The following is a 70,511-nucleotide window of genomic DNA, read 5'->3' as shown; positions in this document are numbered from 1 at the left end:
AACAACCGGCTATAGCCAAGATCTGGCAAGGAAGGGCAAGGAAAGCCTTTGTGGTTTCTGCTTATTGGGTAAATGCAGGGTGTGGGGTGCTAAGAAAGGCACAAGTCACCCCTGCAAGGAAGCCACAAAGAAGGCGATACCCACAGTCTCCGAGGTCTATACACCAGCACACAGAGGGTGTGAAATAATCAGGAAGAGCATGAAATCTTCATGCAGGAAACTAAGTATGATCTAATAGGTTATCACTCAGACGACTACAGGAACATAGGAAGCTGGCTTATGCGGAGTCAGACCCTTGGTCCATCTGCTCTGTATTGTCTGCACCGACAAGCAGCAGCTTCTCCTGAGGTTCCAAGCAGCAGGAGTCTTTCCCAGCCCTACTGCTGCCAGGGACTGAACCAGGGACCTTCTTCATGCAAAGCAGATGCTCTGCCACTGAGCGGGGAGGAAAGCTGATCTTGATGCAGTGAGCACAAATCATCCCCTTTGCTACTCAGCAGAGGCGTATCTAGGGAAAATAGTGCCTAGGGCAAACACTGAAATTGCGCCCCCCTGTCCAAGCATCTGACACCCATCTTTGAGATAACTTTACCATAATATCAGCTGAAAAATACAAGTCAGGCTCGTTAGTCTTTTAATATTTCAAAAACTATTTAGCAGTGGACTTAGCCAGACCAAAGAATGCTGGAAAACTACAAATTTCAGTATGTGGGGGCTCATGAAATACCCAAATACTATGTGGAGGTGTACTTGGAAAACTAAACAGAAGTGCCTGTCTAATTCTCTACTATGCATTCTAGCATCACCATTACATAAGTTTTAAAAATAAATGGAGAATTTGACTTTTCCCAGATACTCTGTAAATAATTAAAGGAAACTGTGTCACTTCTTGGAATATATTCTAGTCTTTCAGAAAGACAGTTAAAATGAGAGAAAGAGAGCAAGAAACTCCCAGTGGGCCTTAATATTAAGGGTTTCACACTGATTCAAAGACAAAGTCACCATTAATAGCCATATTAGCAAGACATCACATTTAACTCACTTATCACAAGAAGCAAAGTAAGAGCAAATGAATACAATCCTAGCTCATAAGCATCAGCTCAGTTTTCACAAGCCCTGATTCTCTGTACATAGTGCCAATCTGAATATGTGTACAGTGACTTATATTATATATTATTATTATTTTACCTGTAGCCCCTTCAGGGGGCTTCCTAAAGGCTGGGGGGATTGCAAAGGTTCCTCCTCCCCCCACTGGCCTCTAGGGCCTCACAGGGACTATTTGAGCATGTGCAGTGGCCATTTTAAAAAATCTTTTAAAAAAAAATGGCCGCTGAAAACAAAATGGCCACCGCGCATGCTCAAATGGCCTCTGCAAGGCCTGGCATGACCTAGAGCCTCACAGAGGCCATTTGAGCATGCACGGTGGCCATTTTGTTTTTGGCAGCCTTTAAAAAATAATAATAATTTTACAAAGTTGCGCCCCCCTTCAAGTGGCGCCCAGGGCACGTGCCCTGCCTGCCCTACCCCTAGATATGCCCCTGCTACTCAGGGTCTGCCCTGCTTTGCACTTGGACAGGTGAGCATATGTGAGAAGCCGTAAGACGTTCCCCTTAGTGGATGGCTCAGTGGTAGAGCGTCTGCTTTGCAGGCAGAAGGTTCCAATTTCAGTCCATTGGCTGCCAGTCAGTGTAGACAATACTGAGCTAGATGGACCATGGGTCTGACTCAGTATATGGCATCTTCCTATGAGACATCTCAAGAAGCCAACGTGGGTGCTCAGAGACCTCTCGGAACAGCTGGGAAGCAAAAAGAAGACACTTCTAGGAAATGGAAGGGAAGGGCGTGTAGTCAAGGAAGAGTCCGAAAGAGTGGCCCAAGTCTGTAGGGATGGTATCAGGAAAGAGAAGGCTCAGAAAGAGTGGAGGTTTGCGGAGGATGCCGAAAACAACCCAAAGAGCGGGGTGCAGAGAAGACCTGCGGCAGAAGGTCAAGGCAATGGTAGGTCTGAGGCTTGGAGCAGACGCTGAAAGAGTAACAGAGAGAAGGCAGAGCTGGTTCATGCCTATTTTGTATCGGCCTTCTCCTAGAAGGCAAATGTGGGCCAGATGGGCAACAGATGCAGACATGAAGCAACGAAGGAAATGCACCAGATATGATCTCTCACACACAGCCTTCACACACACACACACAGCCCCCATTACCTAGGCTGGAGTGATCCTTTTGGCAACCCCGATGTCTCCCGGAGAGCAAGGAGGAGGGGGCCAGGTGTGTGCCGCTTGGGGTGGGGCAGGCTTGCCAAGAAGCTGTCCACCTCCAGGAGATCCAGAGCCAAGAAGCAAACCACCAGGGTCAGAGTAATCCAGAGTCACAACATGCAGGTCTGGTCGAGAGCCAGAAAGCCAGTCCAACAGGAACGAGCGAAGCGGGAAACACAAGATACAGAAGGCAGGAAACCCCCAGAAACTGAGAGTGGGGTACTATGACCTGTTTTCATCCACAGCAAAATTCAGAGGAGACAGAGGCACGCTGAAATGATGAGTGCATCCATGGACGAGTCTTTTACCCGACCCCACCCCGGGCTTGGAATGGTTGGAAGCCTTAAAGGGCCTGTGCCCTATTTCCACAGCATTGGGTTGGTGGTAGGTTGTTGGTGCTGCTGCTTCTCCTTTAGACTCCAAGGACAGGAATAGGGGATCAGAAGGTTTAGGCACCCCTGGTGTCAAGGGTAGAAGCCCCTCAAATTCTGCCTGGTGTTAGTCCTGGCTGGGTGTAAGGTCCTGCTGTTACGGGGTCAGGCCCCGGGATTCACGACAGTACAAGAACGAGTCGGCTTTTATTTCATGAAGAGTTACTCACTTATGTCACAGTGAATAAGTCATGGTGAGTTCTGTTATTTCGTGGTAAATAGCTCGCCGCGGGTTATTCCAGTTATTGCATGGTGACTTATTTCATGAGTCGACTATTTTAGGGATGGAAGTGGCATCCTTTCCAGGCTTTTGTTAGCGCCCTGACATGAAGAATAAAAACCAGAGGGACAAAATGGGGATTCTGACTGAGGTTTAAAGGGAAGCCTTTTCACATAAGGAGGTTGCCTTATACCGAGTCAGACCGTTGGTCCATCCAGCTCACTATTGCCTACTCTGACTGGCAGCAGCTCTCCAAGGTTTCAGGCAAGAGTCTTTCCCAGCCTTCACCTGGGTATGTTTTTCAGATTATGGGAAACACCAGCAGAGACATAGGGAGATGCTGAAAGGCATCATCTCATACTGCATGGCAGTGGTAAACCCCTCCTGTATGCTACTAATGACAACCACAGAGCTCTTTGGGTACCACGACACCGACACGACAGCACACCTTTACCTTTTTGCCTGGAGATGCTGCCAGGGATTGAACCTGGGACCTTCTGCATGGAAAGCAGGTTCTTCGTCACTGAGCTACAGAATATCTTACAGCAGACAGTGCTCAGACGCACCCATCCAAATGCAGACCAGGACAGGCCCAGCTTAGCAAAGGGAACCATTCGTGCTTGCTACTGCAACACCAGCTCTCCTCCCCAAAGTGGGATGAAGGTACATAGGAAGCTGCCTTCTACTGAGTCGGGCCATTGGTCCATCAAGCTCAGCATTTACACTGACTGGCAGCATCTCCCCAAGGTTTCAGACAGGATTCTTTCCCAGCCCTACCTGGAGATGTTGCTTAGGAATTTAGCTGGGACCTTCTGCATGCAAAGCAGATTCTCTGCTACTGAGCTACGGCCCTCACCAAGGAATTCCCTGCAATGTTCAGGGCCCAGATCATGTATGTACTGGCTTTAAAAGTCAAAACAAGTACCTTGGATTGGGCCCAGAAAACAACCACTAACCCACGCAGCTATATCAGTACTGGTGTCATGTATTCTCACTAGTCCATGCCCATCTATAGATGGATGGTGGCATTTTGTAGCAGCTGAAGTTTCCAAACCATCTCCAAGGGCTGCCCCACATACAGCACATTACACTAATCTAGCCTGAGAGTCACCGGGGCACGAATGGCTGTAGCTAAGATCCTATCTCCCAGTAATGGACACAACTTGGGAGCGTGGTCAGCAAGGAAGGAAGTCAAAGCGGAACTGGATGGGGTAAGAGTAACTGGGCAGGGTAACCCCAGAATCTTTTTAGGATCCACTGGAAAAGAAGTTGAAGAAGAACAGGGTGGAGTAGAGCTGGTCTTGTGGGAACAAGCTTGACTTGTCCCCTTAGCTAAGCAGGGTCCACCCTGGTTGCTTATGAATGGGACACTTGGTGTGTGAGCACTGGAAGAGATTCCCCGCAGGGGATGGGAGCTGCTCTGAGAAGGGCAGAAGGTTCCAAGTTCCCTCCCTGGCAGCATCTCCAAGAGAGGGCTGAGAGAGACTCCTGCCTGCAACCTTGGAGAAGCCGCTGCCAGTCTGTGAAGACAATACTGAGCTAGATAGACCAATGGGTCTGACTAGATATGGTCGCTTCCTATGTTCCTAGGGTGTGGAATGTATCACAGGAGACAGAATGGTTTTTAGGGAAATAGCATTTTTGGTGGCTTCCCCAATAGTGTTTTTATCTGTAACTGACATCAGTCAACTCAGTTGAAGCAAAAGCAGAAGACGTTGCTGAGAGTAGTGCATTTCAGCATTTTTTGCAAATCAAATGACATTTGATTTAGATTTAGAAATGCTGGTTTAGAATCTAATGGGACTTTTGGGAAAGCTTCCTTACACGCTTGACCGGGGCTTACGGGCATTATGAGACAGTTATGGAGAAGATAGCACTTTGCTAAAAACTGCACAGACCCGTGGTGTTAATTCCGCAATGCTTCAGCAGGACGGAGGGGCCCAATGGTGGGACCTTTGTGAGACTCTTAGGGTGAAGTATATTAAATGCAAATGAGTGTTCCTGTGGATTTGTTTAAAATGGAAAGCATCCTGAGAAGCTGGGATCTGGGACAGAAAAGTGGCGGTGTGCGTAACCTTTTACCCACCCCAAACCATGACTCCCAAACTGCTGTTCCCCGGGGGCAATTCTTGCACGACATGCAAAGATCCTATTGTGAGTCCCACCTCCTCCGTGGCACCCGTTGTTGAAATGGACGGCTGCAAGCCTCGCCTCGCCTCGCCTCTCCATGGAAAGTCCTCCAAAGGCGCCTCTGCCTTCTCAACATACTTTGGGGTGCCAGCAGAATGGAAAAGCTCCATGACATCAGCAGCTGCCCTCCGATTGGTCATGAAGAAGCAGGAGGCGGGCGCAGCCCTGCTGAAGCGGCTCCAGCTTCGGGATCATAGAGTGTACTTTGCAGAGCGGCACACCCACAGATGGTGGCCACTGTTGCCACAGCTCTCTGTGGTTCCCGTGCAGCGGAGGGCATGCTCTATTTGATGGCTGGATAGGAGAGCTGTGTGAATTCTCACAACCACAGATTCAAGGCACGAGGGAGGGCTGTCTCCGCTCCACCCTCAGTTAAAAGCCGGGTAGGAAAGCAGGTTTATCCTGCTTTGAACAACCTGGGCTGGGGAAGAGAGCTGGTCTTCTGGCGGCAAGCATGATTTGTCCCCTTTGCTAAGCAAGGTTTGCCTTGGTTTGAATTTGGGTGGGAGGCTATATGTGAGTTCTGTAAGATATGGGGCCATAGCTCATTGGAAGAGCATCTGCATGTTTGCCTGCAGGCGGCCTCAGGTCAATGCCTTGGCAGCATCTCCAGGCAGGGCTGGGAGGGACTCCTGCCTGCATCTTTGTAGAACTGCTGCCAGTCAGGGTAGACAATACTGAGCTAGAGGGACCAAGGGTCCGGCCTGGTATAAGGCATGTGATGTGTGTATTCCCATTAACACGATGCTAACATGGCCTTGCCCAGAGGCAAAAAAAGAATCAGTGACTTGACCGGGGACAGGCGAAAGGAAAGGTCAGGAAATTGGAGCAGAAGTCACTTTGTGTTCTAAGGAATTCATTATTGCCTTCCACAGAATTTCATAGTTCTAATGAAAAATCAGAGGCATTCTGCTGACGGTTGATTGTGAAATCTGGAGGGAAGGAAGTCACACCAGGCAAAGCAGAAACAGCTGACTGGGTCCCGCACTGAATTTACTGCTGTGGTCTTTTTTGAAAGCTCCATTACCTTGCCTGATGTTCCCTCCGCCCCGCTCCGCAACTTGATGTAATGTTTTCATCTGTTCAGCTCTATAAAGTTTGGTATCGAATTGTCATAGATGGTGTCCCATGCACAGCCATTCGCCCCTTCCCCCCAATTCTATAGCCATTTGCAGACATGTAGATGTGTATGTATGAAGAGAGGGAGGGGGAGGGAAAGAGGGGGGTGAGAGGGAGAAGGGGAGGGAGGAGGGAGAAGGGAGAGGGAGGGAGGGAGGGAGGGAGAAGGGAAGGAGGGGGAGGGAGGGGGAGAGAAGGGGGAGTGAGGAAGAGGGGGGAGATGGAGAAGAAGAGGGAGATGCCAAGTGATAAGCTTTCATGAATTAAAGAGAGCAGAGCTGGTCGTGTGGTCGCAAGCATGACTTCTCCCCTTAGCTAAGCAGGGTCTGCCCTGGTTGCATATGAATGGGAGACAAGAAGTGTGAGCACTGGAAGATCTTCCCCTCAGGGGATGGAGCCGCTCTGGGAAGAGCATCCAAGTTCCCTCCCTGGCATCAACTCCCAGATAGGGCTGAGAGAGATCCCTGCCTGCAACCTTGGAGAAGCCGCTGCCAGTCTGTGAAGACAATACTGAGCTAGGTGGACCAATGGTTTGACGCAGTATATGGCAGCTTCCTGTGTTCCTAAGCATCTGACAAAGGGGACTCAATTTCTGCCACAATCAACTCTTTTTGGGGACACACCACTCTTCGCAGTGCATGACACAAGAGATGAACAGAGCTGCCCCGCTGGGATGAGATGTATAATGACACAGAAAGGGGACTCATTTTGGTTTTTATGGATGCTGATTTAAATGGAAGCTGCCTCAGGTTATCTTCACATGGGAAGGCCAAGGAGGGCTGAGCTCAACAGCACCACCTGGCTGAATCTGGCCCATTGCTCATGGCTACCAGATATGCCCAAGTATGGTGGTGAACTCTAGAAATATTTCCCTTTACTATTATCAATTGTTGTTGTTGTTGTTGTTAATTATTATTATTATATACTGTTTTTCAACAAGCAAGTTCTCACAGCAGTTTACAGAGAAAATGATAATAATAAAAAGGTGGCTCCCTGCCCCAAATGGCTCTAAAAAGACACACAGTAGTGGGCAAGGTATTGTGTTTAAGATGCCAATAACTAAATAACCCACTCACCCTGATATAATTTAATGGAGCTGGACTAGGCCTAGGCCTGGGGAGACCCAAGTTCAAATCCTTGTTTAACCATGAAACTCACTGAGCTTTCCCAGACAGCAGCGCTTGCCTGAAACTTTGGAGAAGCCGCTGCCAGTCAGTGTAGACAATCCTGAGCTACACGGACCAAGGGTGTGACTTCATAGACGGCAGCTTCTTATGTGCTCGCTCTGCCTGTGATCTTGGATGCTTCATACAAGCGCAAAACAGTGGTGGTGCACTTGGAGAACTGGGGAGGGGGTCCTTTGCCCGTGGACCTCGTGATCACTCAACCTTGCTGCCTCCTGGAGCTGGTCATCAATTAAGAGGACCCAGACACTGGGACACACACACCCCTCCGGCAGCTCCCCCCTCCACTGCTTGCTACTCTGGCCCAGGCCTTCAAAGACAAAACAATAGGCTTATGCGGGCAGCTTAGAAACGAACTATAAGGTGATTAGTGTCGTTCAGAAGGGATTAGGGGAGAAAACCAGCCGTGTGGTGGATCAGACGGTGAGCTTAAAATCTGAGCTCCCACACAGAGCGAGGCGGTGGCAGAGAGGGATTCCCACCGTTCTTCTCTGGCGAGGGCTGGTGGGCTCCTAAGAACTGCAGAAGAAGCCATCGAAGAGGAGCAGCTGTCTCCAGTCTTCCCCGGGAAAGCAAAATGGGAGAAAGTGCATTTTTGTATACCAGCTTCTTTTAATAACATTAAAAGAGGCAACCCATACAAGGCAATATGCCAAGGGATTACCCAAACGGGCGGCAACTATTGACCCTTAGAGGGGGGGCAAGGGGGCAGTATTCAAATCTACTGTCTGTGAACCCAGCCCAATGGAGACTGCTAATTTCGAGGCAAGGCCCAGAGCACAGAGAACCTCTACGCCCAAACGAATATTACAACTCCCATTTCCGTGACAGTGAAAAGACACACTCCCGGGTGCAGGGAGACGTTCAGGGGTGAGCGAGTGCAGTGGTCGTCCAGGACGCCTACCTGAAGGGGGCGCCACTGAGCTGAGCTTGGCAACTTGCTTGTTTGTTGAGTGTACTGTCTGCAGGGAAGGGAGAAAGGAGAACCAGGTAAACGTTTTCTCTACCAAATCTCTCTCTTATGGGAAGAGGGAGAGGACTAGGGAGGAGGGAGAGACCTGGGCGCTTTCCAAATTAACCCTTACCCCAGAGTCACTACGGATCTGCCAAGTGTGCTTCCGTATCGCCTGTGTATCGACATTGCAGCCCCTGCGCTGTCAGTAAGGTGCTGTTCACATTTCCTATGCTTTCTTTCGGGGTTTATTGCTCCGTTACAGTCCTATAGTATTTTGTTTGTTTTTTAAAGTTGTATTTTTTCATTTTAAGGAGTTTCGGGCAACCTAGAAAAGACTGCTCCCCCTGCTGGTGGGTTTGAGCCACACCCTTCAATTACGTTGCCAATTCGATCCCGCCACGCCGAAGCATTTTATGGCGGTTGTAGCCTGTAATCTGGGAAGGGCCCCGGCGCGTAGACGGAGGCTGGAGAGGGAGCTGCAGAAGGCAGCTACAAGACTTCAGCGGGATCTGGAAACTGGAGCAAGAGAAACCTGGCAGTGATTAGCCAATTATTGAGAGGAAGCTCTGGGCCCTTTTCATGGCCATTGCTGAGAAAGCCCGGGAACTTTCCTGGGAAAGTCTGGGAACATTCATGGCCATTGCTGGGAAAGGCTTCTGTGAGGCGAGGTGAGACGGTTGCTTCAAGGAGCAGATTGCTGGGCGGCCAGAGAGGGGGCAAAATGCCCCCTGCTTTTAAAAGTGGGGGGAGAAGAAAGGGAGGAGGGTCGCCCACAGGATTGGCTGCATTTGCTACCCTGCCTCGGGCAGACAGAGGCCTTGATCCACCACTGCCTGGGAACGCAGTAGGGCCTGTTATGCGGCTAGGTTTGGCAGACCGGCCCAAGTCAGAGGACTCGGCAACACGGAGAAGCAAAACACTGATAGAAAGCCCTCCTCCTCCCAGTTTATCCTGGTGATGCCTGCCCCTTCCTCCCTGAGCTCTGCAGCCATCCCAGTTGTTTATCCTAAGGGTGCATATTCTATCACGTCATCGTTTATCACAGGGGGGGCTACCTCTTTATCCTTGGGGTGCACAGTCCTCCCCCCGCCCCTAAAACCACAAGAGGAGCCCTGTGGAGTCAGACCAAAGGTCCGTCCAGTCCAGGATCTAGTTTCCAACCATGGCCACCCAGAAGAAGAAGAGAGCTGGTCTGGTGGTCGCAAGCATGACTTGTCCCCTTAAGCTAAGCAGGGTCCACCCTGGTTGCATATGAAAGGGAGACGAGAAGTGTGAGCACTGGAAGAGATTCCCCTTCTTAGGGGATGGAGCCGCTCTGGGAAGAGCAGAAAAAGGTTCCCAGTCCCCTCCCTGCAGCATCTCCCAGATAGGGCTGAGAGAGATTCCTGCCGGCAACCTTGGAGAAGCCGCTGCCAGTCTGTGAGAGACCAATGGTCTGACTCAAGATATGGCAGCTTCCTATCTTCCTAAGCCTTCTGGAAAACCCAGCAAGAGAGCCGGCATGGAGCAGCCCTCTGCCACTGTGGCCCCCACCGATGGTTTTCAGGAGGCACAACTCTGGAGGTCCCAATTGCTGACAGGCCTAGCCCCCACAACACAGAGGGAGGGATGGGACAGTGTGTGGTTTTGGTTCCAGTTGAGTGTCTGACCATCAGGGTCAGGAAGGAACTTCTTTTCCGTTCAGACTGGCTATCATCTTGGAGGGGTTCTCTCTCTCTCCCTCCCTCCCTTTGTTTCACGACCCACTTCCAGTTTGTCTTCTGCTCATGGTATATTGTGGGCTGGATCGGGGCGGCCCTTCCATGAGGCGAGGTAAGGTGGTTTCAGGCAGCAGCTTATCAGGGTACCAGTGAGGGGCGAAATGCCCTCCTTGCTTTTAAAAAAGGGGGGAAGAGGGGGAAGAGGATATGTACAAGGGGGTCGGCTTTTGGTACCCTGACTCACGCGCCCAGAGGGACAGAGCTGCCACTGGGCTGGATTGTGCTGACTGTTGAAAGGGAGAATTGTGGGGGGTGGGTCTGAGGGAAGGGGCCAGATGGAACAGGCCTTACCACAGCAGAAGAGCATTTGCTTTGGGTGCAGAGGGCCCCAGGTTCACTCCCTGGCAGCATCCCCAGGGAGGGCTGGGGGAGACTCCGGCCTGAAGCCTTGGAGAGCTGCTGCCAGTCAGAGTAGATAGAACTAAGCTGGATGGACCAAGGGTCTGACTCAGTATTGCAACTTCCTATGTTCCTATCTTTTGAGGGGAGGTCTATGCACAGATACAACAGGCTAGAACAAAAGGAAAGGGCATAAAAGGGAAAGGGTCAGTCAGTCTTGTGGGGATGGGAGACAAGACTGAGAGCTAGATGGTCTGATTCCTGTGTCCCAAAACTGACTGCTCCCTTCTGGTCCTAAAGCACAAGGATTCTACGCAGGGCACCCTCTGCTGGTATTGGAAGAGTCGTTCATCTGTTCCATGACAGAGATCACTTCAGTTTTCTGTGGAAGGGGGAAAGGAATCGGGAGTTCGAGTCCCTCCGGAGGCACGGCTTGCCGCAGAAGCCAGCAGCTGCGACAGCCACGAGGAGCTGTGTGTTCAAAGCCTGGGGGAGGGCTGTAGAGGCAGTCCTAGAGAAACGCAGGGAGAGCGGCTGTGGGCTCCATTTATCAAAGGGATCGGTAAGCTGGTCCCAAATGAAGCCACACTTGGGAACCCTTTAGAAGTGTCCGTGTGGTGGTCCAGCTCGAGGCCGGGGAGGAAGGGAGGGTCCTTGTGATGGTGGACTCTGCGGTGGTTGGCGAGGTGTTCCCTGCGCCCAAACCGCTTCCCGCACTCCAGGCACCCGAAGGGCTTCTCTCCCGTGTGGGTCCTGCGGTGCTTGACGAGGTCCCCTTTGTCGGCAAACCTCTTGCCGCATTCAAAGCAGCCGTAGGGTTTTTCTCCCGTGTGGATCCGCAGGTGCCTCGCCAGCTTCGACTTCACGTGGAAGGTCTTCCCGCACTCCAGGCAGGGGTGCATCTTCCGCAGGCCATCCGCTGGAACGAGAAGCCAAGGCAAGCAGAAGTCAGCTTTTCTGGTGGGGAGGGAGATGTGTGGGGCGGGAGAGCCTTTCGAAACGGGGAAGCACAGCAGGGAAGTTCCTCTCAGAATAGCCCCGGAGGAAAGGGAAACTTTGGGGCAAAACAAACGCTTGAGCAGCCCTGACCAAAATGCTTTATCAGATTTTCAGATGACACAAAATTAAGAAGAACAGCATGTTCTGTAGAGGAAAGGCCGAGGTTTCCTGGCATATGACCACCCTGCCCAGTGATAGGCACATAAGAAGGTGCCTTATACTAAGTCAGACCATTGCTCCGTCTAGCTCAGTATTGCCTACACAACTCTGGCCGTCCTGGAGATGTTGGATCACAACTCCCATCAACCCCCACCACAGTGACCCATGATCAGGGGTGATGGGAGTTGTTCAGAAACAGCTGGAGGGCTGAGGTTGTGCAGCCCTGGTCTACACTGACTGGCAGCAACTCCCCAAGGCTTCAGGCTAGAACCTTTCCCAACCCTACCTGGAGTGGCTGCCAGGAATTCAACCTGGGAGCATCTGTCTGCACGGAAAGTACTGTACCGATGAGCTGCAGGCTCCTTCCCTGAAGTGGACCTCTAGAAAACTGCCTTCTACTGAGTCAAACAATTGGTCCCTCTAGCTCAGTACTGTCTATACTGACTGGCAACAGCTCTAGAAGGTTGGTTGGTTGGTTGGTTGGTTGGTTGGTTGGTTGGTTGGTTGGTTTAGAATATTTATACCCCACCCCTCCAGTGCACTACTGCTTGGGTCGGCTCACAACAATAAGACAGACACAGATACAATAAAAGTAATAAAATTAACTATTTTTTAAAAAAAAGTCAGATTAAAACCCACAATTAATAGGTTCAAATTAAAACTGAAAATTATAAAAAGCTAAAGAACCGACCAGATCTAACAAAACAATAAGGGAACATTAAAAAGCCTCCTTAAAAAGGTGCGTTTTGAGATGCTTTTTAAAAACACTGAGGGAGGGAGCATGGCGAAGCTCTTCAGGGAGGGCGTTCCAAAGCCGAGGGGCCACAACCGAACAGGCCCTGCCTCTAGTCCCCGCCAACCAGATCTCTGTTAGTGGCGGGGTCATGAGCAGGGCCTGAGATGATGACCAGAGGGCCCTGGCAGATTCATATGGGCGAATGTGGTCTGACAGGTACCGGGCCCCGGTTTCAAGGAGGGGTCTTCCCCAGGCCTACCTAGAGATGCTGTCAGGGATTGAAACAGGGACGCAGCTTCTGCATGCATAGCAGATGATCTACCGCTTTGCTACGGCCCCATCCCCGAAAAGTGGCATACACGGCTCTCCCATCCAGACACTGACTACACCAATATCTGCCTCGCTTCAGAAAGGTGGCTGTATCCTGTGCCCTCAGACCATGCTCTGGGACCAGAGCAGACCATTTCTCACCATGGTGCGTTATCCGATGTTGAGCCAATCCCGAAGGCTGGGCGAACCTTTTCCCACATTCCCGGCACTCAAAGGGTTTCTCTCCAGTGTGGATCCGGTGATGTATAACCAGGCTCCCTTTGTCCACAAACTGCTTCCCACACTCAAGGCACCCATAGGGTTTCTCTCCTGTGTGGATTCTCTCGTGGATAATCAGGGCCCCTCTGGCGGCAAACTGTTTCCCACAATGGAAGCACTCGTGAGGCTTCTCTCCTGTGTGGATCCTCTGGTGTTTCAAGAGATTCGATTTCTCCACAAAGCTTTTCCCACACTCAGGGCACGGATGCTTGATTATCAGATCGCTTTCTGAGATAAAAGAGGAAATGCAGACAAGGGTCACACCCCACACCACAGACAAAGGGGAGAGCAGAAAGGGTTTTTTTTTTAAATGGGAAGAAAGCAAGTTTTTCTGCTATATGAACAAATAGGCAGTTTTTAAAAGTGGTGATTCTCTTTATTTAGTGGGGGACAGGGAGCAACTGGCCCTATCCATCCCCAGCACAGTCTCCCTCCAGTGGCTGTTGCCGGTGTCTATCTCATGTTTCTTTTTTAGAGTGTGAACCCTTTGGGGACAGGGAGCCATCTTATTTATATATCTGGAAACAACTTTGGGGACCATCCACTTGCCTGGTCAGGGAAGGAGCAAGCTGGAAGGGGAGAGGAGTGTCCTAAATGTAGGGCTTTATTTAAGGCAGAAGCTGCCAAAGATGAGATGATCAGCAGGGATGGGGTTTGTTGGTCTGGTGGTCTCCCGGAGAGGAGCTCAGACCTTTGCTCCCACTGATAGGCGAAGGAGTGGAGTGACTATGCTTCCCTCCTCCCCCAACTCTGAGGCAATGCCCATGCCTATAATTTAGTGCGAGAGGGTGGGAAGGTTCATTAGAGAATTCTTCCTCCCTAAACATGGACAAGGGGTAACACTGCTTAGCCACTTTATCTGGTTCTCGCAACCCGTGCACACCACCACATTGTAGAGCGCACTGGGAGTTAAAGGATTTTATCTTTCCCCATGGATATAAGCTAGCAGAAGCTAAAGAAAATCATAGCGGCTTTCCTGAAGAGGACAGTGCTATGGCTTCTCCTGCCTCTGATTCGAGGTTGGTAGAGCAAAAGACTGTAGGCATCTCAAGGTCAAAGAAAAAGCATCTGGTGAGACAGGCCTGAGGAAATCCACTAGTCTACTAGTCTGTGACGAGTGAAAAATGATGCCTGACAAGTGGGAAAAGTTCTGATGAGCAATGTACCAACATAGCTTGAGGAACCATCTGACGAGTAAAGTATTTTGTCTGGCTGATAAACTGGCTGATTTCTTCACCCCTGTGGCAGGCCACTGTGGGAAACAGGGTGCTGGAACAGATCGGCCTTCGGCCCGACCCAACCAAATTCCCTTTAAGTTCTTGTGCTGGAAAGGCACACACCCGCTAAGCTCTGGAAATGGGTGGTTCTAGCTGGGATAGCGCAGGGAGGTTTTCCTCACCCATGTGGACTCTCTGGTGCTTCATCAGGCTCTGCTTCCAACTGAATTTCTTCCCACATTCAGGGCACTCATAGGGTTTCTCTCCACTGTGGATCCTCTGGTGCGTATTGAGCTCCGATCGGTGATAAAACCTCTTCCCACACTCGGGGCAGGGGTGCTTCTTCTCCCACTTGCCGCCTGCTCCATCCTCGGCCATGAGGCCATTAGGATCATGCCCTGCAAACATGAGAGAGGAACTGTCAGGAAGGTGTCAGGTCAGATGCCTCTCAGAGGAGGTCCTGGTTGGTTTGGGTTGGGGTCTGCTTCTGGGAGGAGAGCCATGGATGGTGGGGGTGAGAACAGGGACCTAACACTGAAAACGCTTTCCCCTCACTAAAATTCCAAGTAACTGACAGCAGCCGTTTCTCATCCTTCCTCCAGGCCCTGACAAGAATGCCAATATATAGTGAAACCTCTTCCATCATATAGGGAAAAAGGAGAGCTGTGTCTCTCTCTCTGCAACCTTTGGAATATAGATGGTGGGTTTTATGAAGATTCAGACACTGGCATGAATGACAAAGGAGGAACAAATTCACCTGGTAGGCTGCGGCAAAAGCAAGAGAGGGAGCAAGCAAACAAAAACCTTCAGGGAGAGTATAAACCACAAACATTCCTCCATCCATGTACAGCATCTCCATCACCATCCATGTACAGCATCTATATACTGGATTTTTATATTGTGAGCCCTTTGGGGCCAAGGAGCCATCTCCTTTATTTATTATTCATTGTTCTATGTACACTGCTTTGAGAATTCTTGTTGAAAAGCAGTATATATAAATAGTAGGGGTCGTCATCTTTGCAATTCCCCCACATCTTTGTACTGGAATTGCACATCTCTTTTAGGGACCAATTTTGGCTGAAAAGGAACACAGGAAGCTGCCTTATACTAAGTCAGACCCTTGGTCCATCTAGCTCAGTATTGTCTACCCAGACGGGCAGCGGCTTCTCCAAGGTTGCAGGCAGGAGGAGTCTCTCTCGGCCCTGTTTTGGAGATGCCAGGGAGGGAACCTGGGACCTTCTGCCATGCTAAGGAGATGCTCCACCACTGATCTATGGCCCTATCCCCAACACGTTGAAGAGGCTGTCCTCTCCCATGTGCTTCTAGACCCACAAGAGATCTGGAGACCTGGGGAGGAGGCACCTCCGGGCCAGAGATGGCGCTCTTTGGGCTGGATACAATTCCACTCTGGACAGCAGTGTGGAGATTATGAGAGGAGCCACGTTTTATTACACTCTTCTGTTTTGCCATCTGGATGTCAGGAGGGCCGTGGCAAAGATGGCTGCACCGAGGAAGAGCTAACAGGAGGTCCCTGGCCCCTTGAAGGGGTGTAGTGGACTAGGGGTTAGCAGAAGCAAGAGGTCACAGAACAAGACAACGCATAATCCACTTGTGAAATTCTCTGCCACAAGATGTGGTGACAGCCAACAACCTGGATGGTTTTAAGAGGGGTCTGGATAACTTCATGGAGGAGAGGTCTATCAACGGCTGCTAGTCGGAGGGCTATAGGACACCTGCACTCTCAAAGGCAGGATGCCTCTGAGTACCAGTTGTAGGGGAGCAACAGTAGGGGAGAGGGCATGCCCTCACCTCTGGCCTGTGGGCTTCCAGCAGCCTCTGGTGGGCCACTGTGTGAAACAGGATGCTGGACTAGATGGGCCTTGGGCCTGAACCAGCAGGGCTGTTCTTATGTTCTTAAGACAGCTGCAGAGTCTGGTTGTGAGATATGAAACCGTTTGAACTTTGGGAAAGTGAAAGATGTTGGCTTGTGATTTCCTCACCCAGGTGAATTCTCTGATGCTTCACAAGGTTTCCTTTGTCGTTAAACCTTTTCCCACAAACAAAGCACCCATGGGGCCTCTCTCCTGTATGCAGCCTTTGGTGTCTCATGAGCCCGGCTTTCTCAGTGAAGCTCTTCCCGCAATGAAGGCACGTGTGTTTTTCCCTCAAGTCCCCTGAATTGGGGGGAAAAAGAAGGAGTAGAGGCAGGTGTGTTTTGAGTGCCAGAGCTGGGTTTCTTTTTGGCACAGTCTGGCATCCGGATCTTGGTGCCAGCTGAATACAGCTCTAAATAGAGTTTCCTCACCCAGGTGAGTTCTCTGGTGAATGGTCAGCGTGGACTTCTGGCCAAATCTGTTCCCGCACTCCAGGCACTGGTAAGGCCGCTCCCCCGTGTGAATCCGCATATGTCGGATGAGGGAAGAGGAGACTGAGAAGGCTTTCCCACAGAGAAGACATGGGTGCTTCTTGACCAAATCATTCCAGCTCAGTGGATCATCACCTGTATAGGGTATAGAGGGAGTATGTGTGATATACAATGTGTAATCAAGTTCACAGGTGTTACAAGTCTGTCCCCTGCTAACTGGGCGAAGGGGTGCCTTTTTAAAGCAGTGATTTGCTTGTATGTACAGTAGCAGGAGGAGAGCAACTGGTCCTATCCATCCCCAACACAGCATCCCTCCAGTGGCTGTTGCTGGTGTCTCTCTTACGTTTGTTTTTTAGATTGTGAGCCCTTTGGGGACAGAGAGTCATCTTACTTATTATTTATCTGTGTAAGCTGCTTTGGAAACTGTTGTTGAAAAGCAGTATATAAATATTGGTAGTAGTTGTATGTCTTGAATGTAACTCCTGCTGCATAGCTTACACAGCTAGAAGCCCGTAACCACAGAAGGGCCTTCACCTTGGCTCACTGCAGCACCCTCCCTTCGGCTGTTCTAGATGGAAGATATAGGAAGATTCCCCTCCTGGAATATCTGTGCCCCTGCAACGCCGGGCAATTTGAAAGCACCGAGTACGTCCTCCTTCACTGCTTATTCCACAGAGACATCTGCAGTACCCTTATTCTCCCACTATTTACTAGGTTGCCAGTTCTATGTTGCCAGTTCTACGGCTCTCTACGGCTCTCTGACTGCAACCCCTTCATAACAAATAATGTTGTTCTCCCACTAGGAGAGAAATCTCCCACTAGGAGAGAATGCATATGAAAGGGAGACTAGAAGTGTGAGCACTGTAAGATCTTCCCCTTAAGGGATGGAGCTGCTCTGAAAAGAGCAGAAGGTTCCAAGTTCCCTCCCTGGCAGCATCTCCAAGAGAGGGCTGAGAGAGATTCCTGCCTGTAACCTTATAGAAGCCGCTGCCAGTCTGTGAAGACAATACTGAGCTAGATGGACCTATGGTCTGACTCAGTATATGGCAGCTTCCTATGTTCCTATGTTGTCAAGTGTGCAAATTTTGTCAGGAACTGACTGCCAGCAAGAGCTAATCAGGCCCGACACATCTCAAACGTGTACTGTTATCTCTCCAGCGACTTAGTCCTACAACTTTTACTGACACAGCTTATCCTTCTAGCTTTAATTTCAATCTTAGTTTTCTCATAGTTCTAAGCTTTATAGCAACCTCATCTTCATATAATTTAGAATTCTTATTATAGTATACAGTCATCACTTAAATTTTAACTAAATTTCCATTTTAGTTTTGATTACATCTCCACCTTTTAACTGTACAGTTTTAGGCACAGACTGCTTTTAGTGCCACAGCTGTTAATTTCACAGTCTCTGGGTTTTTACCTTGTGCTGGTCAGAGACTGAAATAAAGACATTGATTGGCTGAATACAGGATCACAAAAATGCTGTATTGCTATCCCTCCTGCTCTGACTTTTGAAGCAGTGACCCACCCAATTCGTCTGCATTTCCAACTTTGCTCAACATTCAGTTAAGGCGCTAAGGATCTCACCACCTCTGTGGGTTCTCAGGTGCGTAATGAGGTGCGAGCTGACTCGGAAGCATCTCCTGCACTCGAAGCAAGTGTAGGGTTTCTCCCCTGTGTGGATTCTCTGGTGCTCCACCAGCTTCGATTTGCGATGGAACCCTTTCCCACACTCAGCACACTGGTGCTTTTTCTCTCCCTCCGTGTGGGCTGAGGACCTGTGACCTGCTGAGAGGGAGAGAACTGTCATTTCTCTGAAAGCGGCATCGCCTCTGGAAGGAAGTGGAAGGCACCAAGGAAGGCAGGAAATGCAGCTGTGGAAAGAAATGTCAAGTGACACTGGCAATTAAGGATTTGCTAAAGGGAAGTAGCATGCTTTCAACTCTCATTCTGTTCATACTGAGAGGGGTTAAAAGTGTGGACAGACTTTTCCACATTGGGGAAAGAGGAGGGTTCCCCTCTCCACCACAGGGATAAGAACACCATTCTCTCTTGAAAGCAGAAGAGGGCGCTTTCCAGATTACACACTTCAGCCGTGGTAGTTTACTTTGGCTTGGCAGGATCGTATTGAAACCGTGAATAAAGGTTGTTGGGCAAAGCCACCAGCAGGGGGAGCAGTCTTGTCCAGCTTGCACAAACCTCCTGCAACGGGAAAATACAGCTAGTTGTGGGGGGTTTTGCGCAACGTTGTAGCACTGTAACACAAAGATAAAACCCAAAAGAAGGCATCGGAAAGGTGAACGGCACCTTGCTGACAGCGCAGGGACTGTGATGTAGAAAAACACAGGCAGTATGGAAGCACATGAATAGTGACACTGTTGTAGAATGTAATCTGGAAAGCGTCCAGATAAGGAAAGCTTTCAGATATACCTCCTGCAAAGGAGAAGTGAACTTGGATGCTCTTCTTAACTTGGCTGGGCATGGATATTGGGCCTGAGTGACTTAAGAAAGGCGTGAAGCAAAATAGCAGTAGTAGCCACACAGGACAACTGGCAGGTGATACAGATTTTTTTAAACTTCCTGAGACATGAGGAAGCCAACCCAGATGCCCTTTGATCCTTCATTACCGCTTCCCTGGTCCGTTCCTGCTCTTACCAGTTTGGTGCCGTTGAGGGGCGGCTCCTTCAGTTTCCTTTGGTACCATCCCATGTGGTCCCACTAGCCCAAGATCTCTTTGCTGAAGATGCTCCTCACTGGTCTCATCGGCCATCCCGCCAGCTGCTAAGAAAGAGGATCTAGCCTGAGTCACAATCCTCGGAGATGCAGTGGAAGGAATATTGAAAATGGTGATCGAGCAATTGCAAACCTGTCAACTCAAGGAGACTGTGACAGTGAGAACCTGGAAGAGAGCCCGTCTCTTTGTTCAAGCAACTTAGGAAATCAGAAGAGCCGGAGATATTCTGTCCAGGTTGCATGGCAGGGGTGTCTGCCATGGAATGCCCACGGGTTATACCTTGTGCTTTTTAAAAATGCAGGGAACAGAAACTGGAAACGAAGTAAGAGCTCACCAGGTTTTGGTAGGACCCTGAAGTTCTCCCCAATCCTCAGTAGTAGCCAAGGTGGCTTGTTATAATTCTTCTCTAGGGAGACAGACCTCTGCTCATAACCGTGAAGCTGCAGAATCCAGGGTTCTTCCTCTCTGACCAGCCAGGAGACCAAGCCAGAGAATCCTAGTTAAGCGGAAAGATGTGAGAATATGAGGGTCAGAAAATTCTTCAAATTCTCTGGCTGTCCTGGGGCTTTGTGATATGATCATAAGAACATAAAACCATAAGAACAGCCCTGCTGGATCAGGCCCAAAGCCCATCTAGTCCAGCATCCTGTTTCACACAGTGGCCCACCAGAGGCTGCTGGAAGCCTACAGGCAGTTGAGGGCATGCCCTCTCTCCTGCTGTTACTCCCCTGCAACTGGGACTCAGAGGCATCCTGCCTCAGTGGCTGGAGGTGGCCTATAGCCCTCCGACTAGTAGCCGATGATAGACCTCTCCTCCATGAAGTTATCCAAACCCCTCTTCAAGCCATCCAGGTTGTTGGCTGTCACCACATCTCATGGCAGAGAATTCCACAAGTGGATTATGCGTTGTGTGAAAAAGTACTTCTATTTGTTGGTTCCTGTCAAAATAATATGCTCCTTGTCAAAATAAGAGCATCTCCATCCCTTGAAGACCCCAAATCAGTCCAGATCAACTATCTGTGCAAAAATTCAGCACATGGAGGTTTCCTTTAGCCATCACAGTTAGCAGCCCTTGCCTGATCATGGCTAGTGTCTCTTCCTCCATGGGGTCCCCGTTTGAAGCCCTCTGAGCCAGTGGCCATGGATTGCAAGCATTATTATTATTATTATTATTATTATTATTATTATTATTATTATTATTACATTTATATCCCGCTCTTCCTCCAAGAAGCCCAGAGCGGTGTACTACATACTTGAATTTCTCTTTCACAACAACCCTGTGAAGTAGGTTAGGCTGAGAGAGAAGTGACTGGCCCAGAGTCACCCAGCTAGTTTCATGGCTGAATGGGGATCTGAACTCGGGTCTCCCCGGTCCTGGTCCAGCACTCTAACCACTAATCTGGGTAGGCCACCTCCCACCCTAATTTTAATGGCTGTGTGAACCTGCCTTGTGTTTTATCAGATGCAAAGCCATGTGGCTACAACAGGTACCAAATGAGATGAGATCTATCTAGTAGGAAAGCTGGCATGTCCCCATCATTTCGGAGCTGGTTTCAACTCCATCTCTCACCTGTGTGGGCACCTGAAGAACTCTGATTTCCCTGTGAGTCTGAACAACCCAGCTCCTGCTGCTCCTGCTCTTGTTTGGGGTCACAAGTGAGCTCCAAAAACCCTGACCAGCGGAGAGAGAGGAATAGGCGAGATTAGATATTCAGTGGGGTATCACCTGTGCTCCATCTGACTCTGTTTATCAGGGACAAACTCTATTTCCTGGAGCTTTCTCAGACAGCAGGCTTTAAAGTGTGTGCTGAGAGTTTGAAGTTGTCCCTAAAAACCAATGCAAAAGGTTGATTTTTCCCCCACCCTAGATAGAAATCAGGCTTCATTCTCATGTGCAATGAAAAACCCGAATTGTGTGTGAAGTGCTCCCCAATAGCTTGTGGGGACTTTGGGGTAAATTTGGCCGCTATGTGAATGCACACCCTCCATTCTGGAGGAGACGCGAGCTAAAAAAAGCTTCCTGGCGCCTGTTCTTGGTAATCATTGCCCCATTTGTCTCACCCACCTGACCCCCCAGATCTCTAGAAGTTACATCTCTGAGTGGAGAGGCAGATGTATTCTGACGCTGGCACAGATGTGAGTAAATGCATGCACAGTGGCACAGAAAGTGCACAGCTGGCCTTCTATTCCCCTTTGAGAATGGCTTATCTAGATCACAGATGCTGGCAAACACATTTGGAGCACAGCTGTCATAAGCACATTCAGGTCCAGTATGGGGTTATGCATTTAGTTAAATACAAAAACCACCAGTTTCCTGAGGGTGCATATAGGCCCATTACATTTTTTTAAAAATGACTCTCCACGGATGGTTTTACCCCACAGAATGACCCAGTCCTTCCCCGCTCTTTGCAAACCTTTTTACAGACAGATCACATGCAGATTGTACTATCTGTCTTTCACCTCCCACCCGTCCCGTTCCCCGGAATGCTAGTTGAAAGTTTATTCAAGTTAACATTTTTTTTAGTACTTTCTTTTCATTGTTTAAAACATTCTATTTTTAAAAAATTCAAGAACTGCTTCCAGCAAGGGGGGTTAGTGATAGCACAGGCTCTGGGCAATCAGTGCAGTGCACAGCCACACAGAAAGCCAATTTCACTTAAGCTTGATCTTAGAGGGAAGACTGTAAGGTCATACACATGACAAAATCAGCAGAAGGTGCGAAGGGATCCCTGCACATGAGCTATTTTGGGCTCTTTGCTCTGCCACTCGCCCAAGTGCCAAAGCCTGCTTGTGTGAACACCCTCTGTATGGACAAACAAAATGCAGTAGGTCCCCTTTCACATTGACTCCAAAGCACAAACTCAATATGTCTGGATGCACCCTAATACACCTTGCTTCTTGAGAAATGTTAGAGCAGGGATTCTCAACGTTGGGTCCCCAGATGTTATTGGACTTCAACTCCCATAATCCCCAGCCCTAGTGGCCTTTGGTTGGGGATTATGGGAGTTGAAGTCCAATAACATCTGGGGACCCAAATGTTGAGAAACCCTGCACTAGAGGGTATGATACCGAGTACAGGCCCAGAACATTGTGATTAAAATCGACCCTCAGCGGAACTGGTTTATTCAGTCCTTCACCTGAACTGGCATATGATGGGGTCTCCTTGTCCACCAGGACTCGGGGATCTGACACCCACAGTTCTTCCCCTCGTTCCAACAAGGATATCAGATCAGGTTTTGGAACTGGAAATTCTGCTTGAGGAGAAGGAGGAAAGAGAATTCAGTAATTGTAGCCAGCTGGGCACAAAGAACATTCTGTGGTTGCAGTTCAGCTAACTCGCTGGGATTGGGAAAAGCAAGAAGAGCTGGTGGTTTTTCTTCAGGGTTATAGAAAGGAAAGCACAGAGTTCAAGTCAAGAAAAAGGAAAAGGAGGTCTGAATGAAGAACAAACCCATAAACCCAGGACCAGTTCCATACGTTCAAATAATTTGCGAAACTAGAGTTGTGTTCCCTGAGGATCTACAGCAGGGATGCTCAACTTCGGCCCTCCTGCAGATGCTGACCTACAACTCCCATAATTCCTAGCTATTGGCCACTGTGACTGGGGATTATGGGAGCCGTAGTAAAAAAAACAGCTGGGGGCCCCTAAATTGAACAGGCCTGGTCTACAGGGACTGTTTAACACGGCTAATTCAACACCAGAGAACAAAATTAGACAAACCTATGTCCTGAACTGACAAATAGCTCTAATCTGCAGTGCAGAAGGCCTGGAAACCAATAATAGCACTTAATTTAACCATTTACTTGGTGCCCTGGTAAATGGGGGCCTAGTTCACACAATCATTCAAACCTAGGTTTAAACTTGGTAGCCAGCATTGGTGTGATTGTGTTGCATGAATCATTCACATGATTCACACTAAGGTGAGAATCGCAGATTTGTCTCAGGACACAAACCGACATCGGCAATCTTGGTATGGGTTCACGCGATCATGCTAACGTTGGTTATCAGCTTTAAACCTACATTTGAACTATCGTGTGAACCAGGCCGAGATGTGCTATAAATAACAAGGCGCTTCACACAAGCAGTACAAAGCGCCATAAGGGGGTTTGCAGGGAGAGTGGGCTTGACCCACTCCCCCCACAAATGAGCAAGCAGCTCGCCTTGGGAGGCTGAATCGGCCGCCCACACGATTACCAGCTCCATCACGGAGCCAATTGGGGTGGCAGGGATCATACGGTGACACACAACCAAGAAAACTGAGTTAGCGGAGCGTGCACTCTGCTAACTTCGTTTAATGGGTGGGGGGCATTTAAGAGGGCTGGCTGCCAGGAGCAGCGTGACTCCCACTGCAGCGCACAAGCAGTCGAAACCAGGCTGGACTCCCTTAGCCCAGTTTCGGCTGGCCGTGAGAACAGCCTCAATGTCTCTTATTTATCTTGTCTAGTAAAGGAAAGAATTCTTTCTCAGCGGAATCCTGTGTTTTACAGGAGCTTCTCATTTTGCCTGTCTAAAGCAGACAGGCAAAATTGGGTGTCCACAGGTGAGGATCTCATAAGATCGGAGAGCGAAAGGGGCCTTACCCAATGAGACGATGTTCTCGTAATTCTCCTGCATGACCTCCTTGTACAGGTCTCTTTGTTCTGGGTCCAGCAAAGCCCACTGTCCCTCTGTGAAATACACAGCCACATCGTCAAAGGTCACTGGTCCCTGAAAGACAACGGCTGCATCAGCTCACTGCCCCAGAAACCATCCTATCCACACTGGTTTGGCTACCGAAAATGCAGTGAAACTTCAGTGAGGATATTGGGCCTAGAATTCTGGAAGATCGAAATCCTCGTAACGCACAAAGCGTGTGAATGCTATGATAACTCACAAAATCCATGAAAACAGATGTCAAAGTATTCTTCTTCCATATCAGTTGAAATTACAGTAGCTCCCCATTCCCGTCCCTCTGTAGGGCACTCTTTGTTTACTGGAAATTAAGATTGCAGTGTTTAGTCCATTAATTGGTTAGGGTAATTGATTGAAAACCCTTTAAGCAATTCGACAAGTTCCCCTGACTAACCAAGCCTGGGGCGTAGCAACAACTGAAGAAGGGGTCCAAATGAGAGGAGAGGAGAGCTGGTCTGGTGGTAGCAAGCATGACTTGTCCCCTTAGCCAAGCAGGGTCTACCCTGGTTGCATATGAATGGGAGACTTGATGTGTGAGCACTGGAAGATCTTCCCCTTAGGGGATGGAGCCGCTCTGGGAAGAGCAGAAGGTTCCAGGTTCCCTCCCTGGCAGCGTCTCCAAGACAGGGCTGAGAGAGACTCCTGCCTGCAACCCTGGAGAAGCCACTGCCAGTCTGGGTAGACAATACTGAGCTAGATGGACCAGTGGTCTGACTCAGTATATGGCAGCTTCCTATGTCCCTATGTAATGTCCCTGGGTCCTTGCGGGAGGGATGGGCGGTCCAATAAATTGTAGCTGGGGGTGACGGAGTTGTAGTTCAGGAACATCTGGAGTGCCACAGGTTGGGGACCCCAACCTGGCAGCAGCTTTCCAAAGTAACCTCTGCTAATTGTGAAAAGAGACACCTTTTCAAAGTGGTGATTCTCTTTATTGAGCAGGGGGAGAGCAACTGGCCCTATCCATCCCCTGCACAGCATCCCTCCAGTGACTGAGCATCCCTCCAGTGACTGTTGCTGGTGTCTATCTCATGTTTCATTTTTAGATTGTGAGCCCTTTGGGGACAGGGAGCCATCTTACTTATTATTTATCTATGTAAACTGCTTTGGAAACTTTTGTTGAAAAGCGGTATATAAATATTTGTTGCTGTTTCAGGCCAGAGTCCTTCCCAGCCCTACCTGGAGAGGCTGCCAGGGATTGAATCTGGGACCTTCTGCATGCAAAGCAGATGTTTCACCCCTGAGCTATGGCCCCATTTGGTATTCCCTCTGGGGTATATCTTATAGCAGACAGTGTTCACATGTAGTCACCCACCTAAATGCAAACCAGGGCAGGTCCTGCTGAGCAAAGGGGACAATGCATGCCTGCTATTTCAAATCCAGCTTTTCTCCCGCTCAAGACCAGCACAAGGATGTTGTGCTAGCTAGTCCCCCGAAGTCAGGAGCTTGCCTTCCAGATTGGTGGCGCGCTCGTGCAACAAGGTACCGAGCTTGTGGCGGGACGCCTGCTGTGAGACGTCAACCCCCCATCCCTATCTCCTTGCTGCACAAATTAAATGCTTGCACAAGCAGACTGAGAACACAAGGGTTTGCTCAGCGTTGAGCATCTGCGCGGCTGTGCGCTCTTCCTGCACATGCGCAACTTTACTCGGACAGTGTCTTTCGAAAGAGCCCACTGCATCACACCAAAGGTTGGTCTAGTCTGTTTTCCTTTTCCCCACAATGCCCCTGGACAGCCCACAAGCAGCCCATCTCCTACTGTTGCCCCACTATGCCTGGCATTTAAGAGTAAACGTCCTCTGAACATGGCTTAATATTGATTTATTATGTCAAATACCTGACGGTAGCCCATACTTCCTCCTCCCTAGACGTGTCTAATCCCCTTTTAAAGCCATCTATGCTAGTGGCTGGCTGAGGCCATCCCCCACATCTTGTGTTCATGAGTTCCACAGATTAATTACACATTAAGAAGGTTCTTTCATCTCTCCTGAATCAACCACCCATTCACATAATGGTGTGGCCCCAAGTTCTAGTATTGAGAGGAAGATAACTCCTGTGTGATAACCCTAACCCCTGCTAACTTGGCAAAGAGGCACCTTTTCAAAATGGTGTTTCTCTTTATTTAACAGGGGGAGAGTAACTGGCCCTATCCACCCCCAGCACAGTATTCCTCCAGTGACTGTTGCTGGTGCCTGTCTTATGTTTCTTTTTAGTTTGTGAGCCCTTTGGGGACAGGGATCCATTATTTATTATTTCTCTGTGTAAACCGCCCTGAGCCATTTTTGGAAGGGCGGTATAGAAATCAAATAAGTAGATAAGATAAGATAAGATAAGATAAGATAAGATACCGTTCTTTCCCCACACTCTTCTAATTTCACAAGCCTCTATCACATCTTGCCTGTTCACTGCCACTTCTCTTTTTTTCTTATTAAAAAAACCAAACAACCTTTCCTTGTAGGGAAGGAGCGCCCCAAGCCTCCCTGATCCCTTGAGTTGTATTTCCCTGCTCCTTTCCTCAGCTCCCCAGTATTCTGTTTCTGCTGGGGCAATGTGCATAGCATTCCAGCTGTGCCCACCACCCTCCGCCCTTGAGTTATCGAAAGGCTTACATCAGCTGGAAGGCAGCGTGCAAATCCTTCCAGCTCCACAGCAACTCCTTCATAAGCCCCTTACCTCCACTGTTTCTGCAGCCTCTTCCATGCCCCAGGGGGAGGAAGGGAGCGACCTGGTGGCCATGGCAGCCATCAACATCCTTCCACAAGCCTGCAGGGGGGATGATTTCAGAATTTAGCCCCTGCAAATCCTTGCTCGCCTCTGCAGCTTGCCAGCCCAACTCTCTCTCTCCCTCTCCCCCCCTCCACTTGGCTTTAATAGATGCACCCAGAGCTCACACAAAGGGAGGTATTCTAGGCCCTCACTAGGGGTGTGCATGGAGAGAGTGCACCTGCTCCATTGCCTCCCCCCCTGCTCAATGCTCTTATGAGCCTCTGCTTTGGAGACTTGTGGGTCTGCCCCCCCCCCCCGGTCTGCAACCCCCATGCACCACAGCTCTGCCAACAAGCCCCGGATACAGCCTCTGATCTAGGAAGCAGTGTGGAGCCAGGAGAGAAAGAGAGAACCAACGTAGCCACGTCGCACTCCGCCAGGGCCATCTAGTGGCCACAGTCCAGAAGGGCCTGGTCCACTTTGCAGCTGGCCTGACTGAGCCAAAAGATGCATGCACGCCCGAGCAAAAATGTGCACAGCTGAGGCCATCCTGGGCCAGAAGAGGCCATATCTCTAGCCACTGACACTAGCAAATACAAAGAGGCACTAGGCGTCCATTTCCCTGGCAACTGCCGTGGTTTCTTGCCCTTTCCAGTAATGTATATATGGTTGCCACCAAGGCTATAATTGAGTGGATGGGTCCAAAGAACCCAGAGCCCCAAGCTCCACCCCTCCCTATTTTCTTCATAATCCCCCTCACTCCAAGGGGCCGCCAGGGAGAAGGGCAAACAGAGCCGAGCCTCCCCTAGCTACGCCCCTGGTTGCCACGCTCATTGGAGAGAATTCCTGATCACAGCCATCAAAAGAGCAGGGGCACAAATTTTAAAATGTTTTTTAAGCTAGGATTGGAAAGAATGCTTGACAGTGGAGTTTTATCTGGATTCAGTTTCAGTTTGTTATCCTTCATCCAGCCCATTACCGTCTCCAGGCAGGCATTATGGAAAGTTATACCATTTTCAGCGGAGTTTGGCACCTGTGTTGTGCATTTTCCACTATAGTGTTCTGGGAGCGTTTCACCTCAATATACCCATATGGAATAAATTGATTTATTCCATGTGGAATAAATTGATTCCATGTGGAATAGATGTGGAATAAAATTATTCCACATGGAATAAATTGAATGATAGTAACACAAGTGCAGCTGAGAAATGAAACCTGTTACTTTGTTTAATATATGGCTTGTGAAGTGACTGTTTAAAAAAACAAACACAGTTGGATTAGAGAAAAGGGGACTCTCTTTTTCCATTTACTTCACAACTACACAGTATATGAGGCAGATAGGTTGGGGTATCATCTGGAGGGGGACAAATGTTCATTGTGATTTTCAACATGGTGGAGAAAAGGTGATAGCTTTGCGATACTTTGAGCTTTCAGTGTGTTATCCTGTTTTTATTGTCTTATTATTTTATTATTATCAGGCCTGCCCCAGCCAAATCTGCAATGGTGTTTTAAAAGCTTTTATAAGTCTTAAAAACACAAAAACCAATATGAACTTTTGCCAATATTGTCAGAGGAATGGAAATGAGAACAGGCAGAAATGTGCTCCAATTCGGTTCAGATGAGGAGCATGTTAGCGTCACTTACTGAGGAAAAGGTGCAGCATTATTGAAGCATATATAATCTGTAAAGAAAAACTGAAGAAAAGAAAGGGCGGTTGAGATTGAGGGGACAGTGGAGGAAACTTGAAATTCTGAGGAGATATTTGAAAAGAACTGAAGAGAAAGGTTCACAAGGCTCACTTTATAAATTAAATTTTTATTTTCTTACATGGAGATCTTTATTGTGCAGGAAAAAGAGCAGGGATATCATTTAGGGAAGGCAGGTTATGTGTAGTGACGCTGTGGAACAGGACACGTGGGATTATTTCTTAAAACATCCATTTTTTCTGGCCACTCCCTGAATTTAGACACTGAGGGGATTTTGTTTCTTAAACATTATAAACAGGCCTAAGTGTTGGATATGGATCCCAAAAAGGCACAAAGCTCTTTTTTTTTTTTTTAAAGAAAAAACAGCGGTTTATGTGTGACTGTTTGACTTGTGCTGCTATCACTGGAATTCATTATGAGGTATACGGACATCTACACAACTTCTTTACCATTTAGACATGAATATTTTCAAGACCAGGCTTTAATAATAAGGACCAATGAGGACTTTGAAGGAACCACAGGATTGTCTTTTATATTTTATTCCTTCATTATATATAAGAGCCCCTGGTGGCGCAGTGGTAAAACTGCCGCCCTGTAACCAGAAGGTTACAAGTTTGATCCTGACCAGGGGCTCAAGGTTGACTCAGCCTTCCATCCTTCCGAGGTCGGTAAAATGAGTACCCAGAATGTTGGGGGCAATATGCTAAATCATTGTAAACCGCTTAGAGAGCTCCGGCTATAAAGCGGTATATAAATGTAAGTGCTATTGCTATATAGCATTTTACATGCATAAAGAAATTTTGGATACAATATTTGACCTTCAAGTAACATTATTCAGGACTCATGAAATAGAAATTATCTCTCCCACAATTCTCTCAAATTTCCGTGTGATTCATCATTGTATGTAAATTTAATATAGGAGGTTTAATTGATTACTTGTGTTAAAAAAACATTTATATATTTGGTCAATTGCAAATGTTAATTGAATTGAAAAGATTTATTGAATTGTAATTTTGGTATAAATTTTGGTATAACCCATTTTATATGCTGTGTGTGTGAGTTTTGGAACAGATAAATACACGGTGCGTATATATGTCTTTATGTATATGGTCTGCTATTATGAGGTAGATGGACATCCACACAATTTCTTTACCCTTTAGACATGAATATTTTCAAGACCAGGCTTTAAAGTCTTCCCTGGAAACGGAAACAATGCCAAAATGTTTGCATTTGGTTTTTTTAAAATGCTATCTTTATATGGGCAATCCTGCCTTTCCCTTTCTGGCAATGCCCAAGGTGCACACCAATGCCCAGTGCACAGTAATAATGATATTTTTCTCCAAAACAAGCAGAATTTGGCAACCTCTACATGCCTCAAAGAAGAAGATTAATTAATCAATAACACTCAGCCCTGAACCTAAGATGAAACATGAGGAGAAAGGCCATAGCTAAGGGGATATGTGAGTTTTTGAGGGGATAAGTGGGTCTCTTCTCTAAACCTGAAGAGACCTGAGGAAAAATGCTAAGTGAGTTGAGGAGAAACAGACAAAATAATGGCTGAAGGTTGTGGGGGGGGGGGGGAGGGTAGGGGGAAAACAACAAATCAGTATGTGGGCACAAACTGTGGTGAAGCTTTAAATAACTAGAAAACAGCATAGCCTTATTGCTCTGAAAGCATGGGACTAGTTCTCAAAGACTTGGACACTTGTGGGGTAGTGGTTAGAGTGCTGGACTAGGACCGGGGAGACCCGAGTTCAAATCCCCATTCAGCCATGAAACTAGCTGGGTGACTCTGGGCCAGTCACTTCTCTCTCAGCCTAGCCTACTTCACAGGGTTGTTGTGAGGAGAAACCTAAGTACGTAGTACTCCAAGGAGCTCTGGGCTCCTTGGAGGAAGAGTGGGATAGAAAATGTAAAAAAATAAAACAAATACATAAATAAATAGATAGATCCATTTTAACCATTTCTATCCATTTCAGTCATTCGAGCCTCCACTTGTGCCCTGAAGTGGTTCAGTCCTGACTGAGGTTCAACTGCTCAGTTACTGTTTGTGAGAATGAGGCCCAAGATGTATGTAAGTCTTTGAAGATGCATCGGTGTTCACGCAGGCTTTTAATTCGATGTTGTTTTAATCGTTTTAACATGGTTTTAAAATATGGTTTTAACGTTTTAAATTGTTGTCACGTTTTTAACTTTTTCTGTTGTTGTTTATTTTGCCAGAACATGTAAGTTTGGTGTGGTATAAAATATGTTAAAGGAATAAAGAAATAAATATCATTTCTGAGGGAGAAAGACAACATTTTTGACTTCTCTGTCTCTTCTCCTGTGGAGATGACCTGATCAAAATGGAGGCTCTTGGGATGGCTTCCTGAGGAAGATGAGGATTGTGAAGAGAAACAGGATCGGGCCTAGAGAGTTCTGCTTCCTTCCCAACTCTTGTCCTTTGCCTCAAACACTAGCCCTACACACGGAAACCTTCCCTGGCACAGAAGGTCCCACATCCCACAAATGACTTTAAAGGGTATTTGTGTATGTATTATTCATTTAAAACATGTGTGGCCTGTGTCTAAATCACAGGGGATTCATGAGGGCCAACTAGTCACTATGAAGTCACACTAAAAGATTTATTTATTTTTAATTGCAAGACTAAAGCATCTGCCTCCGAATTCAGGAACAGTAACACCATCAAATCATCTTAAAAACTGAAGGGAGAATCAGTATTGTCCGATTTCCTTCAGAAGATGTTAAAAGCAGGCCTGCAAAACAAAAGCATTTCAGAGGCAAGGCACCATAACCAAGAAGTTTGAGGGTCAAGACCGGTATTTCGAACTGTACCCAGAAACAAACTGGCACTCGAGGCTGGTGCTTTTAGGACGGTCTATTATTAGAGTTGGTCAGCAGCCTTGCTGTAGTATTTTGCACCAATTGCAGGATCCAAACAGTCTTCAAAGGCAGTCCCACATAGATCACATTACAGTAGTCCAGTTGTTATCAGGGCAATTGTGACTGTGTCCAGAACTTTCTTGTTTCACAAACAGCTGTGGCTCATAAAAAGTGCTATAGGCCACAGAGGAAACCTGAGCATCCATTCCAGATTATATCGCACTCCCAAGGTGTGAACCTGGGCCTTCAAGGGGAGTGCAGCCCTGTCTAGAACAGGCCCATTCCAATCTCACTCCCTTGAAATTAGAAAGAAACCCACTCACATCTGAATACCATGAAGGTTGCCAATTTCCATTGTCACGGAAATTTTAGTTTTCAAATAATCTGAAATACACATGACTGTAGTTATCGTCTCTTCCTTCATCCCCCCACCATTAATTTACCCATTATCTATTTTAGATTGTAAGCTCCTCAAGGGCAAGGACCTCCCTGATTCTGCCAACATAGCTCATTAAGGCAGCAATATCCTGATAGTGCACTGTACATAATAATAATAAATAATGATAATAATCGGAGCAGGGGCACTCCAGTGCTACTGTATATATGAAGGTGCCATGAAATGTTGTATATGCCCCCAAAACATTAAAACATTAAAAGTGCTCACTTGCTTTCTCTCTCTCTCTCTCTCTCTCTCTCACACACACACACACACACACACACAACTGGCTTTGCCAGCATAACAAGGCTAACAATGAATTGTAACATCAATTCATCAGTAATGAATTTACATCAATTAAAGCAAAATTTCAGAAAGGTCATAAAATCTGAATTTGTTTTTATTTAGTGACTTTGTTCTAAACAGAAGACAATAAACAGCTCCCCCCCCTTCACCCCGCAAAAACCCAAATTTTTAGTGCAAAGTCTTCTTCAGTGGCTAAAAATCTTCATATTTATGAAGTACAGTACATCATTATCAGGCACAAAATAAACTTTTTTAAAAAAGAATCAAGTTAATGCACAGCTGGATTCAGTGATCAAACACTTGCTCTGTTTGAGCAGTCTTCGGGGCATTACATAGGATCAGAGCCTATCCTGTGTCGCCATAAACACCTAAGTGAGGTTGGATGGCATGAAAGAAGAGCAAAATTAACATCTTATTCAACTGAGTTGCTTGCCTGTCAGTCAATTAAATTCCATGCCAAGAGGGTGAGACTCTTGCCATAAATGCTTTGTTTAAGCATTTTCTAAACAGCTTTTCCTGATAACAGAAATCCTCTGAAAATCACAATTTGTGCTTTTCTGGAATGGAAAGGTCATATCGTGCTGTCTGCGCTTTGTTTTAAGTGGGGAAAATGTTCCTTTCCATCGACTTCTGAAAAAAGGAGGATATATCTGGAATAAATCCACTCAGGACCACCCATGGGTAGCCAATTCAGTCAGCTTCTTGTGAACTCTGGAGCCCTGAAAAATTATCTGTTGGCATACATTTACTTGGGGGCTTATGGAAATAACTTAGAAATTACATAATATCCTCTGGATGTGGCTGGATACACTCCATCAAATTCATTCATGCTATGTTTCTCCCACATGGAGATTAAAGGAAATGTTCTTGTGTTTCGGGAGGTATAGAAATGTATTAAGAACTGAAGCCAAAAGTGGTCTGACCAAGGCTAGTGCCCAATTCACATCTTATGACCAACGCTCGTATGAGCGTACAGTATACACATTCACACATCACGCTGAACACGGGTACAGCAGGACACTTCCTATCCATATCTTGCATTTCAGGTGGGCCTGTATCCAGGTTCACTTTTAACATGAATGCGGGTACAGTCAGCCACACAAAAACATGTACCTGTGTGCAGGCATCTGAATGCTCGTACAACATAATGAGGTCATTCACACAATCAAAAACTGTGTTCTACCTGGGTTTGGGGAGCTGTTTGTGCTCCCAGTTTTCGGCAAAATAAGAGGAAAACCTGGGTAGTGTGGACTGGGTAGTGTGGAATAGGACTGTGCACAAAACGCGAATTGGATGCCGAATCGCAGCACATTCCCTTTAACATGGAAGAGAGCAGGTCCATATCTGCTCCTGATCCACTCACCACCACTTCCTGAATCATGTCCCCCCGCAGCTATCATTGTGCACCAGCGGCGCTCTCTCCCAGCTGCCCCTGCACAACGCCGGCTTGCACATGACCTCCGTAGGTAAGTCACGTGCATGGCCTCCGCCAGGTTGGAGGAAAAGCGACCCAGGTTTTCCTCCTACCTTGCTTCCACAAAACCGAAAATTGGGAGCCCACACATCTCCCAAACCCAGGTAGAATACAGTTTTTGATTGTGTGAATGACCTCATTGTCTGAGCAGGGCTTAGCTCTTAGGTAGGATCTAAACTCTGCCCAACAACTTCATGTCTCTTTACATGTTCTCAGACTGACTCTTCATTTTTGGCACAGCATCATGGCACAGCTGTGGTATGCTTCCCCATCTCCACATACACACTTCCCCTGGAACCCTTCAATCAATTGCACAGTGGATGATGAATGCTTCCCAAGCATGACCTGTGTCTCCCTCTACGTCTCTCCCTCACCCCAACACACTCTGTGCTTGCGGAGCTGCACCAAAGGATGGGACCAAAAACGTGTGTGTAGGGGCTGACATGACCACCTCCGAGCGAACTTAGGGTGGCTTTTACTCATCATCAAATGAATGTAAGATGTGTGTGGGGAGGGTCTTCATTCAATGCACGGCATGTGTCTTCTGCCATCTTGTTAATTTCTACACATTTTTCAAAATTCACATGTGCAAAGTAATGTTTCCATTGCAAACTGAACATGGGAAGGGGATTTTCTACAAGGAAGGAAGGAAGGAAGGAATCTACCATCCAAAACATTTCTGATTAACCAAAAGGAAGGAAGCCACATGGATCACAATAGATCCAGACAGACAGAGCAAACTGCCTGGATAATCTCTGATTAACTTTCTTTTTGGCTTTGATAGCATTTTGCACCCATTCCTTAACTTCTTGCAGACAAAAGAAAAAAAGTGCACAGTAGTTCCATTAGTCCTCTCTTTTTTTACAAATAGGATATATATATATATAATATATATAATATTTTTTATCATTTATATAAATAGATACTTTAATAGATATTTGTCTATGGAGAGGATGTTAACTCTCTCCCTGTGTCTTCTTGCTGTATATGATACCATTTCAGACTCCGTTCCTCTAAGAAACCATCTCAGGCCCACAACAGCATGACTCCGAAAAAGAGCCAATGACGCCCCCCTCCCCACACCACCAGCTCCATTGACCCACAAAACTATCTACCTAGCAGTCATATAGGACAAGTTCAGTATTGCTTTGTCCATACAGCACTGGTTGTGGAGGCCTCTCAAAGACAGAAATCATTGGCCTCACACTGTCAATAGAATAAAATGAACTCCTTCCTTTGGGCTGGAAGTTTTGAATGACTCAGAAAGACTGTCTTTTCATTCTGCCTATAGCTGCATATGTACATGAATGACGTGATTCTGAGAACACAAAAAAGCCTGTAAGGCTCTTTCAGAAATACCTTTTCAACACATTCTCTGTGATTGTGTTTCCAGGTTCAGGATTTCCTATGATTGACCTTGCCTCTAAGTCCACTTAACTTTTCCTAAATCCTTTGTCAGTGTCTCCTAAGTTTATTTAGATATTTAGCCGGCACTTTAAAAACACACCTTGCGTTGAGTTCTGGTGGATAAAGGTTAAACATCAGCATGCAAAATGGTTAGCTTTATAAAAAAAAATGCAGTTTAAATATAGATTCTCTCTCTGCTGAATCAGTCTGTCTTCACAATGGCACAAAATTACTTTTTGTCACAGTTGACATTGACATCCCCCCATTTTTTGGTCACACCTGAGGTCTCTTCTCAGCTCAAAATGGTGGACAGGGAATGGAGGAGAAATACCACAGTTGAAAGCTTAGGAAAAGAGCAGTACGTTCTCTCATATGATGGTATGCAGGATCGTATTTCCTTAGCTTCTAGGTTCAGCATTTTCGATGTTGATAATTTACAGTAAAACAACAAGTATAGCAGATCTGTTGTGATTAGAGGTTCACCTAGTGCTTAAGGAACTGGGCACCCTAGCAGGATATGGAGACGAATCAGCCCCTGAATTCCTGAATTCATTTCAGTCCCTAGCTGCATCTTGCTTATCATTTCCAAGAAATACTTATGTACCATTGGCCACCAAGATGTTAAGGACGAATCCTCCTTTAGTTCTGAAAGCAGAAACTTTCTTAACTTTTGTAGATGATAATGAACATGGAACCATTATAGAAAGCTCCACCAGCTAACAAAAATAGGACCAGACTGCCTTGCAGCATGGAACGTTATTAACGGAATAACTTCTTAGGCTATCTAGTAGGGATGTGCACGAACCAGCTGAACCAGTTCGGAAGTCCGGCATTCGAGCCGGTTCAGCGTCATACCGGAAGTGGCCTGGGCTGCAAGGAGGTATGCTGCAGCCCCATGTCAGCAGTTTTGGGGAGAGCGCCAGCAGGAGGAAAACAGCGGGGCAAGTAAGGGCACCCTCCTTGCTCCTTAAAGCCCCTCCCTCCCGCCTCCCAGGAGTGGACGAACCAGTTCATGCACAACCATACTACGTAGCTCTGTAATTCTTGCAGCGCTTTTAAAAACATTTGTGCCTGTTCATCTCTACTGTTGGCAGAGAAGACTGGGAAGAGTGTGTTTAAGGAAGGACCTCAAAAGTGGAACAACTAAACGTCCAGGACAGAGGTCACAGCATAGATCTTAAGGCACAGCTGGGCCTGTCCTCACATCCCACCTCTTATGTGAAATACCAAGATGTGTCACCAAAAAACATATTTTTTTAAAAGAGGTAAGTGAATATTTATGGAAGACAGAGAAATAATAGGGTGCCCTCTCCCTTTTTTTTATATGAACATTTCCACCAGAACGTTCTGTCCCATGGTAGGTAGGGTTGCAGGGTCTCTGAGTTACCCAGCAATGGTTGCACTAGCAAGAGAATATTAACCTGGGTAGATATACTGGTAGGATTAAGTCAGGCACTTCACAGAGCTTGCTTATCGTGGGGCATCGATTCCGTTCAGCTGCTTCATTTTTTGTTCTCAGTGTCCCAATTCATTGTCTATCCATCAACATTTTGCAGGTTAACCTGGTATTAAGTGCTAATCTTCACGGTGAGAGGTTTCAACATAGAAAAACCCCAGCTGTTTATATAAAATATAGCATACTGCAGAACTGGAAAGCATACTGCCCTGGAAATATGTAGTCCTGCTGGTGTGTATTCAGCTGCCTCCAGGGAACAGGAGCTGGTGATTCCCAAACAATGGCTCCACCACTGTATATATTTTTTTCTAAAAAACTAGCACAATGAAAAAATGCTTGGAGGAGATGTTTATTCTGGTATGGGCAGAGAGCGGCTGCTGTTTCAGGAGAAAAACTAACACTACATTCCCTTAACAGATTCCTAAATAAAAGAACACTCAATCTGCACTGAATCTTAGGGCAAAAGGGAATGCCAGGAGTCTAAAGGAAGGAAGGAATTCCAGAAGCTAATAAAGATATTAATACTCGTGAGACACTGGCCTCTGAGAGAAATCAAACATTGCTGATCCGGACACTCAAGGGGGTGCCTTCTCTCTCTGCCTTCTCCCGGAAGGATTCCTCCAGCTTCAGTTTCTCGGGGTCACCAAACCGCACGGTCTCATGGAGACAGCATGGAGGTGCTACCTTGATCACCTGCTCAAAGAGGCTGAAATCAGCGACGTACTTCCCACTGGCGGAGAGGGAAATGACAGGGGTAAACTCATAGCCCCAAAGGATCTCTTCGGGGAGGTAGGAGGTCCGCACTTGGCAGGTAGCACTGGTGGATTCCACGGTGCCGCTGAGGATGACGACGAGCTCAAAGTCTCCTTCCCCTGTGCGCAAGGCCATGTTCCGGAAAGGGCTGTTATCATCCACCACGTGGTAGAACGTGAGAGGCAGGATAAGGAAGGGGCTGTCAGAGGACGTGTCTACTTGAAAGTGCACATTCACCTGGTTGAGATGGACGTTCTCACCTTCCTTGGTGAGGTAGGTCTGGAGGAGTTTGCCGGTCACCTGGCAACCAATGAGCAGGCTTTTCCGCATGTTAGCCACTCTGATCATTAAGCAGGTCTTGCCGTTATGCTGTGCCACCACGGCATGCTGGCTGAATTTAATGGTCTCTGCCCTCTTTTTGGGCCGGGCAATCTTGGCTAAGAAAGTGCCGGTGATGAAGATCTCCATGATCGTCGTGAGGACCAGCTGACTGATAAGCAAGACAATGGCCAGTGGACACTCTTCACTGATGTAGCGGAAGCCGTAGCCAATAGTGGTCTGAGACTCTAGGGAGAAAAGGAAGGCCCCGGTGAGCGTGTGGACCTGCATGACGCACGGTGTGTGGTTGGCGGGTGGGTCGAACTCCAGCAGGTCCCCATGAAGAACAGCCACAAGGTACCAAATGACACCGAAGATGAACCAAGTTCCAGCGAAGGAGGCCGAGAAAAGAATCAGTTTGTAGCGCCACTGCATGTCAATGAAGGTGGTCCACAAGTCCTTCAGGTAGAGGAACCGCTTGTCAGCGATGTGCTCCATCCGCACGTTGCTTCGCCCGTCTTTCGTCATGACCCGCCTCTTGCGCAGAGCGGAGCCAATCAGGGGCCTGCTGTCCGTCTGTGTGGTCTGGCTGTAGTACACCTTGGTAGCGGACGTCATCTGGAGCAGGGAGAAAAGGTGGAGAGAAAGGATCTTAAATGGAGACAACAAAGAGGATGCTATGTCGATGCATTATTGGCCATCTGTCCAGAAGACCTTACTGGGAGATTTAGGGAAGTGATGTGGACTACCAATGGGCATGAGTTTAAGCCACCCGTGACCCTCAAATGGAATAAATAATATTGCACTCAAATCCTTTCACAATCACTTTATCTATCTTTAAAATTTTTCACCGTATCCACCTTGGCTTCTGCTGTGGGAGGTTAGTAAATGGAGCCACTTGTCTTCTATTTCGTACCTAGATGAATCGCAAGCCACAGCAACAGCCATGGGGCTCGCAAGCCTTAAGGTATATGACGCAACCACTTTTCTGAAGCTAAAACAAGCCTGGGCCTAGTCAGTTCCTGAATGGCAAACAGCCAGGGAACTTCATATATAGCTTGAGTTCCCCCATATGAACAAGGCAGAATATAAATGAAATGAAATAACGACTGCATATATATTTGTTACCGCTTTGTGTTGGCCACATGTTTTGAGGAGTTGGTCATCTACCAAAAATGCGTATAGTATAACTAATGGTATTTTCTGTGTTTTCATCTACCATGACTAGTATGACTACAGGAGAACCTCATTACTCGCGGGGGTTCCGTTCCCCACCTACTACCGCAAGTAACGGAACTGCAAGTAATGAGGCATGGGGAAAGGGGGGTTAGGTTCCAAGGTGGAGGGGAAAGTCAGAAAAAGCCCCCAAGCTGCCCCCAAGCTTACTGTGGTGTGTAATTTTAATGCAACTCATTGACCATACTGATTTGTAATTGCCTTCATGCTGGTCTTGGACCATAATCAGAGATGCACCTAGGTAATTTTGGAGCCTGGACCTAAAAGCCTTTGGAGCCCTCCCCTCCCCTGCAAATGAAGCATCATCATGCTCGGCTGGGCAACCACACTACCCAGGACAGACTGAAGAGGAGGTGCGGGGCTGAGGCTGTGGAGGCCATGGACTTCGGCCCAGAAGTCCAAGGGTAAGAGTGCCTCTGACCGTAATAAAGATTGATTGATTGATTGATTACTGTGGTGTGCTCTGTGGGTCCCCCATGTGTCCAGGCATGCCCTCCAAAGGATGAAATTGCCCCCCAAACTGCAGAAAACCGCAGGGAAAAGTCTAGTTTTTTAAATTCAGGAAATGCGCCACAACATGGCTCTTCCTGTATCCTCCTCTCTCCTGAAGACAAAATGGCAGCCGGAAGTGACCTCTGTGGTCACTTCTGGCCCTCTAGGAACCGCAGATAGGTGGGTTTTAATCCATTAGTATCCGCCGATAATGGAAACAGGTGTCTATTAGACACCTGCGGATATGCGGAACTGCGAACAGCGGTTCCATGAATAACGAGGTACTCCTGTATTACGCATATTTATTTACCGCTTTTCAACCAAAGTCTTCAAAGCGGTTTACACAGAAAAATAAATGTAAACTAAGACCCCAAAGGGCTCACAATTTTAAAAACAACACACATGAGGTAAACACCAGCAACAGCCACTGGAGGGGTGCTGTGCTGGGGACAGATAGGGCCAGTTGCTCTCCCCTTGCAAAAGATCAGAATCACCACTTGGTGAAGGTCCCTCTTTGCTCAGTTAGCAGGGAAATCAAGCCACAAAATTGTCTGATTTTGCTGCTAGCGTTTTCTTAAAACGATAAGAGCTAACATCTTAACTACCAGATGTCGTCAAACTTGCACTCACATAAGAAGGCCGCAGAGCTGTACAGAGTTGTGGTACTCTGCGATGGAAGACCTTCTCCAGACCCTAGGAAATACACAAGACTCTGCTGCAAGGTGATGCAACAGTGTTGTCCAACCTGTAAACATCTCCTGCTAATGCTGTCGTCCACATCATCAGCTTTGCTCGACCTGTTTGACAAAGCAAACTTGGTCATTTTAAATGGGTTTTTACATCCATGCAATGAACCGCAATCTGAGTTTTGGAATCGGTCACTCGGCAGGGCAACACATGGTGGGCTTCTCTCGGGCACTTTAACGGGTTAACGGGTATTCTTGGGTGCTGCTAGTCATGAACAGAGCATCATCACAGTTGTCCACTCGCCACGTAAATATTGCAAAGCGTAATTCCGTATAAGTCAGGCTCAATCAATATCCCACCAGCATCAGTCTGTTTCTTTCCTCAGGACCAGCAGATGGCACCATACTCCTGAATACGATGAAGTACCGCCTTGCCTAGCAACAAAAGAGGCCACACTCATTATAAAACCTTTATCCTGAAAACAGAAGCTAGCGCTCCTTGCTTGAGCCAGACACCCTTTAATTGCTCAGTTTACCAGAAACCATCTTCCTGCTTGCCCCACTTGTGGGCTTCCCAGAGGCACCCGGTTGGCCCTTATGGGGAAAAAGGATACTGTACTCCTAGGGTTGACATATCCAAGCTTCCCAAATCCGGATGGCCTAATTTGCATATCATGCAAATGATGGTGCAGCTAATTTGCATTTTATTTATTGGACAGATTTCTATACTTTTCCCTCCTTCTCTGCCCTCCCATGTGATCGGATCCGGAGTAAAATCCGGGCAATCTGGGCAGCGCATTTGAAATCCGGGTAAATCCGGGTGGAATTCAGCAGCTGGGTAGAGGAGCCAAAATCCGGGGGCTACCCTAAATTCCGGGGGACACGGCAACTCTATGTACTCCAGGGGGCATTATTAGGGGTGGCCCATGGGGTCCGGAGCCCCAGTGGATGGCTCCAGGCCCTGAATCCAGAGGCGTAACTAGGGAAAACGGCGCCCGGGGCAAGCACTGAAATGGCGCCCCCCCACCCCCCCAACATACTACATTATACTTAGGTTTTTCCTCACAAGCGCCCGCCGCTGCCGCCAAGCCAGGCCACTGACTGGCTGCCAGGTGCCAACAAAGCAATGGGGGGGGGGGGCGCGGGCGGCGTGGAAGGGACCGCTCGTGGGGGAGGGGGCGCCGACACTCTCCCTTGACTGCTGCAGCGCTGCTGCACTGAGCAGGAAACATTTGTATTAACAAAAAATTTTAAAAAATTAAAAAAAAATTTTTGTCATGGTGGCGCCCCCCACGTGACCAGAAAAGATCGCGCCCGGGGCACGTGCCCCCCCTGCCCCCCCTATAGTTACGCCTCTGCCTGAATCTCATCTGCCACCTCCCTCCTCCGTGACCTCTTCCAGAAAGGATGTGCAACCATGGAGGCAGCTGCACAGAGGCTGGGAGAGAGCTCCTAGCCTCACCTAGCTGTCTGCTGCTTCACCTTCCTAGAAACATACATAAGTATCCTTGGAGGAGGGTCTAATTGCATTTAATTATCAATAGGCTGTTGGCCTGGGGCCCAGATCTCTTAAGAATTGGGTAACGCCCCTGCTGAACTTGACGGACTCTTCTTACATCTTCTGGTCCCTGGCCCTGAAGATATTTATTTAGTGTATTTATCATATTTTTATACCACTTGATATGTACGGCTCTAGATAGCTGTGTCATCCCCATTTCTGCCTATCGGGGATGCCTCATTCGGATTTTGTTGCTACCTTTATCCTTCTTCCGGGCTCAGCTCCCACCCCAGAGAGCCTCTAGAGGTTAAGCCTCAGTGCAGCTTCAATTTTTTGTATGCCTTTGGATACCAGGTGCTTGGGGGTTAGCCAAAGGGGTGGCTTGCAGTATGCCCTTCTGAACCACCCTGAGGCTTTTGTCTGACCTGCCAGGATGCTGAGGCAGATGAACTGCTACTCTGACCTGCCAAAGCAATTCTTATGTTGGGGGAGTAAATAATTCTCTGTCCCTCCCAGCTCCCCTTCTTCCAAAATAGCTGATGCGTCCTCATGTCAAAAGCAGGAGGATCGGCCTGACGGACCCCAGTTCTAACACACCATGACATTTCGCTCTGGGTCTAATCCATCCTCCCCGGAGCAGGACTTCTAAAGAGCCAGTCTCATGGCTTCTTGGGTAGGCCTTTCCCTTTCCGTTTTTCAGACTCAGCTTTCTTGTAACAATACCCCTCACATTCAAGTTCTTCACAGAGATACAGTGATGCTGAGCTGGGCACTTTGGAAGCTGACATGATGTGCCCCCCACCCCGCCACATCTGCAGCCAGGATCATGCTGGCAGTGACAAGGGCGGCCCCGCCATGGGGCAAGGTGAAGCGGTCACTTCAGGCAACAGATGATTGGGGCACCATTGAGGCGGCAAAATGCCCTCTTGCCCGCCACCCCCCCCCCCGGCCACTTGAGGAAGAAAAGCAAAAGAAGGCAAAGAAGGTGCCCGCAAGAGAGAACAGCATTTAGCACCTTGCCTCAGGCACCCTAGAGATCTCAATAGCGAACCGGTCTGCCCCAAACTGGGCTGGATTCAGTTCAATCTCAGGCCAGTCTGCCTTTCCTGAAGGCCGGTCCGGTTCGCAGTCAAACTGGCCCGTTTTGCATCATATCGGTTCACTATCGAACCATTTGGGCACACCCCTAGATGTGCTTCCCAGAACAGCCCCATCTCCTAAGAGGAATGTCTCAGTGCTCACATGTAGCCTTGCTTCCAAATGCAAACCAGGGCGGACCCAGATTAGCAAAGGGGACAATTCATGCTTGCAGCCTCAAGACCAGCTCTCCTTCCCAACAAAACTGCCTGCCGAGTCAGATCATTGGTCCATGTAGTTCAGTGTTGTCCACACTGACTGGCAGCGGCTCTCCCGGGTCTACCTGGAGATGCTGCCAGCCCAGGGATCAAACCCGGGACCTTCTGCATGCAAAGCAGACCTTCTACTACTGAGCTGCATCCCTGTTCCCTGTCACTGACAGATGCACCCTAGACAATCTTCCTTCATAGGAACATAGGAATCTGCCACATAGTGAGTCAGACCCTTGGTCCCTCTAGCTCAGTATTCTCTTCACAGACTGGCAGCGGCTTCTCTGAGGTTGCAGGCACAAATCTCTCTCCGCCCTATCATGGAGATGCTGCCGGGGAGGGAACCTGAAACCTAGATGCTCTTCCCAGAGCAGCTCCATGCCCTGAGGGGAAGATCTTACAGTGCTCACACTTCTAGTCTCCCATTCGTATGCAACCAGGGCGGACCCTGCTTAGCTAAGGGGACAGGTCATGCTTGCTGCCACAAGACCAGCTCTTCCTTGTTCCGAAATGTTCTGAGAAGGTGGGGGGTGGGGAGAGGAGCAAGCACTGCTGTCGCCGTGCCAAAAGGAGTCAGGAGTGAAATCACGAACCAGGCTCCACCACCTCACCCCCGCAGCGCTCGCCCTCTTGACGAGCATCCTGTTAATTGCATCTCCTCTCCTTCTGCGCATGGAGCTAAACAAATAAACGGGAGAATAAACTGAGGCCGGGAGACAAACCCCTGTGTGTTTCCGACTGAATCACTGCCCCTTCTTCACCCTCCCCGTTCCCTTTAACCTTGTTCCCTGCAAAGAGAAAACAAACCCCATCGGAAACAAGAAAGGCCCTTTTGATTCTGACATGTCAATGTTTGGAAACGTCTCATTGAGGCAGAACGCTCACATGGTCTCCGCCGAGATGCCCGGCCCCTGTGCGGCCCTTTCTTCCTGGTGAAAAGCAGCCGAAGGGGGGGAAGAATGTGAGGTCAGGGGATTTCTTTCGGTCCACTCACCCCCAAACTTCATGCCACTTCTCCTGATGAGCGGTGTGTCTGCCCGTCTTTCTGTTCCTTGCAAAGAGGGCACAATGTTCCTTGCCCATCTTAGAGCCTGGATTGGCACAGAAGGTTTCCTCTTGGCTGGATGCGTGTCGCCAAGAATTTCAGGGGTCGTGTCAGTTTGGGCAAGGACAAATTTCTCTTCAGCTGGGATGAAGGGGTGCCGTTGCATGGTTGCCACCAAGGGTGATGGTATTTGGAGCCTGGGAGATATTTGTTTTTAAGTCTTCTTTGTCCAAATTGGCCGCCAAGTTGGGGTTTTCTGAGGCCTCCCACTGACTCATCAGAATGGCCGGACGTCCCCTCAAGAAAGCTTTCTTCAAAGAACAGAGGCTATTTTTCTTCCAAGGTTTCCCCTCAGACTACCAGTCCTGGTTTCCAAGATGCTAAGAGCATTGAGCCGTTGGAAGTATCCCGAGGAAGCTTCAGGACACCGTCCAGCCACAAAACCAAAGCCCCAGACAAAGTTCCCTTGAGAAGCGGCCATGGCCTCCTTAGGAACTGGCCGACATTTCCTCCCTGTCAATGCCATCTTAGGTAACGCTGCCTCTGTGGAGATGGTTTTGCATCGGAATTCTCCATCTCACCCCAAATGTGGCCCAGAGGAACCGGGAGAAGGCCAAAGGGAGGGAAGTTAAAGAAGAGAGGAAGGCTGCTGGTGTTTACAAATTGAGTTGGAATAGCTCAACAGATCGTTGACTGAAGGGTTATACTTCCCTGCAGACTCCGTGCAGAAAGCTCTTCCATAATTCTGCTTTTGTTATCCCTCCCGTTCTATGTGCTTTTGAATCCACCTTTGCAGGATTCCTATCTAGCATGATGCTGGAGCTTTACTGCGCGACAATAAAGTTTAGTTCGGGACATGCGGAGGTGCCTTCTACTGAGTCAGACCCTTGGACAATCCAGCTCAGTACTGCCTGCTCTGGCTGGCAGCGCCTCTCTCCGGGATTTCAGGCAGAGAATGGTCTCTCTCAGCCCTGACCCAGAGAGGTGAAAGTTTAAAGCCGGCGATGGCTTCAAGGGCTAACATGGTGGAGAGCCGGTCTTGGGGAGCTGGTGGAGAGGTGGTCTTGTGGTAGCAAGCATGGCTCATCCCCTTTGCTAAGCAGGGTACACCCTGGATTGCACTTGAATGGGAGAAAACATGTGTGAGCACAGTTAATAATTATTTATTTACCAAACTTATGGACCGCCTGACTTCTTTAGACTCGAGGATTTAAGAGGGGCTTGGATATGGCTTTAAGAGGGGTTTGGATAACTTCATGGAGGAGAGGTCTTTCAATGGCTACTAGTCGGAGGGCTATAGGCCACCACCAGCCTCAAAGGCAGGGTGCCTCTGAGTCCCAGTTGCAGGGGAGTCACAGCAGGAGAGAGGGCATGCCCCTTTCAACTCCTGCCTGTGGGCTTCCAGTGGCATCTGGCGGGCCACTGTGCGAAACAGGATGCTGGACTAGATGGGCCTCCTTGGGCCTGATCCAGCAGGGCTGTTCTTATGTGGTAGTTTACATATATTAAAACAAGAACAAAGACAAGGGGGAAGTTTGGGGGGGCGGAGTGAAAAAGAAAAAGAACCTGCACAAACACACACACACACACACACAAACACGTTAGAAACTAAAAGTCTGGCAAATAGATAGATTTTCAGGAACTTCTTAAAGGACAGGTGGCATTACGAATCTCAGGAGGCAAAGTGTTCCATAAGGAGGGGGCCGCAACAGAGGAGGCCCTCCCACGAGCCCGGGCCCCACGTATCTCCCCTGTGCCCGGAACTCTGAGAAGGCCCACCTGAGACCACCTCACAGGGTTAGCGTTGGATATAACATATTCCCTATATATTCAACTATATATTCAACTATATTATAAAATAGTTGGATATAATATGTTCCCTTAGGGGATAGGGACGCTTTGGGAAGAGCATCTGCATGGTTGCGTGAAGAACATCTCAGAGTCCATCCCTGGCAACACTGGGCCGAGGGAGACTCTTGCCTGCAACCTTGGAGAAGCTGCTGCCAGTCTGTGTGGACAATACTGATGGACCAATGGTCTGACTCAGTATATGGCAGCTTCCAATGTCCCTATGTTCCTATGGTTCAGAACCATGTGGCTAAGATTCCAAAAAGAGTCAGAATCGGCACGTGTTCTTGTGCCATGGCTACTCCTCGGACATACAACGCAGCAAGTTGGAACAACACTACACTGGACCCAGCGACCACTGCGTCGCATCTCCCAGCCTTCTCTGCCAGGGCGTCTGCCAAGAAGCTTTGACTTTCAGCCAGCTCTTGTTGGGGGCCACGCCAAGGCTCTGACAGCGGATCTGGCCCCTCTGCCATCGCTTGTCCGAAATCTGAGTTGACCATCTGCCTTGGCAGGGAATAAGCCGTAGATCCTATTCCATGTAACTTCGTTCCTGGGATGGTCTCCAAGCAAATGTTTTTAAAGAAGAGAAGAGGGTTGTGTGTGGGGTTTTTTAGAGTCACCAAAAAAAATGTGCAATTATCTATCTAGCTTGGCACCCATTTTCCTGCGAGGCCAGGCTGGGGTATGAATCTTGCAAAGTGAAGCCACGGACCACCTTCTCTGTCACATTTACATGGTGCAAATGGGAAACTGAGCCTAGCTTAGTACAGGACACTGAAGTGCCACAGTCTCTGCCTCCAGAGAGCTTACAGTCTGCAACAACCAGGCAGGACAAAGCAGGTATTGACCCCACAGATGGTGGATTGTGGGTTGAGGTTTCATGTGAGGCTGAGCTTCCCTAGGCCTCAGCTCTGAAACCCAATATTTTTTTCAAATGCACAAATTCAGCCTTGGGACAGTAAAGGTTGTAAGAGAGAAGAGTGCCTTTGAGCACACAAAGAGTGCCTTTCCCTCACCACTGAGCAACACAGCCCCCACACATTTGGGATGCAGGCTTTCAGATCCGTTTGGAGCCGTCTGAGGCTGAGAGCCAATCGCCTAATGGAGCGACTGCAAAATCTGAATTGGTTCAGCTCCATTTTGTAGGCATTCCTTTTTATTCCACCAACTTTTGTGGGGGGGGGGGTAGCTATGCAGGAAGCTCACATGCTCCAAGGGGCAGCCCCTGTCCCCGGTAAAACGCCATCCCTATTTTTGTCTTTGGGGAAGGTCTTGTTGAAATTGTTTTCTCATGAGTCATTTTTGTCCTGTCCTAGTTGCCTGGAGGTCAGTCTTTAGGACCTTGGAGAGGCCCAGATTGCCCCTCTGGGACTCTGCCTCCCTGCCTGAAGCCTGAAAGAGGCAGCTTTCTGGAGTCTGGCTTTCCCCCAACACTCTCCTTGCTCCTGCCAATTTTGCTGTCAGTGCTGGCATGCAGATATTGGGGGTGGGAGGAGATGGTGTGGAAGAGGCCGGCTCTGTAGAGAGCATGGATTTTGGGGGTGCTGTCCCACGTTGCTCAGGCCCTGAGGGAATGACCTTGGGAGATTCCCACTCCAAGGCCCTCTCAGGTTATGGTGTCAAGACCCAAGGCTGGGGTTAGTGCTGATCTTCAGCTAGAGCTGGTCTGGTGGTAGCAAGCATGACTTGTCCCCTAAGCTAAGAAGGTTCTGCCCTGGTTTGCATTTGGATGGAAGATTACATATGTGAGCACTGTAAAATATTCCCCTTAGGGGATGGGACTGCTCTGGGAAGAGCATGAAGAAGTTTCCCAGTTCCCTCCCTGGCAGCATCTCCGAGATAGGGCTGAGAAAGACTCCTGCCTGCAACCTCGGAGAAACCGCTGCCAGTCAGAGCAGACAATGCTGAGCTGGATGGGCCAAGGGTCTGACTCAGTATATGGCAGCTTCCTACGTCCCTAACGTTTAACTCAGAGTTACCGCGATGAGCAAAAGCTGCAACAGGCTGGGCCATGATCATTCTCCAAGTTCCAGTTCCTTCCTCTGCGCATCGAAGAACCTGATTCTCTAAGTGGGGGAGGTGAATATATCTTGTCACTAGCGCACATGAACGCTAAGGCATCCATGCACTAGTGCGCATGGATCCATGCACAGTGCTCCACTTGCCATGCCCTACCCACGGCAGCGCCTGCAGTCTCTTTTGATTGGCTGATAACAGACTGTGTGGCCAGTTAATATTTCCCTGGGGAAAGCCACCTCATGGCTCTGTGGGGAAATGGCTCAACTAGCAAGCCAGAGGTGGCCGGTTCGAATCCCCGCTGGTGTGTTTTCCAAACTATATCAGGCAGCAGCGATCTAGGAAGGTGCTGAAAGGCATCATCTCATACTGTGCGGGAGGAGGCAATGGTCATTCTCTCCTGTATTCTACCACAGGGCTCTGTGGGCGACCCGACGGCACAATTTTACTGTAACTGACCTGGGGGTTATCCTTGCATTTGCCAGATATACGCACTTCAGGCAAGCATTAATGGCAAAGATAACCTAAACAGGGTCCCTGGGATCCTTTTTTCACTACCGGTCCAAAGTGTTCCTTCTCTGCTATTTCCTCACCTTGCTGTCAGAACCTGGCAGTGTTCCTTGTAACGGAGATTCCCAGGTGTCATTGACTACCATGCCCATCATCCCCTGCCAGAGGCCATTGCAACTGGGGATGATGAGACAACAATCTCAGTTGCCGAGAACCCTGGAACCAGGGCGTCTGCATAAGAGCCGAGGCAAACTTAGAAAGAACTGCACTATCAGGGGCGGCCCTTCCATGAGGCACGGGGAGGCTGTTGCCTTAGTCAGCTGGTCATTGGAGCCTCCTGCCCCTTGCTTTATTAAAAAAGGGGGAGGAAAGAGGGGGCGGAGGGCGCATGCAAGGGGCCAGCGTTCGGCATCTTGTCCCAGGCACACAGAGGTCTCTTGAGCCACAACTGTGCACTCCATCCGTCAGGCAAAATGTTCTTAAAAGCCCAGATGTGGGTTTTGATACACGGAGGAGAAGGAAGCCAAGAGCCGGAGGAAGGTATACTGGCAGGCTCCATAATCCCAAGGCAGGACAAAGACCGCTTTGTGGAAGAGCAGATCAGTTCTCTCACCTGAAGACACGGGACGGAGAGGATTTCTGGCGGCGGCAGGAAACAGAGAGGCAGTGCAGAAAGCCTGAACATATGAAGCCGCCTTGTACCGAGTCAGACCATAGATCCATCTAGCTCAGCAGGCCCAGATTTTCAGAGACAGAAGGGTCTTTCCCAGCTCTACCCGCAGATGCTTCCAGGGACTGAAGCCAGATCCTCTTCATCAGAGGCGTATCTAGGGAAAATAGCGCCTAGGGCAAACACTGAAATTGTGCCCCCTGTCCAAGCATCTGACACCCATCTTTCAGATAACTTTACCATAATATCAGCTGAAAAATACAAGTCAAGCTCGTTAATTTTTAATATTTCAAAAACTATTTAGCAGTGGACTTAGCCAGACCAAAGAATGCTGGAAAACTACAAATTTCAGTATGCTGGGGCTCATGAAATACCCAAATACTATGTGGAGGTGTACTTGGAAAACTAAACAGAAGTGCCTGTCTAATTCTCTACTATGCATTGTAGCATCACCATTACATAAGTTTTAAAAATCAATGGAGAATTTGACTTTTCCCAGATACTCTGTAAATAATTAAAGGAAACTGTGTCACTTCTTGGAATATATTCTAGTCTTTCAGAAAGACAGTTAAAATGAGAGAAAGAGAGCAAGAAACTCCCAGTGGGCCTTAATAGTAAGGGTTTCACACTGATTCAAAGACAAACTCACCATTAATAGCCATATTAGCAAGACATCACATTTAACTCACTTATCACAAGAAGCAAAGTAAGAGCAAATGAATACAATCCTAGCTCTTAAGCATCAGCTCAGTATTCACAAGCCCTGATTCTCTGTACATAGTGCCAATCTGAATATGTGTACAGTGTCTTATATTATATTATTATTATTATTATTTTTACCCGTAGGCCCTTTGGGGGGCTTCCTAAAGGCTGGGAGGGGTTGCAAAGATCCCCCCTCACCCCGCTGGCCTCGCAGGGACCATTTGAGCATGTGCAGTGGCCGTTTTTAAAAATAATCTTTTTTTTTAAAGGCCAATGAAAACCAAATGGCCACTGCGCTTGCTCAAATGGCCTCTGCAAAGCCTGGCATGACCTAGAGCCTCACAGAGGCCATTTGAGCATGCAAGGTGGCCATTTTGTTTTTGGCAGCCATTTTTTTTAAAAAAAATTAATTTTACAAAATGGTGCCCCCCTTCAAGTGGCGCCCGGGGCACGTGCCCTGCCTGCCCCACCCCTAGATACGCCCCTGCTCTTTGTGCAAAGCAAGTGCTCTCAAGCTAAGCTATCACACACACACACACACACACACACACACACACACGGCCCCCAGCAAGTGTTTTGTTATTGGGTGAAAGTGAAAGTGGGTGTGGCGTAGTGGTTAGAGTGTTGGACTAGGACCGGGGAGACCAGAGTTCAAATCTCCGCTCAGCCATGAACTCACTGGGTGACTTTGGGCTGTTCCCTTATCCCTCAGCCTCTGCCTACCTCACAGGGTTGTTGTGATGATAAACATAACCATGTCTGGAGCAAGAGTAGGAGACATCGAAAATCTGCCCCGCTATGCAAATCTCAGGCTCAGAAGAAAGAGCGGAAGGTATGCAGTCCACTCCGTTTTGCAAAACTTCCATTAAAAAGGGTGTGAATAATCTGTCCTCAAATTACCCTTTAACTAGCTGGCATGTAAGACAAGATGAATGAGTTGTGTTAAGGGGTAACTGAACTCTGTTAAGGAAGCTGCACCAAGCAGTTTAATTTTAACCCGCCAAGACGTGGTCTGATTCCCAGGCATGCCTTCCAACTTTTTACAGATGAACATTCGGCAAGTCTCTCTCTTCCTGTGCCAAGGATAATGGCCGAGTGGCCCCCTCACACATGGCAGCAGCCTCTCCTCTAACTGCTGTGTGTTGTACTCATTCATGCTGTCTACAAGTTTGTCCTATGTTGTGTTAAAAGCCAAAAGGCCATCACTGACTTGATGCTGAAAGGCATAATCTCATACTGCATGGTAAACCCCTCCTACCAAAGAAAACCACATGGCCTTGCGGTTACCACGAGTCGACACCGACTCGATGGCACAACTTTAGTTTACAGTTGAAAAATAGCCACCTAGTGGTGCAGCAGGGAAGTAACTTGTCTAGGGAGCAAGAGGTTGCTGGTTCAAATCCCCACTGGTATGTTTCCCAGACTATGGGGAACACCTATGTTGGGCAGCAGCAATACAGGAAGGTGCGGAAAGGCATCATCTCATACTGCACAGGACATGGCAATGGTAAACCCCTCCTGTATTATACCAAAGACAACCCCAGGGATCTCCTGGGCACTAGGAGTCAAAATCAACTTGACAGCACAACTTCACTTTACAGTTGAAAAATGCAATTGCCCTCCATGGGGCCATTCTCATGACCCATATAATGCTCAATTGTCTGCATGGTCCCCTGGCACTATGAAGAGATGAGCATTCTCACTGAGCAGTGCTGGGCTTTGACCAGCATTGGGTGGCTCCTTTAAGGGAAACAGAGCCCTCCTGAGCTCCTGCGCCATCTTGGAAGGTGTGCACGGCATGCTGGGAAGTGTAGTCCTTCTCAGCCCTTTCCCCATAGAGCTCTTGAGAGCAGGCTCCATCTCTTCTAAGGGGCCCTGAGAACAGTGCAGCCCTGTGCAGAGTTCAGCACAGTGGCAAATGGCTCTCACACAGCAGGTTTCCTGCCAACCGTGGCCCCTGCTTGAAAATTGTGAAGAACACGGTTCCAGAGAAGAGCCCTGAAGAAGTAGGGAGGAGCCCTGAAGAACTAGCAAGTCACACTAACAACACAGAATTAATCCCCCCGCCCCTGGAGCAGGAGATTTACCAGGAGTTTTTTCAGACAGCGATTTTACTTTCAGAGGGTGTGTGTGTGGGGGTGGGTGTGTGTGTGTGTGCGCACACATATCAGCCAGATTTACCCCGAAGTCCATGCGATATTTCAGAGAGCACTTCACACACGATTCGGGTTTCCCCCTCCGTATCGGAGCCTAGCCCGCATAGGAGTAGCGTCGATTGGACAAGCGGGGGACAAATGTCCCCTGGCCCACAGGGTCTGAGGGGCTCCCAAGGTCAGCCCCTCCTTGCCCTCACAAAAGAGTGCTGGACTAGGAGTGGGGAGACCCGAGTTCAAATCCCCATTCAGCCATGAGACTTGCTGGGTGACTCTGGGCTAGTCGCTTCTCTCTCAGCCTAACCTACTTCACAGGGTTGTTGTGAAAGAGAAACTCAAGTATGTAGTACACTGCTCTGGGCTCCCTGGAGGAAGAGCAGGATATAAATGTAAATAAATAAATAAATAAACGAGCTGCAATCTAAGTAGCCTGCTGTGGTGCTTCCTTCTTCCTGCCGAGCAGCTGTTTCCGAGAGGGCTGAGCCGAGCAAGGAAGAGAGGCAGGGAGAGGCTGCTGCAGCCAAGCAGGAGCCTCCAGAGGAGAGCCGCCCGGCCCCGATCCACCGCTGCCCCCAGCGATCCCCAGGGGCCCTGTTCCCAGCTCAGCCCTGTTGAGCCAGCTCTGCTGTTCAACGGGGGAATGGGGAGGGGAAGGTTTGGGTGGGTTAAGTTGCCCGCCCCCTTGCATCTAATGTCAGATGCAGGGGGGGTGGCTTGGGGTGCTGGGGCATGCACACGTTGCATGTGTGATGGAGGCCCCCTGGCTACCCTTTGCCCCCTGGCCCCCGGGGAATCTCGCTACACCCGATAGCCCGGTTTATGTCCAGGGTAAAAAAAAACCTCTCCTTTTTGCGTCCGAGTATCCATTATGCCCTGCACTCACTGTAAAGCCGTGCGGTAAACCCGTGCTAAAGCCTGCTGTCTGAAAAACCTCCAGAGATAAAGATGAGAAGACAAAGACTCTCCCTAGTAAATGAGGACAGTTGAAGCCTACACCTAAGGAGACACAGCAGATGGCATTTCAGAAGAGAATGTTGTTGCCAAAAGCGACCAAGAATCCTGTGGCATCTTGAAGACAAGCTGATTTATCATTGCAGAAGCTTTCGCGGGCTGGAATCTACTCCATCAGACATCTAACTAGGTTCAAGAGTACCTCGTAGATGGACATCAGCCCTCCTTCTGGAAGGATGCTAGTCGTAGGGTCTGCCACCACTCTGCAGCCCTCCTGCACTTTGGGATAGGCTATCTCACTGATCCATTTGCCCTTCCGGCTTTGAACTCGGTGCCTGTATTCTAACTGGAGGGTGTCCAATTTTAACTCCTAGTCATCAGCTTTTGTTCACTCCCTCCCCCGCCTTGCCCATGGCTGGATGAAAGGGCTCTCCAGTGCCCCAAATCGCTTTCTTCCCTTTGTAGTTATCCTTACAGAGCACAATCAAGTCACTTCTTAAGCATCCTGATAAACAGCAAAACGTTTGGGTTCGTAAAGGACACATTCCCACGAAACATGGCCTTCCCCTGGGAGCGTGTTATCTGCTCTGGGAAGAAAGAGTAAGCAGTGTCCAGGAGAAGTGCGATTGCTACCCTTCCGAAACCAGCCTGACCACTTTGAGGCCGTTCCTAGGCTCACAGAAGACGGGCACCTTACAGAGTGCCATGGGTTCATTGGTGTTTGCTTAGGTTGCATATGACAGTATTGTTTTTCACCAGACACATAAGAACTAAGTACTTATGTACCAGCATGACTACATAAACCACAATGCAGTGCATCTGAAACCAGAAATGCATCCCTACCCATACCTTAAGATCTTCTTTGGAGGCCCTCCTCTGGGTGCCCCTTGCCAAACGAGGTGAGGCAGGTAGCTACCTGAGAGAGGGCCTTTTTGGTGGAGGTACCTCATTTATGGAATAGCCTCCCCAGGGAGGTTCGCCTGGCTTTATCACTTTATTCTTTTTGATGCCAGGTGAAGAACTTTTTGTTCACCCAGGCCTTTTAAATTTGGGTTTTTCAATCCGGCTTTTCAGATGTAATGTGATCTTAAACTAATTTTAAAATGAGTTTTTAATGCTGCTTTGTATTATATTTTGTTTTCACCTTTTTTTGTCTGTTACGATTTAATGTGTGTTATGTGTTTTTATTGTATGTATGAATCCTCTGTTTTGAGCCTCCCAGAAAACAATTTGTTATGGGGCAGCTAGCAAATTATCATCATTGTCATCATCATCATCCACAGTCCCCTCTCAAGACTCACATTTCCCATGAAGCCTTTGGCTCAATCCCTTAGTGTCACCATATCCTACTGTTAAGAGGCCTAAATATAAGAAACAATTAAATGCATATTCCCTCCATGTTCACCCCATATCCCCTTCCTATCTTGTCTGCTCTGAATCACCAATCAAGCCAGAGTGACACAATGAACATTCTTTGCCTTTCACAGATGAAGGAAGGATGTGTTGACCCATGCCACTTCTCAGAGGCATATCTATCGAAAATAGCAAAAGGGTTTGCTGGCGGGGGGAGGGAGAACCTTTGCAGACCCCGTGGCCTTTAGGAAGCCCCTCGAAGGGGCTACAGATTTTTTAATTTTTATTTTCTGGCAGCATGGCACTGGCGTCCCCCTTCAAGTGGTGCCCAGGGCATGTGCCCTGGCTGCCCTACCCTAGATACGCCTCTGCTGCTTCTTCCATCCTTGAAGCATCAGACAGCAAGAAGCTGCACCTACCCCAATTCTCTCTTCTGCCCAATCCAAAACCCCTCTGTTGCATTTGGTCACTCTGGATGAAGCCCATCCCTTGCTGATCCAGTCTCCGAATACCAAGAAGCTGTGCCAGAGGGGGCAGAGGGACCCTGGAGAGTCATTAAGATCTTGCCAGTTAAACATTAACGGCTGTGCCTTGGCCTGCATTAATGAGATATGGCGCTAAGCAGTTGGAGGAATGTAGTATGTAGAAGTGTCTGCCTTCTTCTCCCCGAGTGGAATTATCAGACGCACCAACCTCCCCCACTGACCAGAGGCAATTCCTGTTTTCTCAGGGTCACAATTTGCTCCCCCTCTAAATATTCCCCATTCCCCCTTTCACTCCCTCATCCACCAGACTTTACAGCAAAGTGTCAGGCAATATGGGAACATAGGAAGCTGCCTTATACTGAGTCAGAACATTGGTCCATCTTGCTCAGTATTGTCTACACGAACTGGCAGTGGCTTCTCCAAGGCTGCAGGCAGAGGTGAGCCCTATCTTGGAGATGTCAGGGTGGAAACCTGGAGCCTCGGATGGTCTTCCCAGAGTGGCTTCATCCCCTAAGGGGAATCTCTTCCAGTGCTCACACATGTAGTCTCCCCTCCAAATGTAAACCAGGGCAGATCCCGCTTAGCAAAGGGGACAATTCATGCTTGCTACCACAAGACCAGCTCTCCTCCCTAATGAGGGTGAAAGAAGGGTGGAAGAGGGTGAAAAGCTCAGTCTCTTCAATGTGGGGTTGATGCATCTTGGCTCTAGTGTGCATCTTTGCAAATGCACGCCCATGCGCAGTAAGGCATGGTACAATGCATACAACCTGCCATTTCTTCACATACACGGCAGCAGCCAAGGTCTATTTTGAAGTGTTGATAGATATACCGTAGGACAATTGATGCTTTCCTGGCATATCTTGAATCTAAAGGACACCTCCTTGGATTTAAGATCAGTGCAGGAGAGAGGAAATTGATTCGGCTGACAGCCAAGTGGTGAAGAGCCTTCAACAATGTGGCAGCAGCCGAGGGGGTGGGAAAACAGGGGTGTCACAAGTGTGTGCCTGTGGTCACCCGGCAGGTGTCTCTGGAGAACCAGGACGCAGCACTCTCCAGATGCCAGCTCTAAATATTTATCTGGAGAAGGAGGCGCTCACATCTGGCAGAGTTTTCAGATTAGAAGCTACCATAAGAACCTAAGAACAGCCCTTCTGGATCAGAGTCAAGAAGGCCCATCTAGTCCAGCATCCTCTTTCACACAGTGGCCCACCAGATGCCGCTGGGAAGCCCACAGCAAGAGTTGAGGACATGCCCTCCCTCCTGCTGTTACTCCCCTGCAACTGGTACTCAGAGGCACCCTGCCTCTGAGGCTGGAGGTGGCCTATAGCCCCCCGACTAGTAGCCGACGACAGACCTCTCCACCATGAAGTTATCCAAACCCTTCTCAAATCCATCCAGGTTGTTGGCTGTCACCACATCTTGCGGCAGAGAGTTCCGCAAGTGGATTAATTCCACAAGTTGCCCATATATCCACCAAATACTTGATCATCAGGACCTCATTCTCAGGATCCGACGTGGGGCGCTAATGCAACACCCACAGACATCAGAATAAAAACTGGCTTTCAGTCCATGTGACTGTCGGGGTGGGTAGGGTTGGTGGAGATTCTTGTTTTGAGAAAGGGCTGTTCACTTCCTGCTTGAGAGACCCAAAGAACTGAAGCCCCCAACGTGCCTTGGGAGGAACCCAGACTTTTTGGTAGGGTTACGTCTGCAGCAGAGAAGACAGACCTGGTTGCCTGCCCGGCTCCTTTTGAGAGTGGCTGGCCCAAGATCTTTGGCTGCTGCCTGCGGTGAAGGAAAATATGACCCCCACCTACAAGTGGGAGCTAAGCATCAAGACTTGCATCACATCACACCCCTGGTCCATCTAGCTCAGTATGGTCTAGCGGAAGCGTCTCCAAGATGGCAAGCAGGAGGCTCTGCCAGCCCCGGAACTGGGACCAGGCAGTATATAAATTTAACAATAAATAAAAAATAAAAATATGAAGCTGCCTCCTACTGAGTCAGACCCTTGGTCCATCCAGCTCTGTGTTGTCCACTCTGACTGGCAGTGGCTCTCCAGGGTTTCAGACATGATCTTCCAGCCTTACCTGGTTGCCTGCGTAGCTCTGCGGGGTCCAGCAGAGAGTGCGGCATCCCTACTTTGGGGCTTCTGCCTTCCCCCAAAGGGAGTGGGGGTGAAATGCTTCCAGGCTGATCGGGTCCTGGTGGGGTTCAGCAGGCGAAGCAGGGAGAGCTGCAGGGAGCAGTTCCAGTGGGGCAGCTGTGTTGGGTGTGGCAGGAAGTGAAACCAGGGAGGGGCGGAGCCTGGAGTAGGCTTTAAGCCCTCTCAGCTCTGTCCCGGGGCATTTAAAGCCAAGGCAGGTGATAATGAGCTAACCCCTGCTAACTAGGAGAAAAGGCACCTTTTCAATGTGGTGATTCTCTTGTATTTAACAGGGGGAGAGCAACTGGCCCTATCCACCCCCAGCACAGCATTCCTCCAGTGGCTGTTGCTGGTGTCTATCTTACATTTCTTTTTTTAGATTGTGAGCTCTTTGGAGACAGGGCTTTAAGCCCTCTCAGCTCTGTCCCAGGGCATTTAAAACCAAGGCAGGCACCTTTTCAATGTGGTGATTCTCTTGTATTTAGCAAGGGGGGAGCAACCAGCCCTATCCACCCCCCATGTCATGGCTCGGACCTCTGACTCAGACGAGTCAGAAGAGGAACGAGAGGACTCTGTTGGTAGTGAGGCCTCAGTTATTGTTAAAATCAATAAAAATTTAAATATAAAAAAGAAAAGGTAGTGAGGGCTCAGAGGCACAGCAACAGGATTTGGCAGGGAGACCAGACTCTGGAGCTGAGGAATCGGAACAGCTGCCAGACATGAGGGCTGAGGAGGAGGCTAATCAGGAGGAGGCTGGGATTTCACCTGTCTTGAGAAGACGTCTCAAGAGGAAGGCTCAGTGGGAGACACGCAGGTGCAGGATATCACAGGAGAAGAAGTAGAAATGCTTACTCAGGGAAGCCTGATTGGCTGCCAGTTCTCTTGAGCTATATATTAAGCAGTCTGTGACTTGCACCAATGCTGTTAGCAACTTTTTCTTACTGCAGACCGTGTTCATACCTAGTATTCTTTAAACCTTTCGTGTTCCAGCTGTCCTTGTTCTGTTCATTCCCTGCTTTTCCCAGTTATTACTCAGTTATCATGCGGAGGGGACGGGACCTAGTTTAGTTCAAGGGGTCTTTATTTTTGTTTGCTACTATTTTTCGTTGTGAGTCTTTCCACTTTCATTCGTGCAGCTTCGCTGCTACTTTTATTTTCAGACTTTCTGTTTAACTCACAGAAGGAGAGCTGCAGGGGTTGTAAGTCTGTCAGGTTAGCTGAGCCAACAGATTTATGACACCACAGCACAGCCTCCCTCCATTGGCTGTTGCTGGTGTCTCTCTTATGTTTCTTTTTTAGATTGTGAGCCCTCTGGGGACAGGGAGCCATCTTATTTGTTCGTTATTTCTCTATGTAAACCGCTTTGGACACCTTTGTTATAAAGTGGCATATAAATATTTATTGTTGTTTGTTGATGAGGAGGAGGAGGAGGTTTGCTCTGGAGTGTGGCAGCCCTGGTTTCCCTGGAGAGGGAGCCAGGGGGATGTAACAAGCCAGGAGGGAAGCCAGAGTGACGAAGTAACCTCCTCCCCGGCATACTCTGAGGCTAACTCTGTTTGTTCCCACCCTGTAATTCTGGTTCAGGAAAGGCCAGGAACACACCTCCTCCCCCTTGGAGCCTTACAGGATCTTACCCAGCTCTAGGAACATAGGAAGCTGCCATATACTGAGTCCAACCCTTGGTCCCTCTAGCTCAGTATTGGCTACACTGACAGGCAGCAGCTTCTCCAAGGTTGCAGGCAGGAATCTCTCTCAGCCCTATCATGGAGTTGCTGCCAGGGAGGGAACTTGGAACCTTCTGCTCTTCCCAGAGAGGCTCCATCCCCTGAGGGGAGTATCTTACACTGCTTACACATCAAGTCTCCCATTCATATGCAACCAGGGCAGACCCTGCTTAGCTAAGGGGACAAGTCATATTTGCCACCACAGGACCAGCTCTCCTTTCTCTGGGGATTTGATGTGGAGACTAGAGAGTAGCTTTGCTGCCTTAGGAACATAGGAAGCTGCCATATACTGAGTCAGACCCTTGGTCCATCTCTCTCAGTGTTGTTTACACAGACTGGCAGCAGCTTCTCCAAAGTTGCAGGCAGGAATCTCTCTCAGCCCTGTCTTGGAGATGCTGCCAGGGAGGGAACGGGGAACCTTCTGCTCTTCTCAGAACAGCTCCATCCCCTCAGGGGAAGATCTTACTACCACAGCACAGCAGGGAAATGACTTGACTAGAAAGCCAGAGGTTATGGGAAACACCTATATCGGGCAGCAGCGATATAGGAAGATGTTGAAAGGCATCATCTCATACTGCATGGGAGGAGGCAATGGTCAACCCCTCCTGTATTCTACCAAAGACAACCACAGGGCTCTGTGGGCAGCAGAAGTCAACACCGACTCAACGGCACACTTTACCTTTACTACTACTTACTTTACTACTACTACTACTACTACTACTACAAATATTTATACCCTGCCCCTCCAGTACACTACTGTTCAGGGCAGCTTTCCATAATAAAATAGATACAATGTAAAATAAAAGTAATAAAATTAACCAAATTAAGTAAAAAAGTTAAGTCAGGCTAAAACCGCAATCAGAATTGTTTCAAATTAAAAAGTTTTTTTTAAAGATAAACATCTAGAAGAATTAAAAATGAAAAACTAAAGAACCTACCAGATATAACTGAAAATGGAGCATGAAAAAGCCTTTTTAAAAAGATGCGTTTTTAGTTGTTGTTTTCAAAAATACTGAGAGAGGGAGCATGGCAAAGCTCTTCAGGGAGGGCATTCCAAAGCTGAGGGGCCACAACCGAAAAGGCCCTGTCTCTAGTCCCCTCCAACTGGATCTCTGTTCGTGGTGGGGCCATGAGCAGAGCCAGAGATGCTGAGTGGAGGGCCATGGCAGATTCATATGGGCGAATGCAGTCCAACAGGTACCCCGGCCCAAAACCGTGTAGAGCTCACACATGTGTTCACACAGGTAGTCTCCCATTCATATGCAACCAGGGCAGACCTGCTTAGCAAAGGGGACAAGTCATGCTTGCTACCACAAAACCAGCTCACCTCCTCTACCTGGAGATACTGCCAGGGCTTGAACTTGGGATATTCTGCATGCAAAGCAGAAGCAGATGCCCTTTCCAAAACATTATATAGTCTTTAATGGCTGAAGAGACACATTTGGGATTTCTTCCTCAGGTATCAGCATGCCTTGGGCCTGCCTCGCTCACGGCAGTCTCCAGCCTGACCTTATTCTAGCTTCTCACCCCGCCCCCAACTTCCTTTCCACAAACTGTGGCTGGGATTTTGAAGGCCATTTATTTATTCGATGTATATACTGCCCTTCCAAAAAAAGGCTCAGGGTGGTTAATTGCACCTGGGGATGCTGGGAGATGCCGCCCGGAATGCTTGGGAATCTCTGTTGCAGGGAACATCGTTTGCCACCCCCCTACAGGCTGCCACGTGAGGCAGCCGGCCCGCCTTGCCTCGTGGGAGGGCCGCCTAGTTCGGGAACACGGTTGCGAGATCTGAAGCAACTGCTTGGTGTCCAAACTTTTCAGGCGGCCCCTGGCTGAGCTCCTAAGGATGCCTCTTTCAGCCCTCCGGTGAAGGAACAGAGGATACATTGCCTACTGGCTCTGCAATAATATCACACTGCCTCCCTAGCCTGTAGCGGACGCAGTTAAAGTGTAACCCTGGGTCGCTTAAAAGGATGAGGCTGGAAATAGGTTTCTGCCTTCAGGGCAACATGGCAGAACGTGGAACAAGAACTAGCTTGTTAAAACCTGTGTTCAGGCATGGAGGGCACACGGAGGAACTCAGGTGTATAAAGACCTACAACCGCCATCTATTCAAAGCCTCACCAAAGAGAGATCCATGTCTTCTGATGTTGTGAGGCCGCTGCAAAAGGATTGCATATATAGGGGCACCAGGGAGGGACATTTCGCATGCTCTGCTCATGTCCTGCAGCCATGCCAAAACATGGCTCACCACATCCCTGGTTTATGCATTTTGCAAAGCTGAGTAATCTTACAACTCCCTATGAGGCATCCAAGGATTCCTCCTATCCAATTGTCATTCTACTCCCACTCCTCTTAGAGGTAGCTCTTTAATGGCAGCCCCAACCATCTCAAGATATTTAGATAGATCTGCAGCCAGGGTTACTGGTGGCGGCAGAGAACAAGGCCTTATGAAATGGCCTTATACCGAGTCAGACCATTGATCCACTGTATTTATTTAGTATATTTGTATGCCATCCCAAACCCACGTCTCTGGGCAAATTAAACCAAGACCTGAAATGTTAAACATGGTTTAGAAACAAAACACACTTCTACAAATCTAGTTAAAAGCTTGTGTGAATCTGTGTGTCTTAAGGGCCTTTTTAAAGCTGTCAAGAGATGGGGAGGCTCTTATTTTAGCAGGCAGCACATTCCAAAGCCTTGGGGTGGCAACAGAGAAGATCCATCTCTGAGTAGCCAGTGGCAACTGCAGGCGGACCTCTCCGGATGATCTCAGTGGGTGGCGGGGCTCATAGCAAAGAAAATGTCCTCTTAAATAGCCGCCATCTCTAACTATCAACAGGTGTCCAGGGAAGGGTCTCAGCATCCTGAGAATGTTTCGACTGGCGATGCGGAGAACTGATCCTGAGAGGTTCTGCATGCAAAGCAAGCCTTTCATCACCCGGCTACCCACCCACCTCTCAAGGCAGAATGCGTTGCATTTCCAGAAGAAACAGCAGCACGTTTTAGCAGCTGAGCCAGCAGTGTGATGCTGCAGCTCAAAAGGCAAAGGCAATCTTAAGCTGCATTCATAGAGACATATATGGGGCAAAGCACTTTCTCAGGTAACCCGGTCCCAGGCTGCTTAGGGCTTTAAATCTGAAATGTTCTCCCATTTGAATGGAAGACTAACTGTGTGAGCACTGGAAGATCTTCCCTTTGGGGGATGGGGCGGCTCTGGGAAGAGCACCTGCATGCTTACGTGCAGAAAGGTCCCAAGTCCCCTCCCTGGCAGCATCTCCAAGATAGGGCCAGAAGAGACTCCTGCCTGCAACTTTGGAGAAGCCGTTGCCAGCCTGGGTAGACATTGCTGATCTAGATGGACCAAGGGTCAGACTCAGTATCTGGCAGCTGCCTAGGTTCCTAAAGCCGAAGCTTGTCCCTTTAAATGCCTCGGGGTGGGGGGGAAGGACTGGTCCAGAGTTGGGGAGGGGGGTGGAGAATGAAGGTGAAAGCATTTGACTGTTTGGAAGGGGCAACAGCCTAGACAGTAGAGCCATTGTGTGCCCTGTAGGAGAAGGGCTGAATGGAGCTTCCAGGGACACAAAAAGAGCTTTGACAATGAGGGCTTCATTAGTATGCATGCACACTGGGGAGGCCGCTGCTGCCTCCTCTCACTCTATCTCCCCCTCTCCATCTCTCTTTCTCTCTCTCTCAGCCTCCGAAAGAGGCTGCTCTGTGTCAGCGAGAGGTGAGCCATCTAAGCGAGTGCAGAGAGGGAAGGGAATCAGGGTGCAGAGAGGCGGGAAAGAGAGTGTCCCGGTGCAAACTAGGCCAGCGGGAAAAGAGGCACCGAGAGCACGCAAAGGAGTGCTCTCTCCTTCCGATACGCACGCATCCTGAGAAACGCAAAGAATCGTCCTCGCCTTCCGATACGAACGCATCAATTTGTGTGTGTGTCCGTCTCTCAGAGTCCTTTGCTAACTGATCAAAGATGCTATGATTTGACCCATCCAATTCTCCAGCTGGTCTTTTGTGGTAGCAAGTGTGGATACTTCCCTTTGCTAAGCAGGGCCTGCCCTGGTTTGCATTTGTATGGGGGACTTCATGTGAGCACTGTAAGATATTCCCCTTAGGGGATGGGGCCTTCTGCAAGCATCTGTTTAGTTTGCATGCAGAAGGTCCTAGGTTCAAGCCCTGGTGTCTCTAGCTAGGGCAGGGAGAGACTCCTGACTGTAACCTTCAAGAGCAGCTGCCAGTCAGTGCAGACAATACTGAGCTTGATGGAGCAAAAGTCTGATTCAGTAGAAGGCAGCTTCCTCTGGGGATGGAGCTGCAACTCAGTGGTAGAGCATTTGCTTTGCATGCAGAAGGTCCCAAATTCAATCCCTGGCAGCCTCTTCAGGCAGGGTTGGGAGAGACTCCTGCCTGAAACCTTAGAGAATTGCTGCCAGTCAGTGTAGGCAATACTGAGCTAGATGAACCAGCGATCTGACTCAGTATAATGCAGCTTTCTATAGACCTAAATCCATTCACTCAGATAAATTCATTCAAGCACTTTATTCAGAAAAAAATAGGATCGTTTTCATTCATGGCTGTTCTGACACACAGAATAGCTCAAAATGTAGAGAGCTGCAATTTCTGTCAACGGATCGTGATTTTTAGATGTTTTCCCAGCACCTTGCAAGTCGGGATCAGGAAGCACATTTAAGTCTTAAATTCCAACCACTCCATTTCCAGCTAGCTAACTAATGTGGGCAGGGAATGCACAGCAGTTCACTGAATGAAATGCCAGTTCTGGGATTGTGGATATTTTTATCCAACATGCATTGGGCTGGCCACTTTTCCAAAACATGCATTCTGTTAACCATCGTGTCCTCTGACAGCATGCACAGGGAGGGACTTGGATGAAAACACACCCACCCCATCTCCATCTGAAACCAACTTCTCTTCTTTCATAAGAGATGTCAGTTTAGCTAATATCAGCTCTTGTTCTGATATATTTCTGGTCAGCTCTCAAGCCAAAACTAAAGCAAATCTGACATCTTGAAATTTCAAACATTTTCCAACCTTGCTTTTGAGCACCTTGCTTTTGAGCACCTTGCTTTTGGGCACCTTTAAAAAATTTTATTTTTATTAATTGATTTTTAAGTATGTCAACACTTTTTAACAAGGGTGTGCAGCACTGTTTCGATTCGAACCGCCCCGATTCAACTGGTTCAAGCTCGAACCAGACTTTTCCCCAAAAAAAGAGGGAGCTGCTGCCAGTTCTGTGCACACCTCAACTTTTTATAATCTCAGGATTGGTTCTCTCTCCTAAATTGTTTAAATGCTACAACATCCGTCGCTGAGAACATTGGAATACATTTCAGCAAGAATATACTGATTCGGGTAACAAGTGACTTTGCATTTTCCCCACCACCAAATTAGTTTCAGCTTTATTCTGATAATGATTGTGACACCAGTATAGATCTTGTTTATGAGGGACAAGATCTCTGCCCAGAGGGGTTTACAATCTTGCATGCAACACAGGGAAGATGACAGAGGAACGGGCGGGAGATGGGAGGCCAGAGTAAAACAGAAGAGGAATCTGTGCTCATTCCAGTACACAAAGACAGGCCCCTGCCCCAAGGTGTTCACAGTTTGACACAGGGGAAGCGGCAGAGGAAAGGCTAAACAGGCAAATAATATTTTCGTGTTATTTTCATTAATTGCAATAGGATTTGAGGCGTTCTCCCAAAAGCTTTGTGGAGAAGGTGTTGAGAAGGATTTTGAAGGAAGGAAGAGAGGAAAGCATTGTGAAGGAATTCTGAGGAGGCATCCTAGGTGTCAGAGCAGCAAAGGAAAAAGGGGCAGAGATGTCCTCTACATTTCTGATCCAGTCCATGGAGGGGACTTTTTAAGGCCCCTCATCCAGCACATCCTTTTAACCTGTAGATCCCAGCAACGGTCAATGGATTTTGGGCACTTTGCATTCTGGGGACATAGGAAGCTGCCTTATACCCAGTCAGACCATAGGACTATTGAGCTCAATATGGTCTTACACTGACTAGCTGCAGCTCTCCAAGGTTTTGTGCAAGGGTCCTCCCCAGCCCTACCTGGAGATGCTGCCAAGGAGGGAACCTGGGACCTCCTGCATACCAAGCAGATGTTCTTCCACTGAGTGACAGCCCCATCCCTTTGCCCGTGGCAAGTCAGAGCAGCTCTTGAAACCTCACTGTGGGCATTACCTGTGTGCTGAGGTACTACCTGCTGGATGAGGGTTGTGGCTAAAGTTAGCAGAGGGCAGCATCCAAGCTATGGTGGATGGATCTCATCAGATCAAACTTTCTCCCTCCTGAAATTCATCTTGGCTTTATTCTTCTTCCCTGTGAAAATTTCTTGAATCCCAATTTTAGCGGACATGGGAACATCGGAAGCTGACATAGGAACATAGGAAGCTGCCATATACTGAGTCAGACCATTGGTCTATCTAGCTCAGTATTGTCTTCACAGACTGGCAGCGGCTTCTCAGAGGTTGCAGGCAGGAGTCTCTTTCTGCTGGATCTTGGAGATGCTGCCAGGGAGAGAACTTGGAAACTTGATGCTCTTCCCAGAGCGGCTCCATCCCCTAAGAGGGGAATATCTTACAGTGCTCACACATCAAGTCTCCCATTCATATGCAATCAGAACAGACCCTGCTTAGCTATGGGGACAAGTCATGCTTGCCACCACAAGACCAGCTCTCCTCCACACTGAGTCCGGCCACTGGTCCATCTTGCTCAGTACTGTCAACACTGACCGGCAGCCCCTCTCCAAGATTTCAGGCAGGAGCCTTTCCCAGGCCTATCTGGAGATGCTGCCAGGGAGTGAACCTGGGGCTTCAGACTGACCCAAATGCAAAGCAGGTCAGACTCTGCTTGGCAAAGATCATCCCATGCTTGCTACTGCAAGACCAGCTCTCTTCCCCAAAGTTAATGTTTCCTTTCCAAGAATGCATTTGAATATTTTTATATTATTTTACCTAGCCACTGGGAGAGTGCAGTGTTTCCTATTGTGTTTGGGAAAGAGCCCTGCGCCTCAGCTGGAATATCTGTTTTTCTACAGAGATATAAAATTGTTATTAACTCCTTTCAAAGAGACGGACGTGGGATTAATGATTAAATAAGAATGCTTGTACTGTCTGGGGAACACATTACCGAGACATTTAACCATGGAATGTCAACCCACAAAGCCCTGGTAGTAAAACTTGTAAAAAAAAAAACCCCTTTTTTTTTCTCCCAGTGAAGGAGGGAAAATAGCTCCAGGCTTTGATTGCAATAATGTTAGCATTCACTGTCAGAAGTAAAGTATTCTGTAAATGGCTATACGGAACAAATAAGCAACATTATTTGGAAAGGCAGCATCGGATTGGCTCATGCCATTACCTAGTTAGGTCACATGCGGCCCATCAAGTGTTTAGAGCCATAAAGATATTTTTTGGACTGACTGGATCAGGGGTCAACGTTGTTTAAGTTATTCGGCACAACAGGAAACCACAGACATTTGGGGCATATGTAAAGAGGTGGAAGGAAGGAAGGAAGGAAGGAAGGAAGGAAGGAACTTGACTTTATATAACAAAAATTGGCTATCTGGTTCCTCTTGCTCGGTACTTATTAAGACCCTAAGAACTCCCCTGTCGGATCAGATCCAGACCCTTTCTAGTCCAGCATCCTGTTTCCACAATGGCCTGTCAGGCATTTCCGGGAAGTCTACAATCAAGGCAATAGCCCACTTCTGGTATTCAGAGGTAGCCTGCCTCTGAATCTGCAGGCTCCATTTAGCCATCATGAATACGAGCCCTAGACAGCATCCCCCAACTTGTTTTTGTGGCATTGGAGCACGGGTCAGCGACGGAAGGCACAGCAGTGTCTTTGACACACGGCAAGCCCAGAAGGTCTCTGTCCCAAACCATTTTAAGGTTGGGTTTAGGACCTGATTGGTACACCGGTTGCCTGCGCTGACTGCGCCCAGTTATCAGCTCACCATTTCCCTTTCCTGCTGGTGAGGAATCCCAGCTCAGTGGGGGAGAAGGAGCCGGCCACAAAGAAATGGAATAGTTCCCTGCGCTGCCCAGAGAACTCCAGGCAGGCAAGGACCAGTCAGGATGGCGGTCTGTTTCCCCCACACAGCATCCCACACAGACACACATGTCCTCATACCAAGCATCACTGCCCCCCTAATAAAAAAAATCACTGAAAAGCCACCCAGGGATCCCAGGGGAAAGCCATCCACCCAGGGGGGAAAGCCGAGGGATGGTGCAGGATGTGGGGGGAAAGACTCACTCAAAGTCGCTCCGAGACCGGAGGATAAAAGAACAGAGTCAGGATGTGATTGGAGAGAGAGATGCAGAAAAAAGACAGGCTGCATCATTCTCTGCCTCTGATATACATGGCGAAAATCTTTCATTTTAGGCCATGGTTCTCCTTTTCAGGACACAGGCCTTCTACCGAGTCAGACCCTTGGTCCATCTAGCTCAGGATGGTCTACCCTGACTGGCAGAGGTTCTCCAGGGTTTGAGGCAGGGGTCTCTCTGAGTCCTACCTGGAGATGCCCAGGAGTATTGAACCTGGGTCCTTCTGCATGCAAAAACCCAATCCATTTCAAGGCTCGCCATTTTGGTGCATAAGAACGAACCCCACAAATCCACGGAATCTCTAGTGAGTGGTCCATATCCCTGGGAGTTTAAAAGTTAAAGTCCTTCTGCGCCCTTTTATAGGATATGTCAAACCCTGCTCTCCTTCGCATCTAGTCAAAGATTCGCACCAGGGCCCAAGATCAGAACTAGAACCATTGGGACGTCCCGGGAAAACTCTCACCAACCTGCCTTGAATCCATTTCATCTCTTCCTGTCCAGAGTCCACTTTTCCCCTCGGCCTCCTTACCTTGAGCCCAGAGAAGGTCCGAAGGGCAAGTTAAGTCCACGGTGAGTGGACCGTCCACAGGGTCCAACTCTGATCTAAAAGAACTTGGCTTCTTTTTCTCTCGCTGGGTCCGGATTTTCTCAACCGATCCTCGCAGGTTTGGGCATCCAAAACGTAGGCTTCCGCCTCTGCAGGTTAAGGGGTGAAGAGGACTTTTAAACTTCTGTTTCCACCATCAGATAAGAGGCACTCCGTTCTGAAAGGCTGTGTCTGCCCCATGGATTTTATGCCTGCCTTTCCCCCCTCGCTTACAAAACTTTGTCCAAGTTCAATTGAATGAAAGGATTATTTTTTTTTTTAAGGAGGGGGCGGTAGAGGGGTGATTGACATCTGCAGCTGGCCTATCGGGAAAGAGCAGTGTCGGCACAAGTGGAGAAAGCAGAGGCAGGAGGGAGGGAGGAGACGGGGAGTGTGAAAGAGAGAAAATAAAAGAAGGGGGGGAATTGGCAGGGGAAAGTGGGAGGGAGGAGAGGGGCAGCGGGAGGGGCTGGAGGGTTAAAGTTTTAGAGGAAAGTTAACGAGGTGGAAATCAAATCACTGGAGATAGGGTTGTGTTACTGCCCAGGCAGTACATGTGAAAGGGTCAAACTAATGGGAGGGAAAAGGCAGGAGAGAGAGAGAGAGAGAGAGAGAGAGAGAGAGAGAGAGAGTAATTGCTGCTGGAAAGCTTGCCTGGTTTAAAAGGCCATTCAGTGCCATCGTAGATTTAGCACTCCTCAGCGGATCAGTGCTCCAGGTAGCCGTGATGCTGCTGTGGACACACCTGTCCATCCTGTGGATCTGAATGCTGATGCTGAAATCGGTTCCTTGTTTTGTATTTGCCACTTTGGCTAAAAAACGAAATGAAAAAAAAACCACCCAAAAAACTCTCTTGAATGCGAAAACCATTTCCCACTGTGCTGACCAGGGCTGTGCTTTTCGCAGTGCTGGGAGGCCCCTTAAGGAAGACGGAGCCCTCTTTTAAGAGCGCTATGGGGGGGAAGAGCTGGGAAGCGATTCACTTCCCAGCATTCTGTGCATGCCTTCTAAGATGATGCCGGGGTTCGAGAGGGCTCTGTTTCCCATAAAGGAGCCTCCCCCCACCCCGGAACTGAGCGTGGAACAGCACTGCACAGTGGGATCAGTCACCTCCGCAAGGTGCCCGGGGGACTGTGCAGAATATTCAACTTTGGCTGAAGCTCCCCAAAAGCCCAACAAAGGATTAGCCAGGGGGTCGCCCTTTGGGTTGATGGGGGCCAGCTCTGGGCCCTAGGCCTTCCAGTGAAGAACACTGCCCTAAAAAGCCCTGCACGGGAGTCACACCAGCCCCGTTTCAGAGGGTCTCTCCTTCCACCATGGCCTTCCTATGCCCTTGACACTCTCGCCTGGACCACAAATGTGGTCATAGTCCATTACTACCAGGCGCTACGTTGCCAGGTGTTCACAAGGCAGCAAGGCGGGATCACAATGCCAACCTTGTCCGAGACCTTCACAGGAGCCACGTTATGCATTTTGTGGTTTTCCTTATTACTAAAGACTTGGATGCTGCACTTTAACGTGATTGTGCTAGGGAACCGGGGAACGTGATTGACCTTGACAGGGCAATGGGTTTCTTGGCTCTGAGTTTAATCGCCTGCCGCCCACCCTGGTTTGTGTTCTCGTCTCGCCAGAGTCAGCTGTGCCTGCGACCTTCCTTGGAGGTTTCCCTGACTGATGGAGTTCCTTATTACATTTCCTGAATTATTCTTTCAAAGAGCCAGGCTGGGACTCTTCCTTCTGGATAAGCCCCGTTCCTGAGCTGGCTCCCTTGAGCCTCAAGATAATGGATACTTAATTAATCATAGCGAATTAATTAGCGGGGAGTACACTTTGGAGGCAAAACCTTGCTTTTAAAAGCCACATCGCAAAGATGACTCAGAAATGACAAAAATGCTTATACAGGTGGGCCTCATTATCCACAGGGGTTCTATTCCCGCATATGACCGCGGATAACGAAACCGCGGATAATGAGTCATTGAGTCTATGGGAATGTGGGGGTTAGGTTCCCAGACTAAAAAAAACCCATACACACAAAACCCACAAAAATGGGCCAAATAAACTGCCCTACCATGCTCCACAGGTCTCCTAGCATCTAGCAATGCCCCCTGAATCATCCCCAAAATCACACACAAATTATTATTTTTTACTGAAATGTGCCGCAAAATGCTTTCCACAGACAAAATGGTGGCCGGAAATAGCCTCCACAGTCTCTTCCGGCCCTCTAGGAACCACGAACACGTGGGTTTTAACCCTTTCGTATCTGCGGATATTAGCCAGGTGTCAATTAGACACCCGTGAATATGTGAAAACATGAATATAGAATCCACGTATAACGAGGTATACAGGGGTGAAGAAATGTTGGCTCAGTCAAACAACATATTTTACTCACCAAGCTATGTTGGTACATTGCTCATCAGGACTTTTTTCACTTGCCAGACATCATTTTTCACTCGTCACAGACTAGTAGACTAGTGGATTTCTGCGGCCCTGGTTATAGATCTGAGAATATATATTGAAGCCTCCTACTGAGTCAGATCATGGATCAAAATAGCCCAAGGTTGTTTCCTTCAACTGGAAGCAGCTCCTCGAGGTTTTAGAGATGTCCAGTCACACAGAGTGACATCGAACATAGGAAGCTGCCTTAAACCATCAGACCCTTGGCCCAGCTAGCTCCGAATTGTCTACACTGATTGGCAGCAGCTCTCAATAGTTTCAGGAAGGAGTCTCTAAGGCCTACGTGAAGATGCTGCCAGGGATTGAACCTGTGATCCAGATGCTCTTCCATTAAACTATGACCCTATCCCCTAAGGGGAATGTTTTAAAGTGCTCAGATGTCATCTCCCATTCACATGCAAACCAGGGCAGACCCCGCTTAGCAAAGGAGATGATTCGTGCTCACTACCGCAAGACTAGCTCTCTCCCCCCCCCCCCATTTTAGTTCTGCCTCCATCTGATGGTGGGAAGCCACACTTCAGCAACACTAAAGGACCCTTTAGCTGGAACACTCAAATACATGGCATGAAATGGAATGATATTCCGCATGGCCCGGGCAGGGTGTGTGTGTGTGTGTGTGTGTGTGTGTGTGTGTGTGTGTGTGTGTGTGTGTGAAGATAGCCAAGACTTGCTGGAATTTCAGATTCAAATGAGCTCCAAAGAGGTCTCCCCTATCTCTGGCTTCTGTTTAATGCAGTCCACCTTTCAGTTAATGTGTTCGGCTGCAGAGATCTTTCGATAAGCCTCGGCTATGCTAGAAGAATGTGAAATTGCTGCTCGAGAGGAAAGCGGGGGAGAGGGGTGAGTTGTGCTGGGATAACAACAAGCAACGGAGGTGCTTTGTAGGAAA

At 48.5% G+C, this 70,511-nt stretch overlaps 2 protein-coding genes and 1 long non-coding RNA gene across 24 annotated transcripts in view; 1 reads left to right on the top strand and 2 right to left on the bottom strand.

The window, feature by feature from the left end:
- LOC128337145 (zinc finger protein 250-like) overlaps window positions 1-28,830 on the bottom strand; it is a 45,739-nt gene extending 16,909 nt beyond the window's left edge. For 2 of the 20 annotated variants that reach the window (XM_053277795.1, XM_053277794.1), the window contains exons 1-12: window positions 28,782-28,830; window positions 26,594-26,683; window positions 23,833-23,959; window positions 22,389-22,505; window positions 20,822-20,923; window positions 19,586-19,747; window positions 19,173-19,298; window positions 18,105-18,305; window positions 16,458-16,652; window positions 16,153-16,326; window positions 14,335-14,550; window positions 12,819-13,163 (exon numbers count right to left, since the gene is read on the bottom strand). In XM_053277795.1, the coding sequence (XP_053133770.1) occupies window positions 12,819-13,163; window positions 14,335-14,550; window positions 16,153-16,326; window positions 16,458-16,652; window positions 18,105-18,305; window positions 19,173-19,298; window positions 19,586-19,747; window positions 20,822-20,923; window positions 22,389-22,505; window positions 23,833-23,959; window positions 26,594-26,683; window positions 28,782-28,784 (1,858 nt within the window). In that variant the 5' untranslated portion in view covers window positions 28,785-28,830. The other 18 variants (XR_008312191.1, XR_008312190.1, XM_053277801.1 and 15 more) reach the window with 18 other exon arrangements.
- LOC128337171 (uncharacterized) lies at window positions 8,891-15,193 on the top strand. The gene is made up of 2 exons (XR_008312209.1): window positions 8,891-9,022; window positions 14,755-15,193. It is a non-coding gene; the product is annotated as an uncharacterized LOC128337171 (long non-coding RNA).
- A 3,203-nt stretch (window positions 28,831-32,033) lies between the features above and the next one.
- On the bottom strand, window positions 32,034-67,461 carry KCNJ10 (potassium inwardly rectifying channel subfamily J member 10). 3 transcript variants are annotated; one of them, XM_053277846.1, is made up of 3 exons: window positions 67,112-67,461; window positions 39,724-39,890; window positions 32,034-37,983 (listed from the first exon to the last, which is right to left on the bottom strand). In XM_053277846.1, the coding sequence occupies exon 3, from the start codon at window positions 37,981-37,983 to the stop codon at window positions 36,847-36,849; it is 1,137 nt and encodes a 378-aa protein (XP_053133821.1). In that variant the 5' UTR covers window positions 39,724-39,890; window positions 67,112-67,461; the 3' UTR covers window positions 32,034-36,846. The 3 variants fall into 3 exon arrangements, with proteins under 3 accessions (XP_053133821.1, XP_053133820.1, XP_053133822.1); XM_053277845.1 differs by lacking the exon at window positions 39,724-39,890 and having other exon boundaries at window positions 67,112-67,453; XM_053277847.1 differs by lacking the exons at window positions 39,724-39,890; window positions 67,112-67,461 and adding an exon at window positions 56,450-56,635.
- Window positions 67,462-70,511: the final 3,050 nt, after the last annotated feature.

The sequence above is a fragment of the Hemicordylus capensis genome, chromosome 14, assembly GCF_027244095.1.
Source record: "Hemicordylus capensis ecotype Gifberg chromosome 14, rHemCap1.1.pri, whole genome shotgun sequence".
Taxonomy (NCBI): Eukaryota; Metazoa; Chordata; class Lepidosauria; order Squamata; family Cordylidae; genus Hemicordylus; species Hemicordylus capensis.
This window is presented reverse-complemented; position numbering and strand designations above follow the sequence as displayed.

Bases quoted from the DNA above. Each gene is read 5' to 3' on its own strand.
- KCNJ10 (XM_053277846.1), bottom strand. From the start codon at position 37,983: ATGACGTCCGCTACCAAGGTGTACTACAGCCAGACCACACAGACGGAC.